This window comes from Alosa sapidissima, chromosome 22, assembly GCF_018492685.1.
Source record: "Alosa sapidissima isolate fAloSap1 chromosome 22, fAloSap1.pri, whole genome shotgun sequence".
Taxonomy (NCBI): Eukaryota; Metazoa; Chordata; class Actinopteri; order Clupeiformes; family Clupeidae; genus Alosa; species Alosa sapidissima.
In genome coordinates this window covers 28433292-28496852 of record NC_055978.1, presented here as the reverse complement: position 1 = coordinate 28496852, position 63561 = coordinate 28433292, and the positions used below count along the sequence as shown (strand labels likewise).

The window sequence follows — 63561 nt, the reverse complement described above, 5'->3', positions numbered from 1 at the left end:
CTTTCATTTTATCTTGATTGGTGTAAGTCATTCCCACCTACTGCAAAGGTGTTTTGTTTTCATATATCTACCAGACCAGAAAACGTGAAAAGAAAAGTAAAGCTTTTACAATTACTGCCAAATCTATTTCTGAACGAAATCTTAAGTTCTCTAGCAAGATTTTATCAGTCCTTCTGACTCCTTATGTTGGTGCTGGTTAGCTCTATTCCAGACAGAAACTCCCAATATGTTTGCCTGTTGTACATCCCTAAGGCTCTTCTGCACTTCTTTGTATAATCATACAGTATTTAACAGTGGAAATCTCTCCAACTGATGTTTTTATTTCTAGGCAGCACAAACATTACCTTAAAAATGCAATAGGTGTGGAAATGTTTTTCATTTGTTTACATTTATTCAACATTCAACAGGGCCTGCTGAAACACTTGATTATCATATTATTGTGAATTTAATCTAATTGCAAAATAGTTTTTGGCTGGAATTTTAGAATGGATGTGAAAGCTGCAGGTACCTGAAACATGCCTGAACACAGCAGTAAAGGGATTCTTATTAATTTATTATTAATTGAGTGGCTAACCAACAGTTGATTTCCACACCTTTTAAATAGTGGTTTATAATATAATCTAAATAATATATTTATTCTGCATTTATTTTGTGTGGGTGTAAGCATATGCAAATTGGTTTACTTGGTCGTATAACAGTATACCATAAAGGTTTACAAAAGCATTCCGTTCAGAACCTGAATGGCTGCTGGGGGCCAATATGAAATGGAGGGTGAGGATGCACGAGAGATGCTAATGTAAATATCACTGAGTTGCACAGATGCTCCTCTTGGGTTCTTTATCCCTGTCATACTGATTGCACAGGGAAGTAAACACCTCGCTCAGGTGGAGAGGGGAGCAAGTCAGGCATGAATATCAATCTCGCACATCAGCATCATCAAATAACTTTGACAGAGCTGAGGAGCCCTAATTAGCCTGATGCTCAACGGAGAACCCTCTTCACTCTGCGCGGTTTAGCTAGCAGGTGAGCTCCAGTGACAGTAGAGGGCTAAAGGACTATCCCCAATCAAGGTTGGGCACAGAAAGTACAGAACTTCACCTTCTGGAGACAAGATGTGCACTGGAACTGTGTTAGAACAGAATTCACTGTGGTATTCATAACTGATTTCATAACACTGTGACTAATGTTGTTTGCCTAACTTACCCTGTAGATATTTAGTATGTATAAGACCAAACAGGCACCAAATAGCCAAAAGTTATCTTCATTGTTATATACAATTTAGTCAACAAAACTTCACTGAAACATATCATGCAAGGTGCCTGCCTGCCTGCCTGTCTGCCTGGGTACATATAATTTTAGAAAGTAAAATCACAAGGATATGAGAGATGTTCAGAACAGGTTTGAAAATACCTTGAATATGATGGTTTCCCAAGGTTGTGTGCATCTCTAGACACCAAAAGCCTATGAAACTCTTCAAATTTAGTAATAATATGAATAAGTTCAACTTATTCATCCTCAGCAGATCACCACACCATCCCCTGACTATTCCAATCATTTGGCCAGGGATGCTGTAAGTGCATTAATATTAATGCATTGTGTTTCAGACACTCTGTAGAGGGAAACAAAAATGGTGCATTCACAAGGTATTCCAAGACAACAAACAACTTCAAAAGAATTTCATTTACAAATATTATAAGTAAAGTTTTTAAGTTAATGTTATCAAGCTATGTGAAAAGTTATGACTATCATGCCAAAACAGTTCTGAGAGTTTGACTGGATTATATACTTAAATCCACAGTAATTAAATCCTTTGCTCTTGTTGCCATGTGTCCACTTTTAGGTTCACAGTTTACAAATATTCATGAATGCCACCTCTCATAAATGTTTCTATAGTAGCCTACCTATAACACAATATATAATCTACAGTACAAAACATTTTTATTTGTGTTGTACCATGTAGGTGTTCTATGTTGCCTCTTGCCAAAAAACAACATGGCTACTGCCAATTATCCCTAAATGTCATGATTTTGTCTGCCTTGAAAACAGAGCGACTCGGCCTCACAGGGAGAGCCTTTGAAGTGAGGGATAATTAGTTGTAGCAAAGATAATTAGCAGAGTCCAGAGCCAGAGTAAATAGACTTAGCACTGCATGAGCATAACTGTATATCAGGATTCTCTTAAAGGCACAGTCTAATTATGGCATCAAAGGCTGCTTTTAGGTTGGGCAGGGGACGCTATAGATTTGGTGCTTGTGTATATAACCACACGGAACATATTGTGTGGTAGGTACAGTGCACGTTGCTGGTTGTGGATTGTGATTGGCTGTTGCCTGGTGGCAGGAGGAGGTTGAGAGGGTGGACCAGGGAGAGGGTGCTTTATCCCTGCTCCTGGGAGAACTCCCCCACCAGTCTCATCAACATTCCTCTTTTTCAAGGGCAGTGCTGTGAGTGACAGGGCTTAATGTGTATCTTGCTAGAATTGGATTTGATCCTCGGGGCTCTGCCAGGGGTTGTTCTGTAAGAATTGTTAGATTTGCACTCTTTCTTTTCTACCCCTCCTCTTGCTTTCTAACAAACAGAATTACCTCTGAAAGAGCAGCATCTGTGGCTGTATTGTGAAGAATGTGTCTCCGAATCGTAGACATAATAGGTTGTCCCCAAAACATTCACACTGGAGTCTGGTGAAAATAGCCTCGGTGCATTGAAGTGTGTGTGTGTGTGTGTGTTTGTGTGTGTGTGTGTGTGTGTGTGTGTGTCTGTGTGTCTGTGTGTGTGTGTCTGTGTGTGTGTATGTGTGTGCACGTGTGCGCGTGCGTGCGCGCGTGTGTGTGTTTGTGTATGTTTGGTGTTTGTGTTTTTTTCAGGGTAACGTGGAAATGTCTGTGCATGATTCTTTGTTGTCAAAGGTTAGTTGATGAGTAAACAATAAAACACCTGCAGAGCAAAAAAATGTTTTGAAAAATTATTGTTAGTCTGCAGCGTTGTTTTTCTGCTTCAAAGGTATGATGAAATTAAAGGAAACGTTTATGCGCGCCTTGTCATCAGCCCACGTCTAATCTGTTTTGGATGAGAACAAACTCCATTATGCTTTGAGGAAGAAATCTTAATCCCAGCCTGAAGCACTGTGCATATAAGTAAACATAAGGCTGGACAAAATATGTCTGCTTTATGTGAAGTCAGCTTGAGGTCTATTACCTTACAAAGATGTCAATTTCATGGTCCAGGCAGGTGTGTCTTATTAAATTGATTCCTAATATCTCATGTGGATAATCGTAGGTCACATTTATTTCACAGAATTTCCTTAACCATAGCCATGTCGGACATTAAGGTTCCCCACCCTTTTTGTTTTGTTTAATCTGTGCTTGCACAGTATAAGGAATTTATAATCAGGCTAAAACTTTGCCTTATGCTTGTCTGAAAAGAGTCTTTTCTTGTACATTAATATTTCCTTGTCTGATAGGATTAAGATTGACATTGCCTCCAAATGTGGAGTAGACAGACATGTGTGTTTCATGTTCTGTTATACTGTAACAATTGGTGAAGTCCATTGTTTGTTTATTTCTTTATTTGTTGTTTGCTAATTTGCTGCTTGGTGCATTTAATGTACATCTGACCTTTTAAAGGGCTTACCCTCTCAGTGACTTAAGTGCTGTGTCACTATTAAGCCAGAATCCAAAACAACTAAATGTTTTTTTTTTTTTTTTCCCTCTGCTGTTCAGTCCAACACAAGTTGAGTGAAGCTGCTCCAAATCAGTGTTCGTCTTTAATGTATGGCAATGCCCTGTGTGGGACCACCTGGTTAACATCAAACACTAATTAATAAATGAGACAAGGTGATTTAATGCAGGCACAGTGGGAGGCCTGCCAGAGCTTGCTATTGAGACGATGGATCGTACTTTAGAGTTGAATTTAAACCTGACTATTCTTATACACTTCTTGTATTTAATTAATGCAGTTGGAAAATATATGTTTTCTGTGTCAAATTATGGACAGAAGACTGTTTTTGGACCTTTGGATTTATCCTAAGGCACTCTACTTACACTCTACTGAGAGAGGGTTTATTTTTAATGGTTCACAAGTTGATGTATGTATGTATGTATGTATGTATGTATGTATGTATGTATGTACAATGTACTGTATATCTCAAAAATAAACTTAGCTGAGTCCGCTTATATATTGTGATCCATTGTATAATGATTTCGCTTTATTGCATGAATATGAACTGTTTGTTTTTCTAAATGATGATAAGAAGATTGAGAAGCAAGCTTATAATATTAATCTCATCCTTCTTGAAGAAAAATGTCACAATGATAAATGGAAAAGTTTTAACTACATGCCTCCTTATTTTTCTCACAGAGACAGAACATTATTCAAGTATTATGATATTACATTTCTATAAGAATTGCAATTTTATACAGCGTGCCACAGTGACAAACAGTGCCTAGTGAGTCTTGGTTTAGGCATAGTATGCTATTGTATAATCCCCTCAAAAACAAAAAAGAAAGAAGTCATTTATGGAGTCATAATTAGCATAATCACAGATAGACATCAATGTTATGTTGACTCTAATGCCAGTATCGTTGATCATCTCAAAGGTATTTAACATCTATGCTCTTTTGTCTTTTTTGTTTGCTTATCTCTGTGGTCTTTTGTGTGATCATATTATTGTGGCTACAGTGTCTTGTGTTATTTTGCTAATCTAATGTAGATACCTCTAGTCTAAAGTGTCAGACTGACATACTGTCATATTAAAGGAGAGCCTGTTGGAATGTAAACCAGGGCTTTTGTGCACTGCAGGTCTTATTCTGTTCATCTTTAGTGTTGTGTGTAGTATGCCAGCATTCCTTGATGGCCTTGCTACAGTGGCCCTCCGGCCACAGAGCTGAAGACAACAATGTATGTGGGTGAGTAGGCTACTTAAAATGGACTTTGGTGGGAGGACAGGTCATTATTATGGTGTGAGATTTGGGTAATGTAGGAGTTGGTTGGAAAGAAAGAGAGATGTGGCTTGAAACACCTTATTACCGGCTGTCAAAAAATTCGATCCAAGCACATTCTTCCGGGCGAGCTGTAGAAAATGATTAGTAAATCTGCCTGGCTGATTTTGCCCCATTTGAATGGAGGACATTTCTCTCAGACTTCTCCCCAAAGCCAAATCCCTTCACCACAGTGGGCCTTCTTGTGTGTGAACCCCTCTAATATTCACCGACCACCCCGGTGCTTGAGATTGGGCTCCAGGAGTGAGGACAGACTACCCAGGACATCCCATTGTGTATTCTCCCCCTGCGGCGCTGCTCACTCGGCCCGTCATGGCCTGGTTCCCTATCGGCTTCATGCAGACCGCAGGCATCAATCTCTGTGCTGTCCGTGCTGGCTCTGCACCAGCTCTTTAACAGATCCATTATGGGCTAGCGGGAGAAGGATGTGCCATGCATTTTCCACAGGAAAAGGAGGAAGCGGTTTCCTCTCTCAGTGGACTGATGGTCAGGGCCGGCATAGAGTGTAATGTACTGATAAATCATGGATGCCTCCTAATTAATAAGAATGAGTGGATAGCTGGCGATAATCTATGAAAACTGATTAATTATTTTATAGCAATCATTAGGTCTATTACATCATAAGTGTGAGACATTAGTTATACCTAAAAGGATAATTAAGAAAGTAAGCATTCACTATGACTTCATATAAATGTAGACTTCATATAATAGAAGCAATAAATATTAGTTGTCAGGGGAGTTCCAAATCTTGCTTAAATGACAGAAACCTTTAGGTGCTGTGAGGAGCATGATGTATCATGCTCATGCTGACAACATTCCACTCGCTCTGCCTTCCTGTATGGCCCTGTGCTTTAGCTGCTATCTGTGTTATTGCCTCTGTATTCCTCTCTGTGTTAAAATGTCCCTGGACACGGAGCTATTTCAGGTGCTTTATTGGCAGGCGGAAGGTGATATAAAAGGCTTTATTTGTTATGACTTTGGTACTCCCACAAAGCTACATATTTGGGTTATTTCAGTGGATGCTCTCCTCAATATCTTGCACTGAAATGGGGAACTTGCTCTGAAATACCGCACACTTAACGGCCAATCTCTTATGCTCCTCTGGGTATCTGCTATTTCTGCCTTTGTCTGCATTTAGTGCAGTGAAGATCCAATCATGTTTAGTATATGAAGTGTGAAGACATTGTTTTAGCGTTTTATCCCTCCGTAGTGCTCCATGCAAACAAGCTTGTTTTGGATCGCTAACTTTAAACGACATCTCAGCTTTCTGCTGAATTCCCACGGCACATGTGCGATCCTGATCATGCAGCCACAAATAGCAACGTCATATCACAATGCTATTAAACACCCGATCCTCCAGAAATAGACCTAATTATGCATAAAGATGAGACTGACTCGCTGCCTGTTGCTATTACACAGCTGCTGGTGCCTGCAAACTTTATAGCATGTCTACTCAGAGGACTTGCCAGAAATGTGCCAAAATAAAGCAGTGCAATGAGTCTCGGAAAGGTTCAGCAAGAGGTTCAGTTGGACTGGGGCTTCTTTTAGAGAACAAAACATGTATTTTTAGCTGATTCAAAGACTTCACACCTTTAAATGACTTCAAGTTGTTTTGATGTTGATTACATTTTTAATGAGGTGGCAATTGCAGGCAGGTTATTGCTAATTTATGAAATTCTGCAAACATCAATCTGCTATTTTGAAGGGGTTGCCTTAGGTATAATTATGCTCAAAGAAAAGACCGCAGTCACATTAAAAAGGTCTAATTGCACTTTCACCTTTCTGGTGTAACATGTCTCTACTGAAATCCAGATATCAGCACTTTCTACTTTCCACAGAGCCCAAGTCGGTGTCTCTGTCACAATAGGGCTGTGTGTTATTAACCTCCTGTCTCCACATGCTAATGTGATGCGTCTCCAGCTTTCAGCAAACTCACTTTCCCATCGCTCCTGTGTCAGAGCTCATGCACATCCATACTCAGGCACCTAGGCTCCGATGAGTGTAGGACAACCAAGGTGTTATCCAAGTATACTCCCATCCAGCTGAAAGGACAAGGGAGGTTGATTAAGAGCCATAATTACAGAGGGTCAGGCAAATATGGCTGAATGGAGAGGTGATCGTGTGAGGACCAGAGACAGAAGAGGGGGGCAATGAAAATGGTGTATGTATGTATATGAGTCACTGTACGGCCTAGTGCCCCCTGAGTCGGCCTATTTCAAAAACAAAACTGGTTAGCTCAGGCTTTTTTGAGAATGGAGACAAACGTCCTTATCAACAGAAACAGAAAACATTAGACCTCTCAAATATGAGCCTGTGAAGCGTGTGAATAATCACAAAATGATTAAACACTCCACAACAGTGTTATTAATATCAACGCCTGTCCTCCGCTGATAGCAAACAATACACTGTAAAAGCTTGGCTAACGACCTCGTTTAGGATTTACTCAGTAATGACTAATAATTGGACCAAGGAAGAAGCGTCGCAAGCCTTTTTAGACTTTTGTGATATCATAGTGTGACAAGCGTGAAATAAAAACACAGAAAGCCTTATTTATGTGTACACTGAGGCCACATAAAAATGACAGCTTGAGCTATTACTGTGTTAGTCGTAATTACTGCCAGTTAAAGGCTGCTAATCTCAAGCTGTCGGACCAGAACACCTTTATAGGGCCCAGGCGGAGAAGTCTCCTGATACTGATTATGACTGCACACAGCACATTCAGCACCAACATGTTAGATAACTACACCACTATATATGATAGATATATTTTTCTTGGCCAAAACAGTTTCTGTATCATTTAATCAAAATATTTTACATGTAAAACATATTATCTGTAGCTGTAAAGGGTGCTGGCAAGTCTATTACACAAAGCAACCATATTGAGAGGCACTCGGCAATGAAATTGTATTTATTTGTATTCAGATTAGACATCGCTCCAGGCTCACTTGGTGTAGCTTGGATGGTGCAAGTTTGCCCATTTCGATTTGCTGCAATGACAGAGCAGGTCAGGGTTAAATTTATGCAAGGGACAATTCTGAAGCCCGAAGCTAAAAATATAAATGTTACAATGCTGAATTAAATCCCGCTCCTCCGCTCGAATGGGGCTGGAGTATAAATGGGCCACTAATCAAACTTCTACTGAATGGTTGACGTTTTTGTTTTTGTTTTGTGGGCAGTAGCTGAAAGGCATTTTAGTGACTGCACTGAGTTTAGGTGGTCATGGCATTTACATGCTCATGATAATTGTTTTTGTTTATTTATTTATTTGTGTTAGTGTTTATTTTTTGTTTTGTACACAAGGTTAGCGCTATCAGTGCTAAATGAGTTTTATATTCACAACACATGTCCAAAATATGGATTGGAACTATGGGAGGAGTTCTACCTATGAGACTGGCAGCATTTTGACAGTTGGAGGATCTCAAGCTGGAGTTGCTTGCCTCTCTCAGAAGAACCATCAGAGGCTTGAGGAGGCTTTTCAACATTAAGACCTGCATTCATTCCTATGTAATCTCTCCCTTTCACACTCTCACACCCTGGGGCTGCACTCACACACTCAGAGTGCCTGTCTTCTAGAGAGTGGCCCCTACAGGGAACATAAATTATGAAGTGCCATGCGCGCGCGCGCGCACACACACACACACACACACACACACACACACACACACACACACACACACACACACACACACACACACAGTGAAAGAGAGGGGGAATGAGAGATTCAGAACTTATTTGCGTTCTTTCAGCCGCTCTGGTTCCCCATGATGTGAATCTTTAAAAAAAAAGAAAAAGAAGAAAAGCTGAATGGATCGCTCCAATACAGAATCAGCTGTGGAGACGTATAATTTGAATGTCAGTGAAACAACAAAAAATGATAGCATTACTCTAACACTGACATGATTTTAGCACCACACCACGTATTTAAGTAATAAAAACAGATTAGCAACAAATCAATTTCTTTTTAGGCTTATCTCATTTGATGTGCACAAACATATAGGTTAAGAGACCTTTTTAATCTTATCAGCTTGTGCCCAATATTGATGTAATTTGTGAATGCCCAATGCCGACAAAATCAGATTTTCTTAACTGACCATCTCATGCTCCTGGCAACACCGACGGCTCGCAACCAACATGAGAGCAACATGAGATTGTCTCTCTCCTATTATTTATAATTTCTCCAGGAGAAAGTTAATTCAATGAGCATTATCAGCGGCTAATGGGAATTATAATTAGTCAGATGAAGAAGATTATCTCTGCATAATTAGCTGTATCTGTCAGCTTCAATTAAAATGATGGGAATTAGGAGCCATGCGGTCCTGTGGCTGAGGAGCATCCCGTTTTTGGCTCTTAGCTGAGACTGTATTATGGAAATAGGTTGTGTTTAAGGCCTGAAAGTAGGACGGCTATATGAATCTGAGGACACTGCATCAGCAGAGACCACTCCTGACGCTCTGGAGGGAAGATGGAGAGCTCCTTGGGGCCTCAACAAAACGGATAAAAATATTTGAACAGATAGAAGAAGAATTTATCCATTACAGAGCGAGGATTATGTGTCTTTAATTGAGTTCGCACTGTGTTTTCACTGAGTGCGGCCTCTTAATTCATAATCCTCACCAAGAGTATCAGATGGAGTAGTTTAGTATCATGTCAGTTAAAGTGTACAAAATCTGTGGAAATGAAAATATGAATATAGCATGCTAACAGAGTACTAGCAAACAAACATCTTTGATTACAGTTTTTGCCCATTGCTTAGGCCTACACACTAAAAACGAATGCTTAGACCAAAGCCTCAAACTTCATATAGCATACCTGAAACACTGTGTAATCATAGCTTAAACACATATACACAACACATAAATTCAAATTTTGAGTTTCACAGAAGGCTCAGTCTGAGTAAATGACAATAAAAGTAAAAACACAGACTGCTGTTTTATATAAAGCACATCAGTGTGTTGATGTTGAAAGAGTTATTCAAATAGTGCATGTGGTTTTGTTGCAATACATTTTTAGAAAGGACTGTTGAGTTTTTATTGCAGTGTTTCATTATGCCATAGATGTGAGTTGTGTATCTCCTAGTCTTATTTGGCAGTGTGTGCAGTGGTTAAAGTGGGATTTGGCAGGTGGGGGAACCCTAAAATCCAGTGTCGGTGCAACAGGGAAAAATGACTCACCGTTGGACAACATATTGAGTATCGTGGTGTAACAATACATTTTGGACAAGAATTGCTTCTTGGTCACCTCAGTACATGCGAAAAATTAACTCACCATTTATTTTAACAATATCATTGCGCTATCATTGGTATGAAAGAATATATTTATTATTAATTTATCTGAAGTGGCGAAACTGCGTTTCTCCCAGTCCCCCCCCCACTTTAACCCCTGGCTGTGTGTAGAATTTTGACATATAGTCAAAAAGCAATAGGCAGAAACTGTAATCAGATGACTTTTGTTTTCTTTCCTCACTAATTAGAGGGAAATTATACAATATTAATACTGACAACTAAGTCAGCTGTTATCAAGGAGACTATATGCTTTAACCCATTCGCGCTGGATGCTGCATGACGCATGACGCAACATTCTATCTCCCCCCGGATGCTGCATAGCGCAACATTGACTCTCCCGCTGGATGCTGCGTAGCGCATGCTTTTTATTTCATGTTTCTAGGTGCTACAGAGGCTTAGATATTAAGGTTTTGGTAGACGTTGACAATTTTTAGTATGTTTTCAGAAAACCCTCAGGAAATAAGGTTATTTAGTCTAGAATGCCATAGGATTCTATAGGCGTTTTTAGCAGGCATTTTAGGAGTAAATGGGTTAATTCACAGAGGTCAATGCCCTTATAACATAATTATCTGCATAATTACCGTTAGTAGCCTACCACAGGGGTTGTGTGGATATTCTAAGACCCATACAACACACACAAACTATTGCTCTGTTGCCATTGCCTGGAGGATTTTGTATGAGTTAGTTAATGTGTTTAAGACTTTGGCGAGTCTTTGCTTTGGGTTATTGATCAAACTTGGCCCGCATCTTCAGATGGAGATGTGGCTCTTAGTAAACTCAGTTGCCTTAAAGAGGCCTTCCATGACTTTACCATCAAGAATGAAACTTATTGTTTTTTTTTAGAGTGTACCCGGTTTAATGGATCAATTTCGCTGTGTCGAATTTATGTATTTAGAATTCATATAGTATGACATATGTCACATCAAACTTGATAAGAAAGATAAGGAAAGTGTCTGGACTTTTTTGGATATTTTTGTAATGGTGGAATAAGTTTGTTTGAAATTGATGTGGAATCGGGTGGTGACATAGAAGGATAATTGGAGTCATCCATCTCACTGCTTTTGTTTAGATATTTAAAGTTTATTAAGGTGTGATCTCTCAAAGTTGAACTGCAGGTCATACAGTGTTGTTCCCAATATCTTTTAGTGAATTGATTTCTGCCTGCAAGGTTGGCAAAGTGCAAGCCATGCTAAGTTGTGTTTGACTGTGTGTGGTGTATGTGTGTGTGTGTGTGTGAGTAGCCTATGTGTGTGGTGTGTGTCTGTGTGTGCATGCGTGTGTGTGTGTGTGCATGTGTGTGTGTGTGCGCGCGTGTGTGTGTCTGTCTCTCTTTGTGTGTGTGTGTGTGTGTGTGTGTGTGTGTGTGTGTGTCTTTTGGGTGGGATATGTGGATTAACCAAGGCCTGAACTTGAAATACGAAAGGACAGAGCAGTCAATATGCACTGATTAATGATAATGGCATGCAAGCCAAGGGGATAATCTTTTTAAGCTCTTTTTATCTTAAGACCAATTGACTGAAACTGGGAGGACAAAAATCACACAATCCCAGAGCAAATGAAATACTCACACAGTGTGAAATCTTGTGCTTGTGTAGTTATTACAGGAGAGTATTAGCACAAAGCAAATGAGAGCCAATCATTCCTGCACTGCAAGGTGATGTGGTTATTGATTTGTTTGTCTGAATTCCATGTTGAAATTCCAAGTTCCAGAGTTGAAATATACATTTAGGTCTAAATATTTTTTTTATGTACAACACTTGTAGTAACAGCACTTTCTATACATCAAATATGACAAAAAAATGAATGAGGTCCAGTAAGTCTTTCTGAGCCTTTGCCCTGAAAGTATACACTATTACAATCTGATTTCAAATGATGCCATCAACACCTGTATTATTGCGATGGATAGATAGATAGATAGATAGATAGATAGACAGACAGATAGATAGATAGATAGATAGATAGATAGATGGATAGATACTTTATTGTTCCCCAGGGGAAATTCAAGAATTCCTTTCAGTGCTTTTATCCCATTATCAAATGCGTATTGACAGAAATGACACGGAAATGATAGTTTATCCCCATGTTGCTCATCAGTCTTCTGTGTCTGAGGCTGGAGCTCAGAAGGTGGGATGGAAAAGGGCTGATCTCATCCCAAAGCTTCTGCCTCTGTCCTCTGGATTTGTTGAATTGATGGCTAATTTATGCGTCCTCATGGATGCAATTATTCCCCTCGTACACAGCTGTGGTAACATGCTGCCATGGTCACCATCTGAAATGCACAAGCTACCTGCCCTGTTCATCTGCCGACTCGTCGTCACCAGTTTACGGGATTAATGCCCCCACTGGTGCCCACGGGGGGCTGTGCTGGCTCCACGAGGGATGCTTCTCTCTCAGACTAATCCCTGCCTGGGAAAACCTGGAAAGCGTTGAGTTGGTGGAGGTTTATCATACTGTGGCCCTCCGCCATGAGCAAGCCCCCCCCCCCCCCCCATCTGCTCTCTGCTTGTCACCGCCTTCAGAGTTTTTTTTATTTTTTATTTTTAATTAATATTGTAACATAAAAGGTATCAAGCTGACTGATCTGTCTACCAGAGGTAAAGCAAGGTGTTGGTGATGCAGGTGGGGTCAGAGAGCTGGACAGGTAGAACTGTCAGTTTACTGATGGATGGACTGATGGATGCTCAGTCCCAGTGATAACTCAGCTGAGTTCTGATAAGCAGTGAGTGGCATATTTGCCTGCCTGCTCCCACTGATTGCATGCTGGTTTGGTGATGGTCTAGTCATTGGAGCTCTTTATCCTTCTCAGGATTAGCATGCCCCTACAACACACAGTGCATTGGTATGTAGAACCAGTCCAGTGCTGTTGATACAGCATAGTGGATGCCTAGAGCACTCTTGCTCATCATGTCTGTCCACACCTCCTGACACATTCATTATCACACTCACTGTCATCTCATGAGGTCAGCTATGCTGCTTAGACCAAGTGAATAATTGCATTTAGGCAAAGATTTGTTATATTGTCAGGATAATGTTTGAAAAAATATGGAAGTGACATCCTGTTTTTTGGGGGGGATGAAATCATCATAATCAGAATGGATTCACTCTTGCTTCCATTTTGGCAGTTGTATATTCAACATCTTTGCCCATATCCCCAGTGTTATTGCAATATTCCATTAGCCTGACGAGCCAGACCCACATTAAAATGTAGGGTCTGGGCACTCACCGTTCGCAGTGCTCAGTCCGAGGGGCGGGATAATCAGTTGTCTTTCAAATTCCCTCTGCACGCAATAGGACAGCGGCAGCGCTATGAGTCCCATGCGTTTCCCACCAGCGGAGCTAGTTGGCTAGTTCAAACGTTTGCCAACTTAATAAAAGCTTAACTCGTGTCACACTGTTCGCCAGCAGCAACATCCATCTTATTTGTTTTCAAGTAGCAGGGAATTCAAGCCAAACCGTTGCAACTCTGCCATCAATCATTATCTTAAGCCCACCTAATGAGTCTATACACGATTTCATTGGGCTGATTAAGTTTCAATTTTTGGAGCTCACAAGCCAACGGAGAGTTGCTAGACTAGCCCTGGCAGCAAATGTAATTTGCTGCCGCTAGGGGTGCGTCTAGATTTCTAGGCTAATATTCCATGTATCTTGAATGTGGAATAGCCAGATGGTTGTAATGGCCAAACTGAGGATAGATCTAGGTACATCATATCATCTGAGATGGTTTCAGTCTTCATCCCTCTCATGGTTTATAAGCAAAGTTTCATAGCTGAGTAATCTCGAGACACAAGCACAATTCCAATGCAGGTGCTTGTTAGTATTGCCATCTCTGTTGCACATGTCAAGGGAATGGCTACACAGATGCGCAACATTCTCCTGCTCCTGCCAGCCATCACTGTGGTGGCTCTAACTAGAGAAAAGGGTCTTGTCAGGCCATTGATAAAAGAAGCCAGGTTTCAAGAGGCAGCGTAATTAGACAGAAAAGAAAAGACTAAATGTAGAATGGAGAACACATATTTCTTACCTCAGCCAGACAAACACAGACACACTCACTATCATTTACACAGACACACTCACTATCATTTACACAGACAAAGCTGCTACAACATCAGCCCCTGACAACATTAGCTGTGACATGACATATATTACTCATTATTTATTGTTTATTAGTATTCTTTTGAGAGGTCATAAGAATCAGAATTGTCCCTAATTTCATTCTGCTGCTTCAGTCTGGACTAGGCTGAATACCCTGTGAAATGTTTGCTTAGCTTGGGCATTAAGTTTGCCATCTGCAAAGCACAGAATCCGCTGGATATGCTGCCCACAACATACGATTGGGAGCTTGTTTTGTCACCGTCCTGGGTCAGGCTTGAGTGACAGTGATGGGTACCGTAGCGACATGGAATAGGTTGATTTGGAGAGGGCTAATCCTGCACCACCATCCCCCATCTCCCAAAGCCTTTCAGTGTGTTGTCACAAGACCAAGAATTGGCTCTCAACGAGGAATCTGTCTTACCAGCAGATCACATCTGGTTATTTCTGAGCTGCTTTGACTGCTTTGAGTTCTCATAGAACAGAGGAAATGACGTTGACAAGCGAGGTCTAATGGGACATTTCTCAGACAATTTGCAAACCAGTGAAAGTACACCATGGCAGGCATATTTTATTCCTTGAAGTCATTATGCACTATAATGCTTCCATTAGTGTATTTTGGTTGAAATTGAGACAAATACTGATTAGATAAAAAAATTAAGCTGTTAAAAATAGGTGAGGACATTCGTGTAACTGTTTTCCCTTTCATAATCTCTCATTTCACAATAATTAAGAAATATGATACGCGAGTGGGAATTGGTTTATAAAAAAAAGGTACCAGCTGTGATTTGGCCATAGGTGCGGGGCCTGGGATGTCCCCACTCTTAGAATGCCTGTTGTCCAATCATAAATTAATAAATAACTGGACATAACGGCTATATAATAGGGTATTATAAAATAATGATGATTGTCACATTGTGCAATTGCCTCATCAGTGTTGGAGCACTCTAATATGTTTACTGAGGTCAGAGTCATTGTCATACAGTTAGAGACAGAATCGGTTGGAAACAAACACTCGTAGTGATAACAAACCCTGCCTACACCCCTATGGGTCCATTTCACATACCACTGTGAGGGTTAAAGGTCACAAGGTGTTCATAATTTACTTCTCTTGTAATATGGAGTCCATGCCTTTGCCCACAACCTCCGCTGACATGGTGTCACAGTGTGAGTCCATGAGGCACCCTGGAGAGTGTGAATATAAGGGGAAAGATTAATTGAGTCCTGCTGAAGGGAGCGCCGCAGTCCTGGGTCTTTGGCGATTTCATTAAGCTCTTTGGTCCATCTGTCCGAGCCTGCTCTGCACTTAGGTGGCCAGACTACAGACCCAATGAATACTGCTCTGCCGATTGACTATTAGCATATCAATCCTTCTGAGACCCAGTTGTGTGCTGCACTGCCATTACAACATTGCAAGGCTTTTCCGGAGTGGAGTCCTTGTGTATACAAGGTCATTTTCATCTAATCAATATCCACCATTAAGCCTACGCTTCTTCACTCTTGAAACAACCATGAAATCGATATAAATAAATGGAATTAAGTAGCTGGACTGTATGATGAGAAAAAGAAGAAATTTTATGTCTCTCATTATCAATACACTGTAAACAACATTCTTTTCCTTGTAATCAATGGTAAACTCATTGATGTTGTTGCTGGAATTAAATTGCCTCACATCATGTTCTTCCAAATATCCATGAAAATGTGTCATATGAAAATGACAAAACATGCTCTATCTTAGTTCCATCTTTCCATAGGATCTTTTAATTCCTACTGTAAATGTTTTATTTTTAGAACAGTCAGTCGTTTGCAGTTGTCATATCACCAAGAGAGTTTTCCCTATTTTACTTCCATTTCTTTTTTATTATCATGACCTTATTAAATTAGGAAGCTCTTTTCATGTACTTTCAAAAGGCATTCTATCTTGTGCTGGTTGCTAGTTGAAATAGTGGGCCGGAGGCCTCCCCCAGGGGACAGGCCTGGCTCTCTCTGCCTTCTTTAGGAGCCTCTCTTATTAAGCCTGCACAGATGGGTCATACTCTTTTATTCATAAGGGGGCACAAACTTTGATCTTCCACAGCATGTTTAGCATTCATCCAGCAACTGGAGACCACTGAGAGAGTCCACTCTGAGGGATGGGCTTCTGCCTCACAGCCTTAAATACTCTCCATCCTCATGCTTGGCCTTTATGTTCTTCCTGTTAGGGTTTGGTTGTATTTTGATGACCGCTGTTCGCTTTATGGGCAGATAATTTAAAGCATGTATAGATTGCCTGTGGCTACCTTTACGTTTGGGAAATTACAGCTTGCCCTTTAGGGGGTGTTCTATGAAATAAATATTTCCATTCTGATTTCTAAAACTTTTAATTGAGGAAAAGCACTTATGCCTGTAATTGACTTCTGCATCACTACTGCAAACTATCAGTCTCTTTAAAGAATACTGAACATGTCAATGTCATTCCCTACTTGATAAAACCTGCACAAGTCATATGCAATTATTATTGCATAATATATTAAGTATTAAAAACTATTTCTAAACATATTTTTGATATAGGATTATTTACTATGAACAAACCATGGGTGCACCATGAGATGGGGCAGCCGTGGCCTACTGGTTAGCACTTTGGACTTGTAACCGGAGGGTTGCCGGTTCGAACCCCGACCAGCAGGCACGGCTGAAGTGCCCTTGAGCAAGGCACCTAACCCCTCACTGCTCCCCGAGCGCCGCTGTTGATGCAGGCAGCTCACTGCGCCGGGATTAGTGTGTGCATCACCTCACTGTGTGCTGAGTATGTTTCACTAATTCACGGATTGGGATAAATGCAGAGACCAAATTTCCCTCACGGGATCAAAAGAGTATATATACTATACTTATATACCATTTATAACTGTGTCTACAAACACTTTACTGATGAGAATTAATGAGGAATGGTTTGTAATTAGTAATGGTTTACAAATGCTTAATAGTGTGTAGTTATTATGAAGTAATTATTTTTTTGAAAATCATCAGCATTATTGCATTATTGGAATTAGTAAAATGTGTCCACTCTTGGTGCATAGGTGTATGTGGTTGTTGACAAATATCACCTACATTTTTGCAATAACATTTATGGTTTATGAGCCGCCAGAAACAGGCTTTCTGTCGTTGCTAGGTGACATGCATGGAGAAAATGTGTATGTGTGTTGTGAAGATGCTGACATGTTTGCGTCTGTTTGTAGATCTATACGTAAATGAAAATCTCCATAAAGGAGGACATGACCGTCTTAATAACGTTTTCATTTCTCACTTTTTAAAAACCTAAGGGGAAAGCCAAACAAGTCAATGTGCAATGTTCTGGTCCACCATCATTGAGTGCTCCATTAATGTATGTGTTACGTCATCTCAGCGTTCCTACCAGCGGTGCAAATGCGAACAGAAATAAAAAGAAACACTAGGAGCTGTGTTTGGAGGTAGCCTCTCCAGTTAGTAGATCTGCCTTAGAACTGTCTAGTCCAAAATGGTATCATCCCTTCCATGTGACTGGTGATTTGCTTCTCTTGCCAAATGATTTTTTTCTTGCCAGGATGTGTGTCACTAATACCAGGTTTATAAATGTGTTTTTATCATATGATTCTAAGGAGGTATTAACAAGCACTGAATGGTTTGAGGATCAGGAAGAATAAGAAAACAAGTCAGAGAAAAGATTTTCACACAACATACAAGGCTGGACAACTGGACAAACCAAGCAATGCTTTAGATGTGATGGAGAGAAGTGTTAAGCAAGGAGAGCATTACAATAGATGCATAGGATGCATTGTTGTTTTGCATAAACTCTCCCGGGGTCACGGTCATGCTGGATTAGTTATTGGGCAAATTAGGACTTTGTCAGGTTTAACTCTCATATCTTAACTTTCAGCAGGAAATGAATCTACATTCTAAGATTAACAAATGAAAAACAATTGTGTATTTAATGAGAAAAAGCAATGTCACAGCGTCATTTAATGTTTTAGGTTTAAGATTAAATGCCTCTCCCATACTTGCCTCTCCCTTACATGCAGGCACTGAGAGGATTTTTGTTATTCATAATTATTCTTTCAATTCCAGTTCTTATTGCCAGCGCATTTGATAAGAATGGCTGTAATCAGGTTTTGATGGAAACCATGTAATCCATTCTCCTTTATGCCAAGTCTCACACAGGTGTGGAGAGGGAGGTGTCTGTCGCATATGGATTAGGCAGATCATCTCAATGCACTCACTTTTGCTTCCCTGCTAACAGTTCTGCTCTGCACAAGAACATCTGAAATCTGTGAATATGCTGAGTGCATGTAACCATCTCAATTGATAATATATGCTTTACACAGGGACATGCACAAGTGCTGAGCAAATTCATCTTCCTTTTTTCCATTAAAAATCCCTTTGGTCTGTATTGTTATTTCACTGAGGAGCTTATATGTTCGCTGCCCTTCACATGCTCAGCTCTCCATCTCTCCTGCTCTGATGCTCCGTTTGTTACTCCCGTTCGCCTCCATCTTAGGACTCTAATAGAATTTCTGCCGCCGGGAGCAGGATAGACTGAGGCTCCATACTGATGCTGGATTTCCCTGACCTGGCAGACTGCTGTGCTCTTCCCTCTGAGTCTGATGAACTGTATCCCCCTTAGATTAACCTCTACCCCCGACTCCAAATCTCCAGGATCCCCGGATTTCAGACAGGTGAGCGGCAGGGCGATGAGGGAGAGGTGCCACACAGACACGCTTACAGAAATGTTGTCTCTGAGAAAGAGCACTGGGAACAATACAGTCGACAAGTCCTAACACTGATGGACAGTGAAAGTTAGTATGTTGTTTAAAGACTTTTTTGGTGATGCTGTGTGTATGCATGGGGTATGTACATAGATGTATGGCAATACCAAAGTTTTGTATCTTCATACATATTAGTCATAGTAATTACAACATACGTGGCTGTAGCATGACTCATTGGGCCCTATCTTGGCGATCTAAAACTCAGCGCAAAGCATATATTGTTACCACGATGCAAAACGTATTCCTATCTTATTCTCACATTTTTGCCATGCACGTCTCTTTTATTGAACAATGCGCTCAGCGGTGTGGCAATTAACAACCTAAGTTGTAGTCTGGCGCATTATCTAAAAATCGCTATATTAGACTATCTAAAAACTGACCAAGAAAAACCTGGTCTATAGCGAAAGGCGCATATGAAGCACAGCTGAAGACACACTGTCAGAAGATGTAAGCAGCAACTCCTCTGCAGAATAAATGTCTTTTATTTAGTAATTCGAACATTATTTGGGTAACTGCTTTTTTCAGGCTATGTTTTCGATGGTAACCCATTGTCAGTCGATAGTGAGTAATTAAAGGATTACGCCACCCCTAGGTGAAATTGGGTCTCTCCCCGCAGTCCCTAGAGTTGGATGAGTGAGCCAAAGCGTTTTTATAGCCGACCCAGCCATTGTCCTAATCTAGAAACGGCCCGGTTAGTTTTAGTTTAGCGTAGTCGCGGTAATCCGGCGCTGCCAGCTAGCATGTCGTTGCAAAAGTGAATCAAATAACTCAAGATTTTTTATAATTATTTCTCGTAACCTGTACATTCACACCGAGTACAAATATCAATGCAAATTAACACGAAGGGATTTACTAGACCAATTTAGATTTGGAACTATTTTCGGGCATAGCACCGGCAAAGCACCGCTGCCAGGCACCAAGACATCACGCAGCATCTGTAAACCCTCAACTTCCGGCAATACACCAGCGTGACTACCAAGTTCTCTGCTACTAGGCTGACACTGACAGGTGGGCTTTCTCTAAGAGTTCTAATGGCGATGAATATGGAAGATTATACAACAATTGGGTTCTATGGAACTATTTATTTGTTTCTGATTGGCCGAGAGACGTTCCATGAGTTGGAATATCATAATAGAATGTTCAAGCATTGTTTTTGTTTTTATTGTTGAAAGGGTCTATATAAGAGACATACATTTCTCATATGCTTGCTTTTTGATACAGAATAATATGCATGACCTTGTCATGGTCTGATAGTTAAGCGACATGATCTATTGTTGGAGCCTGTGGTTTTCTGGTTAAACAGCAGTAAATGGCTGTCTTGTCCTTCGTAACAGACATGGGCACAGTTGGTGTTTCTGACCTCACAGAAGGGTCTGGTTCTAATGCCGAGCCTGCTGGGTTAAGAGACCCAAGGCTCATTTCACACCTCGGCACTACATGCGGCCGGTACACTGTAGCTAGCTTGTCATCACCACATCCCAACAGTATGGTCTGTTACGCCTCTCAGATTGGTTTGTGTCACTCGAGCTTCTCTCTGGGATAGCATTTTCAGGCCCTTACTTCACACTCTGGCCAACAGCTTAAGCAATCCAATTCGGAACTGTGCAACTGCAAACACTTCGGTCTTGTGATGTTAGAGTGTCATTACCACAAAATATAAATACTGCTAGATGTTCTCTTCAATGAATTACAGGAACTTGATTGTATTACTTATAAAAAGTGTAGTCACAGAGCTCATTACTAGGCATAGATTTTGGCTGAAAACACACCATTAGGGTAATTAAAGGAAGAGAAAATCAAGACTTTAATTTTGTATCATCTCCTTTGATAAACATGCTGTGACTTATAGACCCTTTCAACAATAAAAACAAAAACAATGCTTGAATGTTCTATTTGGTTCCCAATCTACTTCCTCTGCATTAAGATAACATATGGAATGTTAAAACGGAAGCCTTGTGGGGCCAACTATGATGCTGATAATGGAACTCTCTTGAAAGGGTCTATAAACAATAATGAGTTTGAAAAAACAAAAAGAAACAGGTGTGCTGAAGTTGAATCCATTTCAACAGAGTTATGATATTACTCCTACATAAACTCATGTCTGTTAATAATTAATGATTATTAAGAGTGAGACAATAGTGGATTATAGAAAGACACCATCTTTATTCATTTAAATGGAGGTCATTCTCCCCAGGTGTCTTTCTCTCCATAGATTATAAATGACGCCAAGGCTCTTTTCGGCTGAATATTCTGTCCCACAATGCCTGGGCTCCATCTCAGAAGTAGAATGAATTTAAATGTGATAAATCATAAATCTGATTAAAGGACTATTCCCTGTGATATAGAACTGATGTGGAGGAGATGAATTTGAAATGAAGGGGAAAATACATTTACTTCCCCATGCAAAGAAGACTTTTACTGTTAAGTTCAATAATTTAAAAAGAGTGGGACTCATTATAGGAAAGTTCTGCTATTTCAATAAAGTATTCCTAATTGAGGGCGTTTAACTCTATGGCTACATTACTGAAATGGGCTGTTCCTTAAGTGTCAGATTATATACACATATTAAGCAGTTTCATATCAACAGCTTTAATGAGTCAAGCAAATAATTTCTACCCACTCAAAGGAAGAAATCCACCAGATGGCTAATGTTTCCTTCATCTAGACAGACATTTGTCACAATATGGTTTTGGCTCAAGGTCCAAACAGATAATATGAAATACGGTTTATAAGGGTGTTCTCAAAGTATGAATCATTCATCTTCCATTGCTTTAAAGGGTATTCTACTGTATGTTGTCTGTTGCTCTCACAGTAAATGCTCTCACAGTAAATATCTAAATATTACTCACTTATTGTTAAAAGTAATAGTTAGTAAATTGAAGATGAGGTTGTCTCAACAGATTTTCTATGCATGTATAACTATGGTAAAAATAATATCAATCATGTTGTCCTTTGTGTGTGTGTGTGTGTGTGTGAGTGTGTGTGTGTGTGTGTGAGTGTGTGTGTGTGTGTGTGTGAGTGTGTGTGTGAGTGTGTGTGTGAGTGTGTGTGAGTGTGTGTGTGTGTGTTTCATATGTGTCTGCTCCATTCATTCCCTGTCATTTTAACAGCCCCATATTATCCTCATACCCCCTGTTCTACAAATACCACACACACACCCACACACACACACTACCTTATTCCTTAGCCGGTAAGACCAGTAGTAGCCATGAGGGCACGTCTGAGCCATATCCCCCACCCCACCGCACCCCCTCCTCTCCACACCAGCAGCAGCAGGCAGCAGGCTCAGCCTGGATAGAGGAAGATACTATCTTGCCTAAAGCAATCTGTGATACAGTCATATGTCACAAATAGGTGTCAACTCTTATTACAGGGGGTGGGGGGTAGGGGGAAAGAAAACTCACTTATCAGACAGGACATTGCTGTGACATCCCCTCTCCTCTTCCGACAGCTCCATTTGGCGGGATGGCTCTGAATTTCACTGCTTTTTTTAATCAGAGACCTAACCCAGACAGGGGCATGCCTGTAATACCCTTATGCTCAGCCCTAGCTGCATGGTGTAGAGGAACTTTAAAAAATGTGTTCAGGCTCCTCACTGCAGCCTCTGTATGAGCACTTCCTTTATTGCTTTATTCCTCCATGTTGGTAACACTTTACGGTAAGGGTACATGAATTATCATTAATTCATGCATTAGTTAATTCATGATTCATGTATTACTTAATTTCTTAATATCTCATGAATCATTAGGAATTGACATGAATTCAAAGTCTCTCATTTGTGACCTCATGCATAAACAACACATCAACTAAAGCAATAGGTACAGTCATTATGAATTATGACTTGATCTTGATTAAGCATGATCATGATTATTTCTGTTTCTGCCAAAAATGTGGTCATCACTGCTCAAATTCTGATTTGAACACAGTTGCAACTTTGCAGTTCTCTAAACACATGTCATTATTCATCACTTTAGTTGGGGGGCCACAGACATTATGAGCTTATGAGCAATTAACCTTAAATTCATGTAATCGTAATGATCATGCTTAAGAAATAAATCATAATGATGTACCCATCGTACCTAACGTCTTAGTTTATGTGTTGTTCAGGCATGAGGTCATGAATGAGAGACTATGAACTCATGTAAATTCCTGATGATTCATAAGATATAAAGGAATAAAGTAATGGATACATCATGAATTAATTCATGCATGAATTCATGATAATTCATACCCTTACCATAAAGTGTTACCCTTATTTTTAATCAAGACAATTGTAAGATAAGATGAAGCATGCGCTATGTCTCAAAGCACTGATGGATCAAATTGCTAATCTATCTATCTATCTATCTATCTATCTATCTATCTATCTATCACATGATGGATATACAGAAAGTTGCTGTTAATCTGCTCTCTGTTATCTGTCAACTGCTCTCTATCTGTCAACCCCCCCCCCCTTTCCAGTAAAAATTGATAGGTGCCCTTATTCAAGCACAGTTTGGTCATTCTATGATCAAATCAGAACAGATCTACAGTGACGATTCACAATGGACAAAATGTATTGCCTGAACAGATGAGGATATCTGTCATAGTACTGCAACATGATGTAGACACATTGTTCTTCCACATACTGTCCTCTCTTGATTTGTGCATAAGGGCTGTTGGCAATATGTGCACTGAACGGATTTATACATGACAATTTCTTTCTATGTATAAATTAACAAAACAAAAAGGTATTTTTGTAATTTATTTTCATTCTAGATTATAAATGGGCACCAGAGACTTATTTGCTGTATTTTAAAACTTTGAATTATAAAACTGGTCTATGAAGACATGCAGTCTTCACCCACGTCCAAGTTGAAATGCAAAATGGTTTCAAAGCAGGAACGATTAAATCTGGAATATTTCATTCAATTTCCTATTCTATATAGTTTTTATAACCCCATTACAAGTGGTAATAGTCTCAAGGCACTTTCCAGAACGCAAAGGCAACAGAGGAAACGTTCTTTAAAAGAGAGTCCATTTGGAAAGCTCAGCTCCATGTGTGGTGATGATGTGTGGCCAAGACAAGGCCAGAGCTCAAGAGAAAAGAGAGGCGGAGAGCCGTCTTATACATGAACATACAAATGCAAAATTACTGATATGATGTATAGAGCATTTCAATTATGCTACACAGAGAACAAGCGAACAATTAGCTGCTTTATAAAGAGCCATGATTTATATTTAATTGCGGTGCACATTTCAATCTGAAATAAGGTAGAGACCATTGGACAGGAACAATGAAGATATTCAAATGAGTCTCAGTTGAAAACACTGGATCCTGAAAATGTCACACGTGTCAGCCAGCAGCAGTGAAAGGAGATTAACAAGAGCTCGTCAGGTCAAGTCAGGTCGACAGAGTGCAATCCTGCTTCCTGTGGAATAAAAAAGGGTGCTGGATAAAAGGGTTGATTGGAATGTATTTTTGTTGTCAAAAGTATTTTTTGCTCACTGACTATTTTCAAGATGTGTATGAAATGGATCCTAATGTGACCATTGAATCTGTAATGTTTATATCATGAATGTACCACTTTATAGATTATTTACATAATCACATAGAGCACCTTTGCTTTAGGTTTCTACATTACATACATAGAGTGACATGACACTGTCATAACCCTAACACTAACCCTAACTTATGACAAAAAACGAATGACACTTGACAGAGGCGAGTGACAGAAGCGTTATGTCATAAACGTTTATAACTTGTTTATAATGTTTATGCCATGTTCATCACAGTCATGTCACTGTTATGTAGATACCTTCAAGTGAAGTGTAACCATGCATATTATTCCAGATGACAGAAATTAGACCAAGGCAGAAAAAGTATTTACTTTTGAATAATTGAAGTGCTACACAGTCACAATATAAACATCATATTAGACAGGTCGCTGCAAATAGTTGCAATTCTTTCTGTCATCAGCACCTCAAAAGGAAAGTAATGTGCTTGCAAACTGATACTAATCTGAACCTCAACATTAAGCGTATTTTGTAACAGTGAATCCTTAGATTGAAAAAAATGTGCAGTAATTAACTAAGTCAAAGACACTGCATTATGTGGGTCAGTTCCATGCCTTTGCACCAGCTTTTCTAGTTTTCCCTATTGGATTTGAGCTCCTATTAGTTTACCCTAATAAAGAACCAATCACATCAGACCTGCAACAATTAGGTGTGCAAGTTGCACTAATGCGATGCTGTGGAGGTTGACAGAAATTCAATGGTCTTTTCATCATGCCAATGTACAATAGTGTAACAGTTACATTCCCCTGTATATGGTGATTCTGATCAATATTCACATACCGAATGCACTTTAATTTGTCTCTGGAGTATGTGCCTATTGACTACACTTGCTGAAGGACCAAGATGAACAGTGCAGTTCTATTTGGATTTTCTATCCAGTTAAGTTTGCTATCCATCCTCTTTTATAAATACACACCTGCTAACCATGTAAATGCGGAATCTCAATGGCTCTGGACTCCTACAGTTCACAATCAGACCTGTCGCTACTTAATCCATGCTGCCTTTTGCTGAGGCAGACAACTTTCGTTTTATTTCCCTGGAACCCAATAGACTTCTGACTCCTTTTCCCTATTCTCCCTCTCTCTCTCTCACTCCTTTTTTCTTTCTCTTTCAACAACTTTGTTATTTTTTAAGCTTTCTCCTCCACCATCTGTCGATTTATCTCAGCCTCGCCGGCTTTGGCGAAAGGCTCTGGAGAGATGGGAAATCGCGGAGTGAAGACGTGCCAGCGATCAATCTTCTGCTGTGCTCCGTCACGATGGGCCTGCAGCATCAACACCCTTATCCAGCCCTGAAAAGTCATTTCACCCCTCCGTGCCCACCACAGCCCTGCTTCACACCTCTCATAGATGTCTAATCCCATTTACAGCCATGGATCATATGGGCCTCATTTTAGCCCATACCATACTGCTGAGATCCTAAGCCACCTCATTCCCTATATACTATCTCAAGAATGTATCTTCACTTTATTCATTGTTGGCCTTTAGTGCAGATGTTATCATGACGTTTGTCCATACATTGTGGCAATGTGTTGGTGAAAACAAACAAAGAAAACCCCTGTTGTGTGTTCTACATTCTTCCATGTGGGCAAAAGAGGAAGTACCTGAAAACGGCTCTTGTAAAAGGTTTAGGTATCTCTCTGAGGTGCTTGATCAGTAGAAAGAGTTTAACCTATCCTGTCAGACTAAATTAATTAGGTAATTAAAAGCTCAGGTGGAATTAGAACTACTGGAAGATACCTTAGTAGGCTCCAGGCAATAGTCCTTAAGTTCCTTTGGTAAAGGGGCATATTAGGGTTGATGGGCTATTAGATAGCATGACGGAACAAATACATTTAAAAGATTGGATGAAGTCAGCTAAAACCACCAATGTCTGCTTTAGAATATATACTCTACGACTTCAGTATCAAATAAATGTACATTTTCCATTAAGGGTTCACTCTACAGGATTGAGTTTACCTGTAGATTTTCAATTTGACACACAGCAGGAAGACAAAGTCATTTCAGCAACATATTAAAGATGTATAACATTTGGGAGATCAATTTCTGACCACAAAGAGAGACATAATTAAATCCAGTTCAGGAAAAACACTTTCTGTGTGTATACAGAAAGGAAATATAAAACTATGAAAAGCATTAGAGATGAGATGAGGATGGGCAGTGAATCTCCTGTGCAGCTGTTTCAATCACAAGAACAGCATACACACACACACACACACACACACACACACACAGACACAGAAAGAGAGAGAGAGAGAGAGAGAGACCATACCACAGACCACTCTAACAATACTGGAAAGAAATCTGTTGTCTGTTTCCCACCACACAAAACAGTTCCTAAACAGGCAGGAAGGAATGACTTTGATTTTGATAGGCCCCTGGATTCCTAGTGGGAAGGTTATGTCTTTAAAGTCAAATGCGTCTTCTTTTTAGACAGATCCTGTCCCAGTGGTCAAACAAATCTCTCTCTCTCCTCTTGTTACCCCTCATGAATACTCTTAAGACAACAGTGGGTATGTTAACATTCCTTTGCAGTCCTGACACAATGAGGGTGATGCAAATTGCAGCCTCTCTCTTCCTTGTCCTCTGTCTGTCAAACGCGTGGTGACCCTCGGTGACAGCTGATGTGCGGGGCTGACGCAGGTGTGGATGTGTGCATATGACAGCGCACACATATCCTGCTGTCTGTTCAGATGGCACAGTGCCCCCGACCTCACAACTTCGGGTCGTGGGCACATGATGTGAGACAGACACGGAGTGACATTCCATTTCCCCCATCTCTAGCGACCTCCATCTTCAACACATGGCTCCTGCCGCACCACAAGCTCCATACCAGCAGGACTCTCCGAGGCACTCATTATGCACGGAACACTAAAACCCCTTTTGCTACTTTATATTGTTTACAAATTCAAATAACTTAACCTACTTTGTCCCCACGCTCTCTATTTTTTTGGCCAAAGCTTGCCCAGAGGGCACAGGTGAATTTGTTGCATTTGACATTTTCCACTGTGCTTTTTCAGGCCCAGTGAACTGAGGAAAAATGACATTTAATTACTGGAGAGCAGTCACGCAGTTCGGCTAATTACAATCCCTGGAGTTTAGTCATCATATCTAATTAACTTTTACTTTCATGAAAGCTTAATGGCATACTACAGCAGAGCACCACGTGCCATACATCAGAAATATTGACAATGGCGTGAAAATTAATTCCAAAAGATTCCCCACTAACTCCTATGCCTTTAGCGCTTTAGTGTGTGTCAAGACTTTTCTCCAAAAACCTTTATTAACCTTTAGTGACCATCATTATAAAATCTGTAGGTGGGATCCTCACATATCTAACTCTTCATACAGGCAAGTCTTCTCTTATTGCATGGACTTTTGCCATGGTTGGCTGAGATTCAAGGTCATTTATTAGACTAGCATTATGATTATCATTATCATCATCATCATCATCATGAAATAGATATTTTTTAAGGATGATAAATATTTAATCGATAGAAAAACTGTCTTGAAGAAAGGCTAATCATGCCTGCCTTTTATTGCCTGGCCTTTATAACCTCATTGACTGCCTCTGACGTTTTATTGCTGCGATATGCAATGCTCAAGTATCTTGCTAGTAATAACAAAATGCCGTTAGTTATTATTATTTCAATGTACACATAACCCAATAGATGGGCAAAACATTATGATATCAAATGAAAATACTTGACATTGAATGTACCTCAATATATATATTTGTTATTATCATAGACTCTTGTGATGCCTAAAATAACGTCTGATGCTGTTATTCACAGTTGAGGAAAAGATCAGTGTACCACATACTAGGACTGAATGGTTTATCTTGAATACACTTGAATGAGACTGTTAAAACCTCTGTATTTTTCTGTTTCAAGGTCAGACTCAGTGGCTTTCCTAAAATGAGGAGTTTTTTCTTGCTTAACTGCCAGAAAGGCACTGGGACACCTTAAAAATAGACAGCTGCAATTTTGAGCGCTATATTGCCTGTACTATTGTTTTAGACAAGATTTTATATCCCATTGTAATAAAATATGAAATATTTGACATAGCTCTTTAAGTATATCCCTTGCTAACACAATGGACCTGTAGCAAAGTCATACCAAATTATTAAATCAAGATTATGATTTTCAAGATAAGTTTTCCTTCAAGCAAATAGAAGCAAGGGAGCTGAATGGCTTATGATTTATGTATAAGACATTCCACTGTCACTTGCAAAAACCTGTGCTATCTTGTAGTAACAGCATGTCTCTTCTCTTTGTGTGTGTGTCAGTGGAGGCAGGTTAAATCACTGTCCACCCACCGCCTCTCTGGGCCATGTCTCCCTTGTCTTATCAATCTATCGACGTGGCACCTGTGCGGTCAGAGCACTGGGAGGCCAACGTAGCCGCCCGCCGCACAGGAATACTAATGCGGATGCAGATAGCTCATTTGGCCACCTCAGCAGCCATTGATCCCCTTGCAGGCCTTGGGTGAGACAGATGGAGTGTCACCCGTGAATACACGGGATTTGGACCCATCCCTCACCCTCGAGAAGGAACTCTGCCCAACCCCAGGCGAACACGTCCCCACCAGCAACATGCTGTTGGTCTCTACATCCTCAACACTGCCACCCCCTGCCTCTCCCAGAACTGCCAGCTCTGCCAGCCCACCCACGCTGCCAGGTCCCCCGTGGGTCTGGGAGATGCGCAGGATGGGTCGGACTCTGTTAATTACCAGGAGAGAAGCACAGCCCTCATTGCGCCTAGGAGCGCTAATGAGGTGCCAGGTATTGAGAGGTGCTATGCAAATGATGGAATGCGAAAGGCGAGATCTAATCTTGGATTTATTCTAATTAAAAGTGATTTACTTTGCTCATGTTTCCTTGTCTGGGAGGAAATGTCCTACTCAGAGAGAGAGAGAGAGTGAGAGAGAGGGAGAGAGAGAAAGAGAGAGAGAGAGAGAGGGAGAGAGGAAGGATTTCCAAAACTTCTAAAGTCTCCTCTTGAAGATGTATTGTCAAAATCTTACACTTTTTTGTTGGCCAACAGGCATTTGTGTCATGGCCCTGAAAATGCATGTAGCCGTAACCATTGATCCTCATATCGAGTCATCATGACTCATCTTAACTTGGAATGCCACCACACAACCCCTGCCAGTCATAGCACACACAGTACACAGAATTTACATGGGTGACAGTGTCAGCTTCCATGGCTGCACACTTTATGGGGATCGGCCTCCTGACCGCCTTTATGTCAATCATCAAGAAAAAAAAATCAGATGGGGGAGGGGCAACTCCATCCTATTAGCTGTCTGAAAATACTCACAGGATGACTTCACAATGATCTAGATAGAGAGTGGCATGTGCTTTCTGTTCAAGGGTACTTCATTAGCATGTGCGTGCCTGGAATCTGTTTGCATGTATGCATATTTTTTTTTTTCTGAGGTGAATCATAAAGTGATGACTGGAATGGGTTTGTGTTTGTTTTCCTACACACTGTAAGTGTGACCTTGTCATTCTTCATTTCTTTGTGAAGAGCACTTGCATTCTGATGTGTCTCTAACAATATGCTTGTGGCAGAGTACATTTTTATGGCTGGGAGCTAAATAAAAAGAGAGCGCCGAGATAAAATGAGTTTGGTGGAGTGAGCTGCATGGCTGTGCATCTCTAGAATCAAGTCCTCACTGGTAATGATCTCCATCCAGAACATCTAAATGAGCCATTTATTTTCATGGGTTATAATGTTTAATGCGTATTGCACTTTGTGCTTCAAATGGAATGGGCTCCATCTAGTTTTATATCTTACTGGTGAGAGCAGAATTTTCAATTACCATGGCAGACAACAGGTAATCTAAATAACCTCTTTCAAGTGCCCGAGTTCAGAGTTACCGAATGGCATGAAATTATTATAGACATTGCGAATTGTGCATTTCCCCGACTTGGTTCTATTTCAGACTGGCACCGTTTAGTGCTGTCAGGCCCTCTTACCTCTTGTGGAATAAAGGTCAAGCAATCAGGCATCTGTAAGGATGGCTAATTTGTCATCCCTTGACAAATGTGTCAGCGCCTAATCTTGTCCATGGGTTGATACTGCCACACACAGAAAAGGTTAAGAGATTCAAAGCTCCCCTTGTATCCAAACAGGGAGAAGGAACGGAGCTGAAAATTCAATTTTTCATTTGATCGTCTTGAAGCGCGTGTGTGGTTTTGTAGGGGTCTTAATTGTTAAGAGGTTTTTCTTGCATGCGTTCTCACTAAATGACACCCCACAGAGCAAGATTAGCTCTGTCAAGACAATAGGCGATCCAATACCTTCCACTTCAACTTTCTTCCGACTACTTTAGTGAATAATGCATCCTAGCTCACCGCGAGCGGATGGCGCGTGTCTTCACCTAGAGTTTCATATAGCGCGGCATCTCTCAGTGGGGCATTAGACAGGCTAATGAGACGCCTTGCAGTCTGCTGCTCCCTCAGTGAAGAGCTACCTATAGGGGAAGGTTATTGCCATTTACCTTCCATCACCTCTGCGGCATGCAGATCATCGTCTTGTTTTCATGCTCCTCTGGCACTTCCGATCCGTAATAGTGAGTGCGTCTGACAACGGGGCCTCAGACATGTTAAGAGTACATCAGAGGCAGGGCCACACTTAAGGAATATTAGCACCCTCCAGCTCACCTCCTGACATACACGCTGTCAATTAAATCGGTTTAAGAGGAAAGTGCATCAACTCTGAACAGTTTGTGCCTCTGTAGTTTCCATTGCATCTTTAGCAAATGAGTTTGTGTGTGTGAATGTGTGACTCACTTACGTGTGCCTGTGTATCTTCTTTTCAGTGTACATGCGGTTTACAGGGATGTCATGTGTTTTTCTCAACTGCCTCTTGTGTATGTACTGTATCTCTGATGTCTGTCTTCAAGTACGTCTTCAGGCTAAAGTAATGGTGGAAAATCTGGGTCTTCCTGTGTGAGATCACGATGCCGAGAGCTGAGAGCACAATGAGATGTCATGGCAGACTCATCCTGCTGAGTTAAAGATGGGACGGGGGGGGCAAGAGCGGAGGCTGTCAGGCTGAAGAGACATCTGAGCTCTGTTAAGAAGCTCTATGACACACATATCAACCACTTACTCATCCTGACAGGCCCTCTCCCTCTCTCATGTGTCCTCCACTTCCCTGTGTGTTATGCCCTCCATGTAAGACAAGTGCTACAGACGAGGAGCAAAGCTGCCTTGAAGTTCACTGAAAGCTTAACACAATATGCATTGTGCTTGTTTCTGGGGCTTACACCTATAGCCTTATTAAAGCATGCTCAAGGCATCATGGGTTTAATGTGAGCAAATACAATCACTGTTGACCGTGAAGAGCACATGTGCATTGGTGCTTTCTGTGGCCAGATGATGAAGACACTGGATTGTATGGATATCTGCTGGAAAGACCATAGTCTTGTTTAGAAAATAGATACATTGCTACAGTTGTTGAGAGAGACTGACTGACTGTGAAATGGAGACTAAATTGGGGCAAAGAAGCGTGCCCTTTGATGTTACCAGTAAATAAAGCTGACTGCCTCAGCCGCGCCCCAAAGGCCTCATTGTCAGAATCTCAAAACTGCATTTTTTCGTATCACTGAATATAAAATTGTATAATTCATCATGCAAATAATCTGGAATGAAACAAACAGAGCGCTCCCCAAAGGGAGAGCTATCTAATGAGCTCAGTGAAATTGGAATATTCATACCTCTGCACAGTCGTGTAATTTTTCATACTGCAACGTGTCGATAAACAAGAGGATAATAGGCAGCTGGAAACGTTGACAAAGACATTTGCAGATAATGTCAATAGATCATTGTCACATATCCAACAAAGTGCAGACATTTGTTTATTGGAATGATTAAAATTAATGTTCCATCTCGGATGATGAGAAAAAATGGTTGCAATTACAACATTTACCTCAGCGAGCAAATAGAATCAATGCTGATCAGAAGGCTGCATTGCCTTGTGCACCAATACACCTCAAACAACGACATTAGAGTTAAGCCTTCTATACTGTAGTGCGCTCAACATTGGATCTGACGGAGAAAAGTCATTAAAGATAACTCCATCACCCCACTGGAGTTTCTCTGCTCCGATGACTCCACAACTCCCCTCATCAGCAGACAGAGGATCATCTACCTACAGTAGCGTCTGCCCATAGGTGGTGCAGACCGCACGCAGGGCCAGCCTTATGTCGGAGAGAGGTCGTGCTGTGGTCCATTTGCGGTGAACCCCCTGTCATCATTAATGGAATCAGGCTCCCTGTGAGCAAGGTGGCCCGAGGGGGTGTCAGAAGGTGAGGGGGGTGGAGGTGGTGGAGGAGGTTGTGTAGAGCACCTGAGCTTGGGGAGTGTGTGGTTTAGGATCACCACTTTCCCAAGTGTGTGTTAATACCAAGACCAGCTGGGGTCAGGCCCATAATAGTTCCCATTTTTCAAAAGGCTGTGCTTTAAACATATGGAGACATACTGTATGTGGCCAGTGCAAATGGCATTTCAGCATGTGTAACCTCTCGGCTTCCACTTTCTGGGCTGACTGACAGGTCCTCCTCATGCTTTACGACAGGGGGCATTTATCAGCCCTCCGACACCACTCCCCTTCTCCTCCACCACTCCCCTTCTCCGACACCACTCCCCTTCTCCTCCCAGCCATCTGATTTGCCCCATTACTAAGGAGAGGGAGGAGGTGGGGAGGATAAGGCTACAGAACAGCCCTCTCCACCTCCGCATAACACACACACACACACACACACACACGCACACACACACAGACACACACACACACACACACACACACAGACACAGACACAGACACACACACACACACACACACAGACACAGACACAGACACACGCACACGCACACGCACACGCACACGCACACACACACACACTCGCACGCACGCACACACACACACACACACACACACTCATTCACACATGCCCAGATTTCATCGCAGTCTCTCCGGTTTCACGAGGGAATTTGTTTCTGTTTCACTGTCACTGCTTTCCTGTTTAGAGTGAACCCTAATTAGTGACCTTCTCTCAATGGCCACACACACAATCACAGACAGCGCTGGTCTGAAGACACGGGCTTCATTAGTGATACCCAGCCTCGGCTCATAAACCCAGCTGAGAGGGGAGGGCTGCAAATGAGGAATGTTGCAGTAGCACGATCCCTGCCCAGTGCTCTGACCACTAGATGGCAGTAGTGACTAAAATCAATAATGGAGGTGAGGCTGCAGTTTGTCAGCCAAAGCCTCTGGAGGATGGGATGCAGTATTACTATAGTTGTCATCAAAGCATAATCATCAGAGAAGGCCGTATAGAATTTCACACACTCAACTTTTTATCTGCACATATAAATGATGACTGATGTGAAACAGGGTACTAGATTCTAAATACAGCAAGGCACCATTATTGGGGAGCAAAGGGAGGCTATGTTGATTTATAGGACATGGAGCTCTATTCTAAAACATTTGCATACTGGTGATACTGGAGTCTTTGCCCCAAGCTATCTACACTGTCAAAACAGACGGTGCCTATTAAAAGTGCCCTGGCTTATAGCTTGCTCCATGTGTCCTTTCAAGCTCATTTTCCAAGGCTTGATGTGGAGATCCAAGTCTTGTTGATACAGAACCAGCACCAGTGCTTCTCTGTTGTGAGGAGCAGCATCGCGAGGAAACACAGTTCCCCATTGTGTGTCCATGTGGCTAGACGGGGCAAGAGACGAGGGCGGTGGCTGATTTGAGATCAGTGGAGAGTAACAATGTGCACCAGATGCCCGGTCATAAAGCATCCCCTGTGCTCATGCCAGCCCTCTCCTCCCTAATGCCCACTCCTCTCTCCATCTTCACTTTAATGGAGACTCAAAGGAGGCCAATTAAACATAAAAGACTTTGCGGACAGAGACAACTTCCCCCTGTGACTCGAGTAAGCTGTGAAACTAAAACGCTCTCCCTGAGATTGCACGTTTTCTTTTGCAAGAAGGTTAATGGAATAAGATATAGCTTTATTGTGTGTTTTTGTGCATGCGTTTAGCTTGGGATGTAATGCGTTTAGCTTGGGATGTGACTTCCTCTGTCCTGTTTGCAAAATGATTGTTTGCATTTTTTATCGGTAAAAAGATACCATAACAATAAAATATGGTATTTTACTGGTCTAAATTTCTAACTGGTCTAGATTTATCTATCTCCATTTCTATGCAAATACTGTAAAACAAGCTTTACATTTCTACAACTCTTCATTGTTAACCCAGTGAGGATGATTTTTGTCCGGAGACTAGTAAGCTTGCACAGGTGTTGGAAAAGGCTTTGTTGACAATGGCTAATTGTAGACTGTTTTGAACAGAAATGCGATAATGACTGCAGTGTGGCCCTGCCAGTGTCCCAGAGTGCTCTGGGTATTAATCATCTCTCATTTATCATTATATCAGGTAAACAGAGTCACAGCCACAACCAAGTCCGACCTGTGCACATACACACACACAGAGACGCATGCACACACACACATGCACGCACGCAGGCAGACACACACACACACACACACACACACACACACACACACACACACACACACACACACACAGCAAAATGTCAGTGTATTGCTGGTGCAGAAATGTCACAATGTCACAAACTATATCTTTTGGTCTGCACCTTAAATTAAAATTTGGCAGATATACAGACAGTGAATGCTCTCACAGGCTGACTTGTTTGACCTCTGGAAAGAGTGTGTGTCTGGGAGGGTGGGTGTGGGTGTGTGTATTGGGAGAGAGAGAGAGAAAGATTCATATCAAAAGCCAAATTGAGCCAATGAACCATTTTGTGACTAACTCCATGTTGTAAGATTGTCTTTTCATAGCAAATGCTGCAAAATATATTGATATTTATTTGCTTTTGAATATATGATATGAAACTATGAACCTCCACAGCATAGCTTGCCTTGTCTCATCTCTAGAATATAGTCCTTTTTGTGCTCCTTCTCTGTCATCCAACGGCTCCTGAGAGATGTGCGAGCCCAGCTTGTGGTCGGCTGTACTCTGTCTCCAATGCTCCAGACATATTACTCAGCCCATGCAGACACTCCCTATCGACAAAACAAACAAAAAGATGTGAGAGGCAAGTTAGTGCTGCAAAGGTGCCTAGATCCTGCACTCTTGTTCAACATGATGCACTCTTTATTTGAACATGTTTTGTCATAAATTATTTGAGAGAGTTTGTCCATGGCTGTGCCTGTTTGTCACCTACAGTCGGGACTCTAGAGGTAGGATGCAATGCTCACAACCTGAGCAGCTATTGTCTGACTTTGAAATGTGCCTGGTGGCTCTGCATTGCACAGCGCTTAGTTCACAGAACCCTTGTTGTAGACCCCAAGCTTAGATCTGAGGACCTGGTGAATCATACATTTGTTAACAAAGGAGAAAAAACAGAGGAAACTGGATCTGTTAGAAAAGTTTTTAAATTTGGGCTTATATATCACAAAACACTACATACCAGACCACCTCACCACCGTTTTTACAGTATATCTGATGTGAAGATTAAAAACAAATTTGTTGGAGGAGTTTGACTTGCCTATTTTTATTTTTGTAATAACAGTAAGACTAATTTATTTCTCTTATTAAGTTATCATGTTTTTTTGAATGAAACATACAGGTTTTAAAGGAGACAATTAAAATGTTGCAGTCAGGCTGGATCTATGGACCTCATTAAATAAACAAATGAGGCTCTATTTAGTCCTGATAAGCGTAAACCACCAGAAGATAAAATCTGCAGGGCATTATTTTTTTAATCTTTCAGAGTGACAGCCCCATTATATGGTGTGTGGAATTTATGAGATGATCATCTTTGATGGTCTGGACGTCCACAGCTTCCAGTAATGTCTATGGTAATGATGTTCTCTTTCCGATCGTCACTGACAGTCTGCAATGAAAGTGATTGTTGACGTTTCTATTTATGCGAATACATTTTTTGTGTCCTTTCTAGCCTTATTTATGTCATTTTTTACATTGTGATGCATCAAGTCAGAATTTGTTGCGCTATGGGCACACTGACTTGGAACGTCCTTCAAATATCTTATGCAAATACCCATTATGGCCTGTTACAGTGAGTCGTGTGACAGGCTTCAGTCTAGCTGACTTTCTTTGGTAACTTCCTTTTCCACTACAACAATATGAATTATTTTACTGCATGGTTCTGCCATGGTTCAACAATACATCAACTAAAGCATTAGGTACGGTGGGTACATCATTATGAATTATGATTTATTAAGCATGATCATGATGATTTCTTTTTCTGCCAAACATGCGGTCTCCACTACTCAAATTCTGATTTAAACACCACTTGTGCAAATTCTCTAAATGCATAATGTCATTATTCACCACTTTAGTTGAGGGGCCACAAACATGATAAACTCATGAGTAACTAACCTTTAATTCATGTAATTTCACAATTTCGCCAACATCAATAATATGTAATTAATCAGTTTTAAAGAAGGACCTATTCACCACTTTAGCGGAGGGGCTTCTTGTATATTCCCCTAATAATTCAAGTCTTACATGCATGAATTTGTGATTTTTCATGTACAATAACCCTGAATTGAATTCCATGAGAAGTAATTTTTGACAGAAAAAGAAATCATTATGATCATGCTTAATAAATCATAATTCATAATGATGTACCCACCGTACCTAATGCTTTAGCCCATGGCACACTCCTTTCATTTAACATTTTCTCTGTAAATCACTTTACAGGCATATCATTTACATTTAGCCTATACTGTCAAGCTACAATGTCATTTAAATGGCATACAAACATCTTTGCCTTAATTATTCTGGCAAACAAAGAATATTCTGATGAAAGAAAACCCAAAATTAATCAAAACAACATCCAAGCACTGTTCTCCTACTAGAGTCAACTGTTATTGCATCTCATTTTCACTGTTCAACACAGGTACTTTAATTTGGCCAGAAACTGAGCCATGGGGAAGTGGTGTCTACCACAAAGCCTCTTGAATTGTATTCCAATATTCCTGCCAGGGCACTGTTCTAGGAACCACTGAAGGGAGGTCTCACTCATCCAACCAACCAACCAATTATCACCTGTGGGGAGGGAACACCAAAACAGCATGAGGCGACATAAAACCCATCCTATTTTAGATATTCTTTTCAGAGCAATGGAGACACCACCCAACAGAATGTTAAAATATCACATTTTAAACAGGATTTCACAGGATTAAATGAGACCAGATGTTAGGTCAGTCTAATTAATTGTTCTAAACATCTTTGCCTTTGCACTTACAGACATTATCTATCTAGTCTTGACTTCCATTTTAAAATGTTTCTCCTGGTCTCTCAGTGGCTGGATCTCTGTTTTCATAATGCCTATGGGTGAAGGTGTCCTCATCGAGCACAAGGACAATAACTTCCTCAGGCTGTGATTAATTCTCACCAGCTGACTCTAATCACCACGTAATTAATAGTTGATGTGGTGGCTTACAAAAACACCAGTGCCATTAACCTGAACTGTAGCACTTTGCTTTCCCCCCTCAAATATTTCATGGTTGCTGGTTATAAACGGAGAGCTGGGAACCGACTGTTTGTTTTGTTTTGCTGAGGTTGACTGAAGTCCTTCAAAATTTGTGTAAAGTTTAAGTCAGTATTGATTACACTGAAAACAAAGAGCCGCAGTAAAGATAAGCAGGCGTATTACTATATTATTAGTTTTCCTTAGCTTTACAAATCCTTAACCAGTTACATCTCTACAGTAAGTGAGCCAATTTGAACAAAGTTGCATTTTTCAATGACGGTAGTCAGCATTTACATTACATAAGTTGAACTTTCTTTTCTAAACCAATGTAAACACTACTCCATCTAAAGAATATTTCACATTTTTCAATAGCTCAGTTTTCATTTCAGATGGTTGTGAATGGCATATCTATCTATAAATTGCAGGAACATCTGTCTGCCTGTCTGTCTGTGTGTCTGTGTGCCTGTTAACCGCATATCTGTCCAACCGTAAGTCTGATTGATTTCAAACTTGACAGGTGTCTTGCTACGGGCACGAGTAAGTGCAGTGCCAAGTTTGACGTTGTTTGGCGAAGTAATGCAAAATATATTGTTAAATATATCGGAAAAAGAAGCACACGTTGGCTTTCTCCGCTCTACTGTAGCCACTCCCCCTCTCACACAGCACAGCGCAGGAACAGAGGCAGAGAGGATAAGATGAGTTTTGGCAGTACTGAATCACGGGTTAAGATGCAAGATGTTTGGATGATTATCATGTCTGACCTCAACAGTAAAGACTCCCTGTATGCAGTTTGCTTGCATAAAATGATTCTGCAGATTTTGCAACAACACGCATTGGCAAAAAGTGGCTATATAAAATTACATAAAATGTATGTGCAATAAACTATTTAATAGGCTAACAATAAACACCTTAACTCAAAACAGCTGTTAGGCTTATGTCATTCTGATCTGTAGAAATGTCACATGCAGCCATGCCTAAATTCTGCTTACTTCACATTAATTATAGGCTAATATAATATAATATTCAGTATTCATTAATGAATGCTTAGCTGGAATAATATTTTTCCCTATCATCCTATTTTTAGAGCAGGCATACCTGCAGGCATGTAATTGGGGGCCAAGCAGCGAAGCTGCGAAGGCACCCTTTGTGTTTTTATGATTTCTTATTGGGGGCCAAGCAATGAAGCTGTGAAGGCACCCATTGTGTTTCTATGATTTCTTATTGGGGGCCAACTGTGAAGCTGTGAAGGCGCCCATTGTGTTTCTATGATTTCTTATTGGGGGCCAAGCAGTGAAGCTGTGAAGGTGCCTATTGTGTTTCTATGATTTCTTATTGGGGGCCAAGCACTGAAGCTGTGAAGGCGCCTATTGTGTTTCTATGATTTCTTATTGGGGGCCAAGCACTGAAGCTGTGAAAGCGCCTATTGTGTTTCTACGTATTCTTATTATTCATCTTTCCTCTGCCATTGAAGTCTATGGCAGCCCATAGAACCGTCTGGTAAGAAGTTGTGAAATTTAGCACACTGATTGGGGACAGTCCCATGATTCATTTCAGCAAGTTTCATGTCGCCACCTTGAGCACTCTAGTGCCACCAACAGACCAAAGTTTGACGTGCCTTCACACACATAACTTTTGACCCGTTGGCCTGATTTTAAAAACTGAGGTACCATTGGAATCCTTGGACCAGGCTGAGTTCAACGCACCCTATGACGTAATATTCCGCCATGATGGATTTTCCGCCATTTTGGATTTCATCAAAAACACTTAAAATGTATTAGGGGTCACATATTTTCTCTGATTCCCACAAAATTTGATCAGATCATCTTCAGACCAAGCCTCATTCAGCTTGTGGTTTTCGTCTTCGGAACTATTACCGTTCTCCCGTAACAGCCAATCGAAATTTGCGGCGAAGCCGCCAAACAGGAAGTGAGCTCATATCTCAGCAACCCTTGCAGTTATCAAAACCAAACTTGGTAGGTGGACTTATGACCCCATCAGGAGGACACTCAACAAAGTTGGTGACCTTTGACCTCTAGGGTGCACTGTAATTCAGAAACATGCTTTTTGGCCTGTAGCTGCTGTTGTGCTTAGAATTACAATGTACTAATGGTGTCTGGTAATACTCTGGAACATCTTTATGTCGACAGGTGGCAACTTATGACATCAACATAATTGATTCGGTCGCCATATTGGATGTAATCAAAAACACTAACAAATTTCCCTAGGTCACAAATTTCATCTGATCCTCACCAAAATTGGCACAGACCATCTTCAGACCATGCCTTGTCAGTGCATTGATTTCTATAACTAGGGTGGCCAGATGAGATTGGCTGAAATTCGGGACGCTTTTTTTTTCAGGGGGGGGGGGGTTGTAGGCCTATATAGACTATTATAAAAGATAATGAATTTTCAAACCTGTACCAAAACACATTTTATTCAAACATTAAGTCTGCCTCAAAATACAACAGAGAAATCATGAACTCAAAATGTCATTGTGGGGGAAAAAAATCAATGACTGCGTAATAGTGCAAATCAGACCTTTCAGAATAAGGATAATAGCCTAACGCTAATAACAAGCCTTGCCAAAATTATGGGTCATTAAGTAAGAATACAAAATAATTGTTAGATAGTCCTCCCGGTACCTGTATAGCTTTTGCTTTTTAGCGGCGTGTTGGGGTTCCGGTACATAAGCCATGTCAAGGAATGAAAGAAAATGAGCTAAAATCAGTGCATATTCGCACCTAATTATAGAACGTCAAAAAAGAAACAAAGTAGCCGGGGCTGCATCCAGACACTTAGCTGCCGTCGGGGGCTGCATGCAGTCGACTCAACCTCTCTACGGACAGTTTTTAATATTTATCAGAAAATAACTACTCAGTATTCTGATTGAGTATAATTTTCGGGACAATTAAGGGATTCGGGATAAACGCTTAGATTTCGGGACTGTCCCGAATTGCTCAGGACGTCTGGTCACCCGTAGCAGCCAATCGAAATTGGTGGCGAAGCCGCTCAACAGGAAGTGAGCTCACATCTCAGCTACCGTAGCATCTATCAAAACCAAACTTAGTATAAGGACTCGTGACTCCATCGGGAGGACGTCCAAGAAATTTGGTGACCTTTGACCTCTAGGATCGCTGCAAATAGCAAAAATGCAAGTTGGCTTGTATTTTTTGACGTGCTAGACATGAAACTTGCTCTGACAGCTTATGGTCTGATTGCAGCATTGAGCTAACAGCATTGAGTTGCCGTGGTTACTCCGGCCTACTGTTTGGCCCCCACATTGCTGCTTGCAGCTATATTTGGGCTAGGGTTTTCTACAGGAATGGCATATTTGAATGGGCACTGTACTAGTTAGATTAATGCAGCAAAGCAAATCACATTAATTTCACCCATTTGGAAAGAAGTCTAGCCAAAACATAGTTATGTGCAACCAAATGTGCTTATTAGTATCTCTTTCTAAAGATCGCTGACACAATGTAGAGTAAGCGTCTAGTCAATAGGACATTGATGATGGTATAGGATTAAGGCACTTAATGTTAAAGGGGTGCTATTATGCTTTTTCGTTTTTTCCTTGTCCTATCGTGGATTACATAGCTTTTTGTGTATATGTAAATGGTCGGCAAAGACACAATATCAAAAGTAACCACTAGGGGGGAGTAAATGAATATCGCAAAGACAGACTACTGACCTGCCTAGAAACGCCTCGATGCGAATTTCAGCCGTTGCTTTATTTTAGTTCCGGTACGAGGTGACGTAACCTCGTACTTTTGCTGGGAGTAAATGGGACAGCGTCATCAGATGATTTCATAGTCAGTCAGAACAGTTCGATTTCGCGTTTCTCAGCAAGTAAAGTTTCGGTTAGCAATGGGTAGTAGGTGTTTTCTTCGTTGTGAAGGGACGTCTCCCTTGTATGCTTTGCCAAAGGCAGAGCCTACACGTACCTGTTGGCTAGAGTTTATTTTTAACTCTATTCCCCCAACTTTACCGACCATTTTACTGTGTCCCCGTCACTTCACGGATGGCTGCTTCAGCAACCTGCATTTGTTCAGCACAGGATTTGCGAAGCTGCTAGCTCTGAGGGGAGATGCTGTTCCAACTTTGTGTGGCCCCATGGGTGAAGATGTCGGTCGACATGTAAGTAAACCTATTGGGAATGCATTCTGTGGGAGTACAAAGTGCGCTATTGAAGACGACTTCAGTCGGCACACAGTTGTCCATGGGATCGCTGAAAACGGCACACATGAGAAGCAAAGGTATTGTGTGATGTAGTTGTTTTTACTAATAAGATTTGTCTATATTATTCGTAGGTATCCAGACAAAGCTGCCTCTTCTCAGTGTAGGCACTGGAATAATTTCTGGTATAGACTCACCACTGGCGTCTACACCAATAAAGGGCCCAGGCTGTCGACCTAGCAAGAGACCACGGCTTGAGTTGGAGGACGAGGAGGAGAGCGACTCCTCAAATGAATTTCATAAGGAGCCTCTGGACTCGACTTACAACCCTGGAGATTCTGTACTTACAGAGGAATCTGACATCTCGTAAGTTTTTAGCATTGGCTACTGTATAGTATTGGCTGTACTAAAAGCAGTATTGGCTACTGCTTTCAGTATATGGTTACCAGCTATACAACATTGCTATTATTTTAGAAAACATATTTAAAAGCTAATATTATGTTTTGTTTCTAATCTGTTAGGTTTGAGACACAGTCCACACATGATGAGGAAAAGTATATTGTTTTTGAAAGCTGCCTCAAACAGCTGTTTGAAAACTGTCCAGTGTGTAAGAAGGGCTGTAATCTCCAACGACGAAGGATGGGAACCTATGTGGCTTTCACTCAGCGATGTCCACACTGCAGTTACTTCAGAGAGTGGGAGAGTCAGCCCATGGTTGGAAGTACCCCTGTCGTCAACCTACAACTTTCGGCGGCTACCTACTTTACAGGGACCTCCTTCATCCAACTGGAAAAGGTAAGCATTTTACCATTTCAAACATGTGAATCTTTCTAGTGATGAACTAAACTGGTCTAAAACGCCTCTTATTTGTCTTTTTTTTTTAAAGCTGCGCAAGGCCATGCAACTCCAGATATTTCAGTATGACACCTTCAGAAGGCATGCAAGGAATTACATGGAACCGGCTATTGTTCACAAGTGGAAGATGGATCAGCAGAGTCATTTCCAGCATCAATTGCACCTTGGTGGGGTGGTTGCAGTGGGAGGAGACATGAGGGCTGATTCTCCAGGTTTGTAGAAATTTAAAATAGTCTGGCAACTAAATTATTAGTTTGCATTCTGAATCATATGACATCCCTTGATGGTGTGCTGAAAAGCTTTACACACTCTGTAATACATTTTTTTAGGGCACTCAGCAAAGTTTGGCAGCTACACTCTAATGAATCTGGAGAGCAACACCATTATGGACATCCAACTTGTTCAGGTATGTTTCTCTCTTTGGATTTGTTTGAATTTGAATCTTAAAAGTGTGTGATTTTTGTCTCATGTTTTTTTTGTTTGTAATGACCATTCACTACCAGAGCAATGAAGTAGGTGGCAGCTATCATATGGAGAAGGAAGGACTGAAAAGATCCCTAGATCATCTGGAGTCGAATGGATTGAAGGTGGATTACATTGTGACAGACTGTCATCCACAGATCCAGAAATTTCTGAGGGAACGCAGCGTAACTCAGTTCTATGACGTTTGGCACTTTGAGAAAGGTAAAGTGTTTTCCTAATTCATATCCTAAACTTTGAAGTTAGCAATTAACAGATCGTATAATCAGTGTGTGTGGTAAACAGGTTTGTCCAAGAAACTTGAGAAAGCTTCGCACAATGAAGACTGTGATGTTCTGAAGAAGTGGCTACAGAGCATCAAAAACCATGTCTACTGGTGTGCCACGTCATCAAGAAAAGGTGGCAAAGTGGACATCACTGCTAAACCACCTACAAAATGTTCATGTTCATGAAGACCCCCTTTTCCCCAAATGTCTGCATCCCGACCACATCTCAAGGGACCCTAGCAAATGGCTACAACCTGGTATGTGCCAAATTATCTTTACTCAGAAAATCAAGTATTACATTTTTCCAGTCTTTTGTTGTGATGCAAGGGGTTGATATTTCACCATGTGTTCTTATTTTACTGAAGGATCAGTTGCACTTCACAAAGCTGAGAAAATACTACTCAACAAACAGAGTCCTGAAGGATATAGAGAAACTCAGCCACCATCACCAGACCTCATCACTAGAGTCCTTCCACAGCCTGATACTACGTTTTGCACCAAAAAATGTAGTTTTCCCCTTCATGGGAATGTTGTGCAGGTAATACACAGTGTCATTTTAAAAGTGACTGATTGAGATGACTGTCAGTCATTCTATGTATTTCATAATTTTGCTGTGTTGTTACCATAGGTTGTATCTAGCAGCAATGCACCACAATGAAAATGCTATGCGGTAGCAAGCCACAACATCTACAGGACAGGCCGTTTTCAAGGTTGTTTTTCCAAAGGCGAAGAGGGGGGAAGGCATTGTGAAGCCCGTGAAAACAAATCCAACCTTCAGTAAGTTTGTTAAAGATTTTCTTTAAATACAGCCACAACAGTTTACAGATTGTTATGGATACATTTATTGGATTTGAATGCTATATCTTCCAGACTATGTACGTGAACTCATGAGGCTGCTCATGCAGGAAGTTTTTGAGGACCCTACATCTCTTGCAGAGGAATTGAAGACCATCCCCATCCCTCCAGACTTCTCAGCAGAATTCCTGAAAACTCCAATGGCTGAGCTGGTTGCCCGTCACGTCTCCCGCTTCAATCAATAGGTGGCCTGAAGCCTATGTAATCACCAGACGGGAACTGCTGCCGTATCCGCTGCACCACACATGACGGGATGATGACCCGACGACTAGGCCCTAAGTAACCCCAGCACCAGCTTACAAAGCTGCGATAGGCAAGATGCCTCAAACGCCTGAAGGGACAAGGCACAGAGTTCTCTGTTCAACTGTTTTCAAATTAAGAGTTTGGTTCCAAAACGCTACATCGACCATTTTAAAGAACTTTGATAAATTATTCTTATTTTTTTACATTTTGTTTTGCAAGTAATTTCAGTAGAACTGTAATTGGGCATTGTTAATTGATTTACCTTTACTCTATCAAAACAACAAAACAGCAAGTTGATTGATATTATCTGAAATACACAATTGAATAACATGACTTTTTAATGTTTTTAAAAATGGAGATATAGCGTTTTGAAACCAAACTCTTCAAATATTACCTCAAAGGTTCATACTCTATGGAAGCTATGCACTATTGTCGTCAATGTTTACATGCATACAAATTACATAAGAATAATGCTTTTGTTTTGTTTAGTAAGAGCTTATTACAGCCAAACTTACTCTTCTTCTGTTCTGTGCCTAACAGGTCCGTAATCATATTTGTAAATGTTGTAGATATTTTGCAGACTGTATGGGTTTAGACACACAGGTTCTAGGCCTGGATGTTCTGTCATGCACATTATGGGTACTGGCACTTGGCTCATTCGTCTTACTACCTAATAAAGAAAATAAGACAAGAACTACTACTGTGTAGTGACCTTGGCATCATCATTGTTCAGAGTGCTACATGACTGCATGGACAATATTGATTCAGGAAGCAACATGTTTTCTTGTCAGACTTTTATTTACAACAAAATGTTATCACTGATTTTTTTTTTTTTACATAACAATGATTTATAATACAGTATGCAGCTGGCTGAGACTACAGTGAACTGGTGAGATTACTTGTTTACCATTACATATTAACTATAAAAATGTATCATTGATTAGTTTTTTTTTACATAACAATGATTATAATACAGTATGCACCTGGCTGAGACTACAATGAACTGGTGAGATCACTCGTTTACCATTACAAGTGTAATGCTGATGCTTTATACTAGAGATGTCATAAACATGTGTAGCCTAGTTCACTAGTAGGCCTAAGCTACTCATCTAAAGGGGATGTCATTCTCCACAAAACCGTGTAGTAGCCTAGCCTAAAGTTACATCAGTTTTACCTTTGTGATTTCTCTATAGCAGTCGTTCTCCACTTCACTGGGCATAGTGGCACAATTACAATTCCCACAAGTGCACCTAAGTAACAAAGATGTTATAAGTTGTAACTATTTTTGGCAGACAAAAGCAGTTCACTTATATTCCATGTCAGGCAGGCAAATAAAGCTTGTTAGTACGAGTAGCCTACTAGCCTCGGGCTAAATTAGACGCTAGGCTATAGAGATACATTTCGTAAATCAGGTGTGGATAGTAGAATAAACAAAAACTTACCACAGTGAAACGTCTTGGTCCAATCTACGACTAACATCGCGCTCATCATCGGCTCCATCAGCTCCATTATCGCTTTCGGGGTCGGATTCTGGTTCCAATTGGTAAGGCAGCACTGACGCCATAATCGCCTAACTTACAAATGTCTGACGAGACGTTTCTGTCAGCGCCAAGATTCTAACTGCCTCAAAATTCTCAGCAACCGGGCGTTTCACATAGGGGTTGTAATACTGATAGACGTATGAGGAAAAATAATATGGCCAACGACACTTAAACGTTGTAAATCAATTCTATTAGACCCAACAAATTAAATAATAAACAGTAAATAATACCATAATAGGGCCCCTTTAAAATAAAAGCATGCTAACTTATGTTGTTTGTCTGTATGGTATAGTTGACTGTGGTCTGTCATATAAATGAATACAAACAAATATTCGATACACAGCTAATACAACACATACAGTACATACCCGCGTGAAGGGTACTTTGAAATACAGCACCATGTATGGTTATGAATACAACCTCAGTTCTTTGAAGAAGAAATAAGATGCAGGTCACTGGCACAGAGGGAACACTCACTAGCACGAAACTGAAAGCACAGAGTTGGACTAGGGAAATTAGGCTGTAAATGCAGGCGAAGGTGTCACCCAAAGCCCAGCTCGCGCTTAAACAGATCTGTACCTTTCCACGCTGCCCAATAGGCAGTCACACTGCTAGTGGAGTGTGCCCTCAGGAATGGAGTGGGAGCCTCTGCTTTGATAGCATACTGTATAGCCTACTGCCTGGGCCATATGGCAGAACTACAGCTGGGCAGTCTACATGTTGACCACTATAATGGACTAGTTTTTAGAAGTCCTTCTTTCCCTAACTTACAGGACAAACAGCAATCACCAATTCTAAATGTTATTGGTCCATGCCTTTTGTTGTCACACTGGTATAGTCCATCATTCTGTTGACCATTTGTAAAATACTGTGGCCCTTAACTCAAAAGTAGTGTGGAGCTCTGTGGTTTGCTGATTCCTAAAGGCTCCCAAAGAGGGCAGATCAGGAGGCCTCTACAGGTTACACCATTGCACTAGTAAATGACTAGACCAAAGCCAGGCAAATCCATCGTAGCCTGTTGAAGGCTGTGATCGGAGAAACAACTCCTCTAGTTGTGCCTCCACCAGTAGCCCACTCTCCACTTACAGACCAATTTTTGGAGGCTGACTTGCTGTGTGACCATGACCTGTTGTTCCTGAGGCATGAATCTTCTCAACTATCTCTCTCTGTAGAAGTGCCATCTACCAGATCAGTTGTGGTGACTCATAACCTACCACCCCCAAGTAACTTCCCTGTAATGTTGTCACAAATTGCCACAAGGAGCGAGATGGATCTTGGTATGTAGCTGATTGATATGTAGTCTACTATGACTTGCTTTTACCCTTATATGTCATCATGTTTCAGTTAAGCCATTTCCTAGCCTGACGTAGCCATACTCAAAATTCTATTCAGAATTTGTGTCTGGAACCGGGGCATTGCGATTGTGATTATGGGGCATGTGTTGTGTAGGTTTTTCTATATTGTATACTGTATGGTTGTTAATACCTCTATATATACTTAAATTGTAGTAATTGGGTTACCACTTGGACTCTTAGCGTCCACTATTGTAAACTTTATCAGCTGACGCATAAAGACGCTTTCCTTCTGCTGCGTATTAAAGAGTCTTTGACCACACTGGAGAAGGCAGCCTGGTACTCTACCTTGGACTTGGCTTGTGGGTATCAGCAGGTTGAAGTGGATCCATGGGATCAGGAAAAGACTGCCTTTGAGGATGCCCTTCAACCTGTGCAATGCCCCGGCCATGTTTCAAAGGCTGATGCAACGGTGTCTTGGAGGCCAGGTGAATGACTTTTTATTAATATACTTAGATGATGTGATCATCTTTTCCCCTTCCTTTGTCAACTGGCCCATTTAGAACAAGTCTTGAAGCTCCAGCCGGCTTGAAGCTCCAGCCGCAGAAGTGTCGTTTCTTCCAGAAGGAAGTTGGTTATCTAGGGCATGTGGTGAGTCAACGCGGGGTGGCCACTGACCCGCAGAAGACAGCCGCGGTGAGAGAGTTGCCTGTTCCGAGCACCATTAGACAAGTCCGGTCCTTCCTCAGCTTCGTGGCTACTACTGGCATTTCATCTCTGGGTTTTCTAAAATCACCGGCTCCCTACATTGGTTGTTAGGGGGTACAGCTGGGGCGAAGAATGCACCGATTCAGTGGATGCCAGGCTGCTTTTAATCAACTTTAGGGTTTATGTTGAAGCCAGCCTAGATGGTCAACAACAAGGAGGCATACAATTACAAATGAATGGTTATTTATGGAGTTTATTTCCTCAAAAACCCCTGATGGATAATCATGGTCAAACATTGTGCATGGGGGACATGTAATACCGATAGCCATTACCCAGAGAGGCTAGAAAGTGGGGGTATATTTCATCAACAGTAGCCTACAGGACGTCTCTTGTGTTTGCAACAGCTCGACGTAATGTAGGCTACTAAGCCAACAACATGGGCACAGTAACCAGGTTCCCTGTTAAATCCCAAGATGAAAATGCTCAGTAGCCAACTACTATATTCTTACTACATTTAATGTTAACGTAGTTTAACAAAATCAGTCTTAATCTTCCACTAGCTAGCTAGCATTAACGTCAGTGTTTTTTGCACAGTGATCTTGTATGTATTTTAAAGTTTTGAATATATCCCTCCATAGCATTAAGTCCCTTTTATGTCCCTTTTGATGAACATCCTCAAAACCTGCTTTGATATAATGTCAGCTGCCATTTTCCAAAATGTATTTCTAATCAAGTTTGGTTTGTTTGTCCAAGTTTCACACGGTCACAATGGGGGGCGGGGCTTAGCGACATGTCAATTGTATTGAGAAGGGTCTGGTGTCAACCAGGCTACAACGGAGCAACTCCAGACCGATCCATCTCCCGACCTCAAATGTTGTGGACGGGGTTCAATGTAGGCGGGCTTCCAAGCTAGCCATTTTCTACAGTGTGATTGCCTCTGTATATTATAGGGCAGGTCTTACAGTTACACATACCCAGAGTGTTTAGCCCTTACGGATTCAGAGAAATCCCCATTCATTTTTTACTGTTTGTGGTCTTTATTTATATTGTTTTGTTTAGCGTTTCATTTGTTTCTGCAATGTATTTTTTATCTTCATGTTTTTGGCTGGTTATAGGCCATTTCCACATTGCTGATGCTGATAACCGTTTGGTTCAGTTTGTGTGTTACCTGAAATGATATTTTAATGAATGTTAATGTTTTTAAAATTTGTTTATTATAGATAAATCATAAATCATGGACATTTTACATTCCTGGAAATACTGGTGAATACTTAGTTTCAGTTGTATATTTGGATGTATTCCCACATATCACATCCTGCAATAGTTTTGATAATATACCAAAGAAGTCGGGCAATGCTATTCTGTTCAAGAGCAATCATTGTACATTAACATGTACTGTGAAGGAAGAGATCAATAGTGTGGTTTCTGTTTCCTAATCTGTTGTTTTGTTGTATCATTAATCGTTTTCCTGGCATGCCTTCATCTCTGGTTACATCTAAATTAGATTCCAAAGAAAGAAGATCTTGCCTTGATGTTCTCATCATCAACTACAAAAAAGCCCTAACAACAAAACTGCACTCCACAGTTAACTGAGGTGCATAGAATTAAGCATGATACAAAGATGGAAAATTGAATCATTTTGTCGGCTCTAAATGGATTTGATGTGTAGACCAAATGTTCAAATGAATAAGAAAGCCTCTTATCTCAAGCTTAATGATGTTTTGCACTCAGGAAAGTTCCAGAAGAACAAGCAGCCACGGCGGTAACAGGAAATAACAGAAGAAGACATCACATTAGTCTGCAGATTCTAGTGTTATGCAGTCAGATGCTGCATGTTTCAGTCAGCTGGAATTAACAAGTGCCCCTTCAGTTCATGGGTGCAGAATGAAGTTCAGGGAGATTCACATTATGCTGATAAGTGGCTGTGCCCATCGATAGAGGAAGGTTCTTTCAGCAAGTGGTGCGTTCGCTCACATTCCATTTTCCAGCGCCCATCATGGCTGACCTGCCCATAAGATCTCCCCGGAGGGATCAAAGGTTGCCCAATATATTTATGCACAAGTACCACTTGTCACATTCACCCCATTCATCTGTCAGTTCTCATCTATTCATTTAATGTCTGCATATACTGTGTTTATTACTGTATTAGCCCTCGCTGTGATAAAATGTGATGTTTTGATGTCTTATGTATTCACTCCTGCAAAAAACAGTATTCGTCAGGAAGCGATATCAGCACCCTTTGATTAATATAAAAACAAAAACATTGTACTCTTTCCATGCTGCACAGATGAACAATTCAGGTTCTCACAAAACCGTGCTCTCGTATTGTATATAAATGTATCTAAGCCTAACTGTTGGTAAAAATGGCACCTGCTCCACCCTGTTCTTTAAACCACAGTTGCACTGATAATGAGTATTCCAGGTTAAAGATAAAAGATAGCTTTTCTTATCACCATGGGACTGCCTGTACTTTGAGATGATTTGTGTATATTTTGTCCTGTTAATTTCAAAACAGAATGTCACAGAATGTTTAAAGAATAATGCAAATACATCTGTTATATTCTGTAACTTTAAAAATGAAATGAACTTCTTCATTGTGCAAGTAAAGTTGTCATTTCAGCAACTCCCAATATGTGTGTATTTAAGCGGTAAGCGATGTATACATAACATATAAATAATGCAAAGAAAAAATTCTCTGAAAGCCCACTCACTGCATGAACTGTAGACATTAGTATATGACATTGTGCACAGTGCATCCATTTCATGATAGGGCCTTTCTCCTCATAACAGACATCTCAACGTGTGATTGTTTTTGATCTTGTTTATCAAATTCTCAGGTAACATGGAGACATTAGAGAGTGAATTTGTTTTTAGGCCTTTTTATCTGCCATGTTAGCGGTTCTCCACTCTGCAACACTGCAGTGTTGTGGCTGTTAAATATATAAATCAGGCTTTGAATTAATATTCACATGACCTGTCTGCACTGGTTTGGAGTGTAATTCATCTTCTGAGGACATGATTCAGTTATGTAAGCAAATTGACAAGTAATCCATTGCTGTCGTCCTTGTCGTCACCTCTAAGGTCACTTTTGATTGTTAGAGTGAGCAAATAGATATTCTGTGGCCTTCACTTGAGAAGAGATGGGAAATCAGCCAACTAAACATATCAATACAAATGATCTTCTCGATGTATGACAACCTGCACAAACTATGCAGACATGTAAGTTTGTGTGTTCCTTCATTCATTCTCTCGCCCTCTTTTTCTCTCTCTCTCTGTCTCTCTCTCTCTCTCTCTCTCTCTCTCTCTCTCTCTCTCTCTCTCTCTACACACACACACACACACACACACACACACACACACACACACACACACACACACACACACACACGGTCTTTGCCTGTCCCTTTACTCCTCTGCCCAGACTTTCCTCTCTCTCTCTCTTTCTTTCTCATAATGGAACCTGCAGCTCCTGTACAAATGAGATTTAGGAAGTAGGTTAAGGGCCACCAAAGCCCATTAAAACCCACAGCCCTGAAAATGCACACATTTATCCAGTTAGATTGAGTCATAACTGATTATAAATGCAGTTGATATAGCAGCTGCTTTATTTGTTCAAGGACACTTGACCCCTAACAATAAATACACTTCACTACTTCCCTGTTTACAGAAAAGATTTACAGGATAACTACAGGTTTACTTACCGTAAGAGTGCAGAGTTTTCCCGTTATGAATAATATTATTTTTTATTTCATGGCTGCATATCCCTTTTCATAGGAATCCAGTTGAATTTAGTTGTTTACATGAGTTTTAGCTCTCTCTCTCTCTCTCTCTCTCTCTCTCTCTCTGGCACAACTGTTCTTTGGGGCACTATAAACACTGTTTTAAAGTGGCATGAAAAAAGCCTGTTTAGTATCTGGGGAGAACATAAATATGTTTCAAAACAACCACATTATGAGCCTGTAAACGGATTACCACTAATTATCACTAATTATTTTGGAGGGATGTAAAAAAACAACCTGTCAAGGTAGATCATTAAATTACAGGGAAATTAATCTTTGGAGGTTATGGAAGGCTAAAAACAGAATGTTTTAATTAATCCACATGAGAGATGTTTTTACAGAGATATTTTCATATTTTAGGTCACTGTTAAATGATCGGTTTTCATTGAAAACAAACTCTGGATATATAAATAATGTAGATATAAAGCTGATAACACATGTTCTCACATGTTTTTTACAATCATACAACTGATGAGTGCTGCAAGGTGTTCAACTTGTTACAAAGTGATGAATGTGATTGTGTCACCACAGCCTGAGGAAGATACATACGCCTTAGGCTTTATTTATATCATTTCATGTGCTTTCTTGCAACAAATCCCAATTCAAAAGTGTTTCGGCTCGCTACAGTGCCAGTAGCTATAAGCTTATACACAGGCCCAGATTTAGCCATACGCATGGCGAGCTGTCACTCCATCCTAACACTTATATTAGGAGGTATGAGGAATGCAAAATTAAAATTTGGTTGGGAGGGAGGTAGCAGTGTCTGAGGTGTCATTTTAAAACCCTCTCACCTTCACATAGTGTCACCCAGGAGCTGATGAGGTCACGATCCTGTCATGTGACAAAGTGTGATGAATGAGCTATCTCCATAGGTGTGGATAACCTGACCTCCCGTACTAGTGCTGCCGTTGTACTGTCACGTTAGTGGCTACCTGGAAGCTGTGATATGAATTAGAGCCTGCTGGCTGAGCAAGTGCATAATATGCAGATTTACCACACGCTGTAGCATGGGGTGTCAAAAGCCTTTCTGCATGCTCTTCTGCTGCTTTTGGAAGAATATGATTTAAAGATACTGTGTAGCAATCTGGTGTGTGTTCCCGGGCTTCCCTCTATGCAAATGCTTCTCTTCATTGAGTATACTGTGTATACACAGTATGCTGTGTAAATCCCTCATGTAGGGATTTCAGTGGCACATACGCACAGTTGATCTTCTGTAGTTGGCCGCCCTGAGAGGCAGGTGCCACTGTCACAGACAGGCTGTTCCTGCTCTCCCTAGACATCATCATAGCATACCAATGGCACATATCCAAACACAGCTTACCCTGTGCCTGAACAAGCCAGTGAATCTACACTCCCAATGCTAATATTTACTCCTATAATAAAAGTAATTTTTTTGTGTAGACTGTTCAAATCAAAGCCCTCGCTCTGCTTAAAGTGACAGAAAAAAACAAACAATTTCTCTTTTTCATTTGCAACTGCTGTTTCTGTCTGAAAATGGCTAGTTTTGTGTTAGATGGCAAAATATACTGTACTACTGCAATCTACAAATGGCAGCTCCATTTTTTGTGTTATCCAAATATTACTCTATGTTTGAACTGTCTGCATGTGTGCAAGGATGTCTGTGTCTGTCTGTACGTCGGTCTGTCTATCTATCTATCTATCTATCTATCTATCTATCTATCTATCTAAAAAGTAAAATGAGTGGTATTTTACAGATCTATTCTTTTATCTTAAACATACATACAGTACACACACACACACACACACACACACACACACACACACACACACGATAAAAAGTAAATGAGAATGTCGGGACTGGATGGTTCCTAAACATGCTGGAACTGATAAATGTGTATGGGCCAGTGCTCTGTGACTAGTGAGCTGAGGTGCCTGTAGCACATGCTGCAGCACACGGGATGGTCGGCCTCACTTAAGCATTCATCACACTTCATTATCTTAACCGGCCCACGTCACGCACAACTTGTATCAAACACATCTAATCTCCATTTCAGATGGCTTATTGGTCACACAGAACATGCACATGCCAATTGATTAAAAATGATAAACTTTCTGGTTTATGTACATTAGGTAACATGTATGAATTTACACACACACACACACACACACACACACACACATACACACAGACACACACACACACACACACACACACACACACACACACACACACACACACACACAGATTTTGTTGCCTTGTCATACATTCCAGAGCAGTGCAAATTTCTTTGGTCTTCAAATCAATTTTCAGAGATACTCAAGACTCCTATGACATTTCAGGAATTAAGCACATTTATGGATTTTTTTCCCACTGCAGCTGAGCTTTATTGTCTAACAATTAAACTGACAGCAAAGGCGAATGAAGACAGCCAGTCTCCTCTTCTGTGTCCAGTGTTCTGCGTCCCATTTTAAAATAGACTGCTAAATCTGTCATTGCAGTTGGCTACTGTTTGGAGCAGAAATGCACTTTAGTGCATACAGCTATGTTTGCTTGGCTCCAAAACCGAAATGACAAGCGACTTTCCCCCGCCGCAACAACACGCTATGGAAACAATCACCCCATGCTGCTAACAGCGGCCGTCTCCGCTCGGCGGTAATATGTCTCATTGTGTGGCTGATTAGTTAGTCTCCTTTCGTCTCTGACTCTCGCAGGGACAGGACATCTGGTTAAGTCAGGGGTATTGATGATGGCAGCGATGCTTGGCTGGGCGTCTGATTAATCACACATCACAGAACAGTGACCTTTCTCCAGGCCCCTGGCTGTGCCGTGCCTCCTCCTGGGACGCCCGGTGACATCCCCCCACCTCATGTCCGCTAATGTCAGCCACAACCTGGCCCAAGCCTGGCTGGACACACTGACACCGCCATTGATCACTCAGGAAAGCAAGGCGTCTGTGGAGGCTCCGCCAGCCTCCTGATTGGACAGCCAGTTTGGTGCCAAATATGAAGTCACTCTTTGATTTAGAGGTAGCCGAAGACGCCGTCCACCGACTTATTCGATAATTCCCTCCTGGGCCACACCAAAGCCTTCCGGTCAGATCCAGTCAGTGTTTCGCTAACAGGTTTTGTGGTTGGATAATTGGAAGAACAGAGTGGGGGGATGAATTAGCACTTGCTGTGTCTGTAAATCTGAATGTATGGAAATGAGACTGGAATAATCACTTCTGCTATTTTGAGTTCTTTGGGAAACTTTTGGCATAACAAGGCAAGAAGAGTGTACACATAAAGACAAAGACATCAAAGTGTACTGTAGATTAATCGGAAGGCTAGCGCGTCACGGGAACCATCTCTCAGCAAACATTATGCAAGGACTTTATTCATATTATGCAAGGATAAAAGGAAAAGGTTGCAAATCAGCTATTATATTGCTGGGCTTTCTGTGGGTTTATGACTGCTATAATCACCACAATCCATTAGAACAATGCAAGTATCAAAACAAAAATCGGACCGGCTTATGGGATGATGTCTTCATTGTGTGGGTTCAGCACAAGGCCAGAGATGCTGATGCGCTTGGCTGCTTGTCTGAGTGTGGGGCTTTAAGGTCATGATCATCCGTTGCTGACAGTACTGTATGTGGTTGCGATGTACGTTATCGAAACGCATTACTCATTACTTTGAGGCCTTAGAATTATAAGGGTCTAGTTGACTTATTTGTTGAAATATTATGAATACTTTTATCATACGCCACCTAATGCATACGTTATACTCTGATATTTCTCACCAAAATATTTCCTCAAAATAAATAGGAAGTATGAATAGATGTGAAATTGAAAGCATTAAAAGACTAGAGTGGATCAAAAATGAAAAGCTTGATATCTTAAAATCTGATAACACCTGATAACTTGTGTTGTGTGGCTGATGTCAGTTTGTTGGGATTATGTGATACCGGTACCTGTGCCTGGAGAAGTTGATTTGGGTCAGAGCCTTCCACTCTATCCAGGGTCTCCCGGCTGGTGCTCAGAGAACAGATTGTGTGGGGATTTTGACAGGATGCCGCCATGGCAATACAGATTTGGCAATTAACCTTGATGTCACTGTAATTACTAAGTCACTTTAGTAAAATGAATTAATTTCCCAAAAGGATGTAGACACAAAATTATCTCCTCTCCTCCTAAAGTGAGCCAATATGGAGGCTGGTAATTAGAGAAAGGAGAAGAGAGCTGTTTCCATATTCTTGTCTTTTGCTGGGTGCATCAGAGTAATCTGCCCTGGGGGTACAGATGAAGCATACTGAGTGCTCTCTGATGCTCTCTGTCCGTAGTTCCTTTACACCCCCACTATGGCAGATACACCCAGCTCGTAGGAGAAATGATTTGAGGGGGTTTTGCTTCATTGCAGCACTTCGCTGAAGTTTTAAAGGTGACATGGTACGAGTGAGAAGGATGTTTGGGGTCCCGGCGCAGCTGAGGGGCTGGGTAGCCGGGTGTGAGTGTTGTCGCTGGCTGGCGTGACTCTGTGGAGTGGGACCTGAGCTTCTGGTTCACTTCCTGTGTTCTTAATCCTCAGCGTCCCACAGAGGAGGGGCCGCGCTCATCTCAGAATTGCACGCTGCTTCAATTAGTATGCAAATTTCTAATAATGGAATTTTTTCTTCTTAGAATGTACTGTATTTCTCAGGTGGCTACACCACCAAGCAAAGTTATTTTATTCCCGAGCTTGAAAAAACAAAGGATAAAAGAAACAAGTCTCTGGAACACTGAAACATCAATGTTAATTAAAGTCTAGCACTTAGTTTTCTCCCCCTGTCTTGAGGACCTTTGCTTATTCAAATGCATTTGTCTCGGTTCAACCTCTGCCACTTCCAGGCACTCATGTGTACACAGCAGGATGTATGACTCGTGCGTAGTGCCCGTGCAGTGTGCTGTGCGACTGAACTTAAAAATCTGTGCCGTGACAGGCTCTCTGCTCGATGCCTTCACATTTCACTTGACTCACACAGAGCAGAGTATGTCGCTACCCAAGCCTGCTAATGACCAACGACCCGCCCAAGCCAGCGATGGAATGTGTGTGACTTACCAGAGATCTCTTAGCAGGGGTATCAATTTAATCTGACAGGCCGTAAATGGAATTACGGGAAGCTGAAATATTATTATATTGACTTTATTAAAATATATTAGAGGATGTCATGCGATGCCTGCTAAATTAAAGTGTGCTGTGAGGTACTGACAATGATTAAGAAGAATGGGCCAGAATCCCATTATGGCTGGGTGGCCATTGTGATGGGTTGTGCTGCCAGGCCTGTGTTGTGAATCAGGAGGGACAGCTGGGAGGAAGTGGGGCATGAAATGTTGACAAAAGGTGTCATCATGGACCTGTCAGTGTTTCCTTAAAGGTGTCCAGTGTGGTTTTAGTTACATTGGTGCCATGTGTTCGAAAGAACAATAAAAAGCCCCGTCATTTGTTGGTGTAATGCCATCGCTTGTGTTTCTGTTCCAATCATGCATGCTAAAATCATTGTGCCATATTTTCAGCCTTCCGCTGGCACGGGCATTGGCGCTTCTCTCGGTAAAAGCTGTGAGGGGCCTTTTTTTCCTCCAATAAGCACAACACACTCAGTGATGTGAAGCGACACCTTGTCCAAAAATAACAATGCGAGAGCCATAACTGTGGAAATGCATCTGTGATTACTGGCTTTATACTAAAGTAGAGCATTTCTTGTGTGCTTTCTGCCCATTATGCAGCTAGTATGAGAGTTCATCCCATAATGAAACGGCATTTAGAGTCATTACTGCACTAAGGTCAGGGGAGAGATGGAGAATTTTAAACATAGTGCTTCTGCCCATACTAATGACTCACAGGGGGCATTGAGATGCACTCTCCACAAAGACCACAGCTCAGCTAAATCCCAGCAGACGCCCCTCTCTCCTGAAGCACCTGCACCATCGCTGTCACTACAGCCAACGAAGTGTGTGACGACGTGCCTCTCCACGCTCATTTGTCTCAGTTTTAATTACACACAGACTCATTTATACTTACCCCGCGAGTTGGACTGCGAGGTACAGGGAGATATGCACAAGTTTGAAGAGCATTATGTGCCATTTAGCGGCATGAAATAACACAGCACACAGAAGGCCGACTCCATTAAAAGGAATTGCAAGTGTCTGGATTACAGTTATACAAAGCAAAAAGGAGAGACAAAAATTTTGACCAAAGGCTCTGCAACTCCTTCCAGCTCCACATCATTAGGGTGTGTGTGTGTGTGTGTGTGTGTGTGTGTGTGTGTGTGTGTGTGTGTGTGTGTGTGTGTGTGTGTGTGTGTGTTTCCTTTTTTTTACTCTCGGTGTTGAAATGTGCCATCTGACCCTTGTGGCATGCTGAGACTAATTGCTCTTTAAATTGGCTCAAGATGAGCAGCCCACATTATTTCTGCAGCTCCAGTGGAGCTGTTGTGGCGTCTGCAGTCATTTCTAATGGGCTCAGATGCTTGGGAAGGTGAGGAATGGAGCTCAGGGGGGGTCAGGTGGACAGACAGGTCAAAGTGTAACATGTAAGACATATAAGAACCTGCTCTTTGACAAAGCCAGTCCACTTTATCTGATGCTAACCACCCCACAAGGAATCTGTGTGTGTGTGTGTGTGTGTGTGTGTGTGTGTGTGTGCGGGTGCATGCTGATGAAACTTAGAGCAGAGGTTTCAGAGGGTCTGATCAGATTTTTTCAGGACAGGGTCAATGTGTGGACTGGATACTTCTTGTCATTTAGTTAGAGTTAGTTTCTTTCCCACACTTCCATACATAGACACATGCACGTACACACACACACACACACACACAACACACACACACACACACACACACACACACACACACACACACACACACACACACACACACACACACACACACACACACTGTAGTTATTTCATACAAAAACATAACCATTCACTTCCATTGTGTTTCTTTGTACTAGCCTTAATTGCTGATATGAGTCATGGAGAGAGAGAGACAGAGAGAGAGAGAGAGAGAGATGGAGAGGGAGAGAGAGGGAGAGGGAGAGGGAGGGAGAGGGAGAGGGAGAGAGATGGAGAGAGAGAGGAAGTGAGAGAGAGACAGAGGGGGAGAGAGAGAGGGAGAGAGAGAGACAGAGGGAGAGAGAGAGAGAGGGAGATGGAGAGAGAGGGAGAGAGAGAGACAGAGGGGGAGAGAGACCGAGAGAGAGAGAGAGAGACAGAGGGAGAGAGAGTAGAAAGATCATTCCGAAGGTGAGATAAAGGGAGTAAAACTGAATGGTTCCCTGACTCTGTAGTGGTATCATGCATGTGAGTGAGGCACCTCATTAATGAGCTCTGTGTGTCCCTCAGGACTGCCCATAGTAGCCTAAACAGAGACATCACTGACTGGCTCATCAGCCCTCGGAGCTGCTCTCTGATAATGGGGAAATGTGCTGTCATCCACAGTCCAGCACGTCTCACTCGGACTCTGCTCAACTCAACTGTAGTCACTAGAACTGGACTGGCCCAGACAGACAGATAGATAGATAGAGAGAGAGAGAGACAGAGACAGAGAGAGAGACAGAGAGAGAGAGATAGAGAGAGAGACAGAAAGAGAGAGAGAGAGACAGAGACAGAGAGAGAGAGAGAGAGAGCTGTCATTTACAGTTAATGATGTTCAAAATTAGAATTTGCAATCGGCAGGGAGCCTTTTTAAAGTCTTGTTCAGTGATTTATTAGTGAAGTGTAAAGTACGTTGTAAAAATGTGTGGCTGTACCTCCCCGGTGAAGACTGACTTGCGTGTGGTTCAACATGTTTGTGATTAATTCATAGGTTGTTTCATTTCATGTTGTTCATCAGCCTTTTTTTATCATCAAATCCTCCTTTATGTTAATATCCCTCATTAAAATACTCCACAGTAATCAAACAAATGCATTACTTTTTGCAAACACTAATTAAAGTCCCTAATTAGGCCAGCAATGGGATGTTTTCTCAATTAAATTTTAGAAAACAAAAGTTTTTTTTCCCTTTTCTTGTTCTGCAAGATGCCCTGAAATGGAGGAGCTGGCGATGACCCGAGCTAATTTCACATGGGGCTGCACCCATTCATCATCTGGTGTCTCTGCTGCCGAGCGCTCACTCACCAACTTTATATGCGCGCGGAGCAGCCACGTTCAATTTTAGCAAGACTGATGAAACACTAGAGGCTAACATGAGCAGCGCCACAGAAAAAAAGATAATCCTGCTCCCCCAATATTTAAGCATTAAATATGAAACTACTCCAGGGTCAATAAGCGAGGAGCAGCTCTGTGGGAGTGGTTTTATTATTGCTGGCTCCTGCCCTCCCGGCTCCTACAGAGAGCAGCGTCTCTCATTCATCACTGCTATTATTTTCATTAGATGCTGAGCCTGCCTCAATCAAAGCTAGCATCCCCACTCTTCATAAGGCACCAAAAGTAAAAAGTGGTGATGAATCCAACATCACAACAACAGCAGAATATCTATTCTATCAGTCTTCAGACCTTTATCATCTGTCAAACACAAACCAAATCAAAGAATTAAAGCGCTGCAGTATTCTTGCAGATGTTACATCAGCGCTCTTTAAGAGATGGGAACAGTGTCATGGACAAGCATGACTGAAAGAGTCATCATGGCGTACATGTTTCACTGTAGGGAAATTATATATTTTTCAGCATTTGATAATCTGGGACAAATAATAACACATCTAAAGAGTGCCCTTGAGAGCAAATATGGACAGAAACGATTGTTTCAAAAGAGAGACATAAATAATGAAGCAAAATAAAACAAAGGCTGTGACTTCAATTGTTCATTACTCAAAAATAGATCAAATAGAAAACACAGTAATTAAGTCACCCTGCCACGTACTTTAAATTTGAGAACAAACAGAAATGTTTGCACACACACCGCACACACACACACACACACGCACACACACACACACACACACACACGCACGCACGCACACAAGCACAAGCACAAGCACAAGCACATGCACACAGTCACAGGAGAGTTACTTCAAAGCGCAAGGTTCTCATTTCAGTGTGGAGCGTGGAAGAATTGTCCCTGCGTTGCAGTGTTGCAGGCTGATGAGTTTGTTGCTATGTAAGGCAGATGGGCCAGTGTGTCCTCTTGCTCTTGTGCTCATCTGGATCCTGGATCTGGCGGACGGTGGAGCCCCTTCTCTGTGGCGCAACATCTGGATTATGGGCTCTCCTCTGCTTTGCCTCGTGTTTCATCAGAGTGACTCCACTCCTCCTAAGTCACCGCACATCCATGCTTCCATCACTTACTGTTTCACAACCTGCATGATGCTGCACTCTCTCCCCAGGCTTGGATGCTTTTACAGTGCCACACATCATTTATGTATGTGTTCCAACAAAAAAAAAAAAAACGGAATGTTGTGACATATGACTATGCAATGTTTACACTTACCTCATGGGGATGGCACTGCTACCTGAGAGGAACAGGGGCCATATTGTCATCAGATGGAGATTTAATTGTTGCTCACGAAACTGCTGCATAGAGGGTAACAGATGTTCCAGAATATTCCAGAGATGCACATTTAAATAATTTTCTGTTGTATCAACTACAGCATTTCACATGCCTATTTTTGGCAAAGCCCTGAATTGTGGCATGTTGGAATTGTGGCATTTATTTCAAATATTGTGCTTTGTGTCTTTTTTTTCTTCAAAAATGTGTTTACAATGGTTGTTTAGATCGTTTTAAATTCAAAGTCTGATCATTTTACAGGATTCTGTCTGCTATTTAAAGCAGCTAATCAAAACTGCAGTCAATTTTGATTAAAACAAGCTGATAATGGCTGGAATTATCTGATGTAAAGAATAGAAAATCCACTGTTGAGCCAGCATGATTAAAATACAATTTATCTCACCAAAATCCATATAATCACTCTTATAACTGACAATGTTGCTGGGAGATCATTAATTCTTACAAAACAGGAAGGTGGTCAATTAGGTATTGGCTTGATACAGTGAGTCCACAGACATATGATTGTGCACCTGTGTATGTGCAAACATCCACACACACACACACACACACACACACACACACACACACACGCACGCACGCACACATGCACGCACGCACTCGCACACACACACACACACACACACACACACACACACACATATTTTCAGACAGGCTCACAGTAATTTGCCAGGCATAATGAGAATGACTAATGTGAAGCATTGGGGTTAAGGGAATAGGAAGCTCCACTCCTCTTTCTCCCTCGACTCATACAATGCCCCTCTCTATAAAAGCATAGTGTACAGAGTAACTGTCAAAACAGTATGTACAAACAAAACATCTCAACCTCTCACGGTACACAGCATATATAGTTGAAAACATAAATATAAGATAATCTGCAACATTGTATGACCATTTCAGAGTTTCTGTTATTTAGGACTTGGTCAGTATTTTTCCCTTTTTCTCCCTAGTGTTGCTGGTATCAGGAGATGTTTTGATTAATTTTGGTCCGATTATAGCCTGGTTTGTCAGCATATTACAGGTGCACCTGCAATACAGGGCAGATCCATCAGTGCGGCTCGGGTGTGCTGGAGTGAGCATGTGCGGACGACAGGCGAGCACTGTAAACACTGCCCTGCCTGAGATGAATTGTCAATTAACAGTGAAGTCATTAGAGAGAGGGAGAGAGAGAGCGTGAGTGAGAATAGGAGTAAGGGTCGTTTTCGGAGAAACACATCAATTTGCAAGCAGCTAATTATCTACATACTGTCGTGTCCATCCCTACGATTTCGGCCGTGATTAAATTGCTCTGCTAATCAAGCGAATGCGTCTGATTATAGCCAGGAGGCAGAGAGGCCCTGAGCCAGGTCGGAAGCAGCAGGGTGAGGGAGGAAACCAAACCAAAGAGAGCACATCAGTCAGAGGCCCTCTAATGATGGAGGTGAGCCTACAGTACACTGTGCATTCTAATCGCGGCGCGGTGTTGAGGCGATGCTCACTCTTGGCTGCCGCCTTGGCTGCGATACGCCGCGCGGTTGCGGAGAGTCGGAGTTATATTCGTAGGCGTTCCTTCTGTTTTACACCTGGAATTTTGGAAACTGTAAACCGGAGCCCCGCAGACAGATGGTCTCTCCGTCTCGGCTGCTGCTGTTATGTCACCTCCATCTG

General features: G+C 41.4%; 2 long non-coding RNA genes across 2 annotated transcripts; both read left to right on the top strand.

Moving 5' to 3' along the window:
• The first annotated feature begins 4754 nt into the window (after positions 1-4754).
• Positions 4755-26778, top strand: LOC121697861. The gene is made up of 3 exons (XR_006026569.1): positions 4755-4903; positions 18878-19055; positions 25836-26778. It is a non-coding gene; the product is annotated as an uncharacterized LOC121697861 (long non-coding RNA).
• Positions 26779-44500: 17722 nt separating this feature from the next.
• Positions 44501-44972, top strand: LOC121697292. The gene is made up of 3 exons (XR_006026421.1): positions 44501-44556; positions 44647-44795; positions 44889-44972. It is a non-coding gene; the product is annotated as an uncharacterized LOC121697292 (long non-coding RNA).
• Positions 44973-63561: the final 18589 nt, after the last annotated feature.